Here is a 72089-nt window from a genome sequence, read left to right on the forward strand (position 1 = left end):
TGTAGTCTCATCTTCTCTTCCGCGTAGGCACATATTTTTTGCTCATTCTTTCCTCTTTTGGAAAAAGAACTTAAAACAGATACAGTGATACAGTATTAGTTTTATTGAATATAGTGAGATAAATAAAAATCTACTACGCAATTATCTATAAAATTGTCAATCAAATAGTGCTAGAATAAAATCAGATCGATTCTTCGAATTTTTGTTGAGAAAAACAAAAAAGAAGATAATTTAATTTTATATTTATTTTACAGTTCACGCGTTTCCATATATATTGTATTTTGCACTTAACACATTTCTTTCATGCACTTAATTAAAAAACAAAGATATGCATAAATTTAATATAAAATTTATTAATTAATTATTAATTAATTCAAAATTCAAAATCTATATATAAAATAATAAACACTAAACTTGAATAATTTGTGTCTAATTACTCTAAGGTACATTTTTATGTAAAATAATGTGTGAAAAAAACTTCGCGTTTTTGTGTTGTGAATTTTTTCTACTCGTCACTTCGTCATCTAAATCTCAACAAAATTCCATCAACAACGAAGTGAGAGATAATTTAACGATACAGTACAAGGTTGACACGAATTCTACAACAATCTATAGCGACGAAATAAAAATGTTGCAATATGATTTGTACAAAAAGTGTAGCAACAATACGCGATATAAAATGCAGTATGTAAATAAATTTCAAAAGAACAACAATTGTGATGATAATGATTCGATACTATATAAACTAGACACGTATTCTAAACACAATCATGAGGATGATGAGCAAATATCAATGAAATTTTACCTGAGTTTAACAAATATTAATCATAAAAGGTTACAAGAAATATATAGAAATTTGACCAAAAAGAATAATTTCATGTCCAATGAAGTCTTTGAAAATTCCAGTAAAGATGGTAATAAAAGTAACATCTGCATTTTACTTTGCTGTCGTCTTGACCATCACCTTGACAACGAATGCATTCCCGATGAATATATATATGTTTTCTCAAATGTTTACGGATATACGAACGATTCGTTGCACATCGAAAATAAGAAATTGGACTTGTTTCAACTGAACGTCTACGATTCATGCCTGGAAAAAAATTACTCTATGCCTTCCGATTATATGATTTTTGTCAACGGTTCAATATATTTATCTTTTTATAAAATATTTGTTAAATCGATATTATATTGTCTTGCTGTTGAGAATTTTGAAGTGATTATCTGCTCAGAAACTTTAGACGAGATCAACAAAAAAATATTCCAAAATGATAATGCCTTCTCGAATTCTGACGCAATTTTACATGCCAGCTTGCATATAGTGGCTATATTATTTTTGGTGCCAATATTTATAGTGTACACCATATTGCCAGAACTTCGAAATGTACATGGCTTCATGTTGAGCAATTACAGCGGTGCTTTGTCCGTTGCATACGTACTTCACATTGTTCCTATTATCATCAAAAAGAATGATATACCGCCTTTCTTCTGTACTACAATTGGTAAAGTATATCTAAACCTATAAATATAATTATGCAATCAAAATAGGGTATATATTTTCAAGCATTATGTATATTCACTTATTAATTTATCTTTTTAATGACTTGTATATATAATTTATTGAAATCTCAAAAATGCAACAATTAATATTGAATAATATTTAAATTTTATATGTACTTTAAGATCTAATCAAAATTTGTTTCGATATATATATTTCAATAAATATATTTTTGTGTTTTAGAATTTAATGAAATTAAAATGCTTTGATTTTAAACATTATTTAATTTAATATCAATAGTGTTTCTTAGATATTCTACAAATTTTTAGTGTAGAAAGTTAGAGTAAAATATATTTTGAATGGAGAAATAAAAACATGATATAACTTTGAACCTCTGCATTTTATCGTGCACTCAATGATGAAGTTATTACTTACTATTAACGCATTTAATTTTTTAAATTTATGTTTACAGCTTTCTTCGAATATTTTTGTTTCTTATCGGGTTACTTCTGGCTAACTACGATAAGCTTTGATATGTGGAGGACCTTCAGGTAAATTGTTAAGTATTTCATATTATACTTTATATTTAGCTTTACAAAGATTTGATTTTGGGTAGTCTTTTGAAAGTCACGCAAAGGTCAATTCAATTTCTAATGGAAATTCCTATTTTTCAATACATATTCTTGTAACTTATCTCGAGTGCTTTTCAAAAAACTATAATAAATTATTTTGTATTACACGTGTATACAAAGTGACACTTTCCATGCACGATTTTTGTAACAAAATTCTGAAAGTAACAAATTTCCAACATCGACCTACAATATATTACATACATATGTTTAATGCATTCAAAGCCATATACAATAGCTTCCCAAGCCGTGGACAATTTATTGCCCACGAATTTCAGCGCCATCTCGCAGCACACACGAAAAACAACTAGCAAACTACCGCCACTTCGCGCCTTCCAACACGCACCTAACCCTGCTATTCATATATCAGTCTACTGCGTAAATCAGGTACAGAAATCAGGTACTCAAAGTGCCACTTTGAATGCACTTGTAATACAAAATAGTATGTGTTGCAGGCACGAAAGTTGGCTATTGTCCACTCGTGCGGGTAAATGCGCACTTGTGACCAATAGCCAACTTTCCGCACTTGTAACACAATATACTATTTTTCTTAAGTACTTTTTAAGTTATAAAGTTTAAAGTTTACAATTTTTTGACATAAAATGTAAAATATCTTGTAAAATATTGTTTTCAATAATCTTATTTTAATATTTTTTGCTATTCTTCCGAAAGGATTACTTCGAGTTTATGATAATCCTTTTGCGTACTAAAATAGATATTAAAATAATGTAATATATTATTCAAAATTTCAGTCACGGCAAATCAATTTTTCCAAAGAGCTTTTATATACAAGTAAAATCTCAACTCTAAACCCAATTACAACAAAAAAACTATTTTTTAAATTTGTTTTACTTATAAATTTTTTAATTAACAAAAATAAATAACTATATGATAATAATAATAATAATAATAGTAAGAATAATAATAATAGTAATAATAATAAAAATAATAATAAGAATAAAAAGAATAATAAGAAAAATAATAAGAAAAAAAAGAAAAAGAATAAAAACAAAAGGAAGAAGAAAAATAAAAATAATAATAAGAAAAAGAAGAAAAATAGTAATAATAAAAAGAGAATAGTAATTATTATTACTATTACTATTATTACTATTAATAATTGTAATAATAGTAATAGTAACAATAGTAGTAGTAGTGATATAATAATATTATTAATATTAATATTAATATTAATAATAATATTAATTTTTAACAAAATTAACAGAAATTTTTTTTTAATAGTCAAACTTTTATCAATAAAAAATTCTCACAAGAAGTACTACAGAGGAAAATAAAAACAATTTTTTTATTCCTTATATGACTAATATCTCAAAATTAGTTGCTTCCGCGATGAGAAAATTAGAATTTTTAGTGGGACACTGTTGCCTCAACAAACTAGATTAGATTTATCAAGATTAAAAAAAAAAAATAATATCAACCGTTCAAATCTAATGTCATCTACAAAATTAGCGTAAGAACTGTGACGCCTCATACGTGGGTCAAATGAGACAATTGCACACTAGACTAAAGGAACATGCAAACAACATTAATCGTGATTCTTTAAGGCATTCGGTGGTCTTGGAACATATTTTAATATTGCAACATTCTTTCTTTTGGGAAAATGTTAAAATAATAGACACGGAAATTAATTACCATAAAAGACTAATCTCTAAAATAATTTACATAAATAACAAAAACAGGAAATTAACTCGAATATAGACACCAAATTACTTGACAACATATTTTGATATTTTAGAAGAGCTGTCTAACATATAATCCTAGTACTTTGTTAGGAAATTATATCTCAAAACGAGATTCTTCCTACTTAAGTCTTAACAATTGCTAAGCAAATTTCGTGCCTCGTGCATGTATAAGACAGCGAAAAATTTAATTTTTCGCTGTCTTCGCGCACAAACATCCGCGCTAGGCTCTCATAGCCGGTCTTATCCCAAGTAACAAGCTGACGTCAAAATGACGTCATCGACGTTAAAATAACGACATTTTGACGTTTATAATGTCAACTTGTTACCTGTGATATTTCAAGTTATTAGTTAATATAGGAGAGCCGTAGTATCGTTGTTATATTTTACAATATATTTTATATTTTAAGTTAAAAAATTGTAAACTTTAAGTCTTATAGTTCAAAAAATATTTAAGGGAATCCTTCACGATTGTCTGTTTTATAGACCAATTATTATTTTGGTACTTCTAGACTTTTGTCGCATTAGTTTGACAGAATAAAAAATGCTTTTCTACGATTGTAATACACATATACATCAATAATCCCAGGCAAGTTCAATTTCATATAAAAAACAACAAATAATTATGAAATTACAGTTTTCCTTGTCTACTTTTATCTCGATATGACGTCTCAAATGACAAACGAACTGTCAACTCATTATATTGTGTACTTTATATAAAAAATATAGTATTTTATTGCATAAATATAAATATAAACACATTTTGTATAAATATAAGCAATCCTTGGGATTAACATATTCCTGATAAAAAAATCGATAGAAAACATTAGGAACCGATAAGATTTGCAAAAAATTTTATCGTTTTCTATCGTAACCTATTGTTTTACTTTTTATATTTCGAAAGAAATGTTATCTTTTCTTATAGTTTTTCTTTCATTTTCTATTAAAATTGGATTTAGTCGAAATTCTCTTTCTAAAAAAAGGCATATATTATTGACATTGTTGTCACTTTTCCGCGATGCTGATTGGCTGTCTCGATTTGCTGTTGTTATGATGCGTTAGATTCATAGCATTGAGCAGGTGTTGAGAGGGTTAATAGTTTGACAGTTAACAAAATAAAATTTATATATAAATTTTATATAAATATATTAATATATTAATTATATTTTGTTCTGCATTCGTTCGCGTATTCGTACACATTTGGAAGATCATATTTAATTTCATATGTAATGCATTTGCTGTTATTCAATCTAATGCTATTGCCAACAGGACAGCAGAATAGAACATAAATAAATAAATTTCCATTATATACATAATTTTAATTCGCCGAATTTTTATTATGTACATCATTATATAATTATTATATAATAAAAATTTGACGAATTAAAATTATGTTCTTAATATGAATTTGACGAATTAAAATTATGTTGGTAATATTAATTCGGCGAATTAAAATTATGTACAGAATGTATAAAAAATATTGGTTGCCACTTCGTCAACTAATTCTCCTGTTCATGTTCGGTAAAGATCATCCCCAACATGGGCCCGCAAAATTTGTCAAAATTTTTTATTGCACAAAAAAGAATCTACTCATTGAGAGGATCAAATATCAAAGAAACCATAGATCCCAAAAACGTGTCCTTATATGTGAAAAAAATCATGAAGTTAAAAATAATTAGGATATGTGATTTTGTTACAAATATTGATAAAAGAAGCTTAATAAATTAAACGTCACAAGGTAATACATAATTTTTCTAACATTTCTTTAACTTGTTAATTTAACGTTCTGGGTTATCTTATGACGTTCAATTTATTGAGCTTCTTTTATCAATATTCGCAACAAAATCACATATCCTAATTATTTTCAATTTTATGATTTTTTTCACATATAAGAACACGTTTGCGACCTATGGTTTCTTTGAGACTTTTGATCCTCTCAATGAGATATTTTTTTCGCGCAATAAGAAACTTTCACAAATTTTGCGGGGCCATGTTGGGGGTGATCTTTGCCGATTATAAACAGGAGAATTAGCTGACGAAGTGGTGACTAATAATTTTTATATACCCTGTACATAATACAATTCGGCAAATTAAAATTATGTAATACATAATAGAAATTCGGGAATTAAAATTACGTCTATTTTTAAAAAAGGCATTCTCACAAGTATTGTTGCCGCTTTTCTGTGGTGCTGATTGTTTATCTGGATTCGCTTTGTTGTTAAATTAAAAGTATTAAGCAACTGTCATCGCAAAGATTGACAATTTGACAGTTATAAAATAACAGTAAAAACAATACCAATAGCTCGCGCGAAGCGCACGCTTGTGTTGTTTAGTACAATAAAATTCTTATAGTAATATATATTGTTTTTTATCGTTTTGTTGAAATTTATCGAGAAAAAATAATTGAAAATTTATCGTATATAATCAATTGTATATTTATATAATAAATAAAAAGCTTTAAGTTATTAAACGTACAATTACAAAAAGAAATCTACCTTGTTAATTATGACAATAACGATAAAGTTTGAAATTTGAAGTCCCAAAATTTGACCCTATATTTCTCTATATTTCCTTATATTTTATATTTCTCTATATTTCCTTATATTTTATATTTCTCTATATTTCCTTATATTTTATAGGGTCGAATTTTGGGACTTCAAATTTCAAACTTTTGTTTATGCCAAATAGTAGATAAGATGAGACATTAATCCCATAAAAATTTCAAGATGAATATAGGCCTGTTTCCTTAGATATCAAGAAGTGAAAGTGATAATTTCTCATAAAACTGACTAAAAATCATCACTTTCCTCCTTATATCTCCGGAACCGTGCCCATGCTCATCTTGAAATTTTACTGGGATTAGTGTTTTATCTAATAGTATCATTTGCCACGAAAGTTTTAAATTTGAGGTCCCAAAAATGGGCGAAATTTGCCATCACTCTTTTTTTAATACTATACAAACCTGATATTTATATCACTGTGGTCGCTTTTTTTGTATTATGTACAAAACGAGATATATGTGTTGCAATCGTGGAAAGCATGATTTTTAACAAAAGTAGATTTTTTGTAAATAATTTTCATAAAACTAAATAAATACATTATTTTGTCGTGTCTGTACAATAATTATGTAAATACAATATTTTCTGAATACAAATGTGTTATATCACTTCTTATAGTAATCGAGTGATATGTATTAATATAAATTCACTTTTGTAATGGCGTAGAATAAGTTTTCGAAAAAACCTTGATCAAAGGCAAACATTTTTTTAATGTGTTCACACTGTGATTTCTTTTACTCACTGCTAGTTAAATATGAGATGGTTAGCACACCGTGCGATATCTCACAACCTAATAGCACACGACAAATTTAACATAATTCTCGATAGCCCACATATCTTTAGCACATTCCACTAGCACACCAAGTAAATCGCATCCTAACCCAATATATAGTGCACCAAGTAATACGCATATTATCCCAATAGCACACAAGAAAATAACACATAGTGCCGATAGCGCACGAAATGTTGGAAGCATTATTCCGATAGCGCATATTATGTGTACAATGTTTTATCCGATAAAACACCAAAGGAAAGCAATCCTAATAGCGCATATTATATGTATATTTATTTAACCGATAACACACTAAAGAAAAACAATCCTGATAGCGCTCGAAATGTTAGAAACATTATCCTAATAACGAGGTTTTACATGGGTTTGCAACTTTTTATGCAAAGCGAAGTTCAATCCAAACCTATGTGTCTAGTTTGTTGGTAGTGGAGCCCCCCAAAGAAGTGCGGAACCCATTGTATCCACGCATACACTTTTTCACGTGCGAAGTTCCGCATGGGTTTGCAACTTTCTATGCGAAACAAGGTTCAACTCAACGCATATTTTCTCGTTAGCACACATTCCTTTAGCGCACATCGTGTGCTATCGAGAAAAAGAACGCTGTTGTTTTTGTTAGCCCAAGTTCTAGTTTCGCACGTCGTCGCGAGCTATTGGGATTATGTGACTCATTGGTGTGCTATCGGGAAAAATATAATTATATAATGTGCGTTATCGGGATAATGCTTCCAACATTTAGTGCGCTATCGGCACAATGCGTTATTTTCTTGTGTGCTATTGGGATTTTGTACGTATTACTTTGGTACGCTATTGGTTTAGTGCGCAATTCACTTTGTGTGCTATCGGGATGTGTGCTAAAAGTATGTGGGTTATCAGAAATTATGTTTAATTTGTCGTGTGCTATGGAGTTGTGAGCTATCGCACAATGCGTTAACGGATCCCGCTCGTTAAATATTACGTATAAATTACGGGAACGTCCCAGTTCCGCACAGAATAAATCGGACACAAGCCGAATCGGACACAATAAGAAACGAGCACACTGCGGTTAAAGTCGGACAAAGTGACAATCGGACACAATGCCAATCGGACACAGTGACAAATGGACACATTGTCAATCGGACACAGTATCAATGGAAACGGACTCACAGTAGTTGCAAACGGACACAATGTCAATTGAACACAATAAGAAACGGACACACTGAGGTTTGAATCAAACACAGTGTCAATTGCACACAATAGGAAACGGACACAGTAAGAAATGGAGACAGTAAAAAACGGACACAGTACCAATCGGACACAATAAGAAACGGACATACTACGGTTAGAATCGGATGCAATAAGAGACGGACGCACGGTGGTTTATAAACGAACACATGTTTTATGACAGTTTTGCTAATCTTAAAATAAATAAAAAATATTAGTTATTTATTTGTGTTCATATACGACCAAACTCTATAGTTATATAAAAGTAGATCACTACGTTTCGACATTGATTTCGGTCCTTTTCAAGTAAGCTACGAATACAGACAAAAGATTTTTTGTTGAGAGAATACAAGTATAAGTATATATCAGTTCACAAATTATAATACCTTATATTAAATTAAATAGATCACGACGGCATGAGAACTCCGCACAGAATTTCCTTCACACATATTAAAGATTGTCAAATATTAAAATAGATGTTTCGCAGTTAAATTGACTTTGCAAAGTGACAAGTCATATATGCTAAATACAACCGAGAAATAAAGTGAGGCAACCTATGTTTATTTAAAAGTTTTTAAAGTGATTATTAGTTCATCGTATTGTAATGACCGGGTCGTTGCTACGACCTCGCGGGCCGATCACCCGCCCCGCCACGTGAGGCTCTGGCGCCTAAGGCGCTCCTAAACGCTATACACGGGCTGTCCCACTACTGCGCCACCGCGCTATTGACGCTACCCCCACTGTGTGCTCGGTGCATGGAGGGGGGACCCGCCGATCAGGTATATAAGCCGATTCTGCGGACATAGTATAGACATTAAAGGTGCAATTTTATGGACGCTAGAAACCAGCGTCAAATTAAAATCACTATACTTTCTCTAGATTCGGCGTCAAGAAAATATAGTGGGAAATAAAGTTCAGACCGTTTCAGCTTTTTCAGTGTGCCGCAAATTCAACAATAATTGTAATTAACAATGAATAAAGAAGAAGAAAGAGTTGTTCTTTTTGAACATTATTCACCTGCCTCGCACGTTCTGTCATCCATGCACGATATTTCTGCCTGTAAGCCATTATATTCTCAATTTTATTGGCGGTTCACGACGCGCATATTTCGCCACTACTTCTCCCTTTATTAGACAAGCGACAAATTTAGTCAAGGGATCTCCATTTGACGCTGGTTTCTAGCGTCAATGAAAACTGCGCTTAATAGTAGCGACACTCCGTATTTATTTTGGGGTCTGATTTTCATTGCACATGTCATAGTCGCCATGTTCTTAGCCAAAACATATGTACAGTGACATAACTTAGACGCATGTCTTGTGACATAGGTGATAAGTTGAGCACGCAAACCTATTAACTTTACAAAGAAATTAATATAACAAATAAAATGAGTGCGAGGGCGTATTGTGCTGCCACAAATTGTCCGAACAATTCTTTTTGGAATTGTTCGTACAGTTTTGTTAGGTTTCCAAAAAAACCGGAACTGTAATTTACTAAAATATCTTTATGTAATAATACAATCAAACTTGTAACAAAATTTTTACAGATGCAGGCAATAAATAAATGCAATAAATAGACAAGATCTGATTAATAAAGATAGCATTGTTTTATATAAAAACTATAAACTATGCGCAGTACACTTCCAAACAAATATGTTTCTCAATGATTTGCAAAATAGATAATATGTACATGCTGTACCAACAATTTTTGAAAATACACAGTGAGTAAATTTTTTAGTCATAAAGCGAGACGACAACGTTAATATTAAATATTTTAATATAAAATATTTTTAAATTGTTACATTTTAAAAAAATATTTCTATATATCTCAAGAAATTAAATATACATATTTTTATATATTATTTATTTTTGTAATAACTTTATTTATAGGATAAATGATTTCTACGCACAAAACAACACACACACTAAGACAAACACAGAAATTACTAATCCAGAGAATCAGTCAGAAATTCTATCTACAGATACTAATAATAGTTGTGCAATAGAAGAAACAACAAACAAAGAATCAAGAGATTTATGTGCCAAGAGAAGTATTAACATCATTAGTAATTAGTATTCCAGACAATCAACTTAGTCCACCATTAGTAACATCTCCATCAGCATTAACTCAAACATCAAATATATTATTCGCGAATACTCCTCGTAAAGAAAAATTGCGAGCAAAATTAAAAAAATTACAAGGAATAAATGCAATATTAAAAGAAAAATTAAAACATAAGAATAAATTAAAGTTAGAGAATATTACAAGAACAGATTTTTTAAAACTTTGTAATAAATTTGTGCTTAAAGATATACAATTTTTTTCACAGAGCAAATTAAGTTACAGAAATTTAATAAAAAAGGAAATCGATATACAGAAGAATTTAAAAGATATGCACTGTCACTTTTTTTTATTTTACCAAATGCATACAGATTTTTGCAGAAAACTTTTAATTTACCGTTTATCAGATGTTTACAAAGATTTGTCGAGAATTGGCCAGAAGAGCCTGGAATAAGTGATACAGTCTTTAATTAAATTAAAATTAGAACAGATGCAATGGAGCAAATGGATAGAATATGTGTTTTATGTCTTGATAAAATATCGATAAAATTCAGTTTATTTTATAGCATAAAAAGAGATAAAATTATAGGTTTTCATGACACAGGCAGTAACAAGTCATTTAATGTAGCACAAAATGCTTTAGTTATTATGGCAAGAGGTCTTAAAAAAAATTGGAAACAACCTTTAGGATATTTTTTAATACATTCTACTTGTCCTACTGTAGATGTAAAAAATTTAATTGACTGTACTATTAAAAAATTACATTCAATTAATGTACAAGTTGTAGCTGTTGTTACTGATCAAGGATCAAATTTTCGTCAGTTAATTAAATTATATAATATAACAATAAAAAAACCTTATTTTATGATAAATAATATGAAAATTTTTTATTTTTTTGATGTCTTATATTATAAAACTGTGAGAAATAATATGATAACACATAATTTTATATATAATAATCAACACGTTTCATGGAAATATATAATAAGTTTTTATGAGCAAGATAAAAGAAGAAATTTAAGATTAGCTCCTAAATTAACTAAGGAACATATATATCCTAATAATTGACAGAAAATGCGAGATAAATATGCTACTCAAGTATTAAGTGCTACTGTTTTAAAAACTTATATTTCATTTGGAGCACTTGGACAAGAAATCATGGGAACAGCTAATTTTATTTCTGATTTTGACAAACTTTTCGATATCTTCAATTCATTACGATTATTTACTACAAAACAATTTAACAAATCATCAATGCAAAAGGTTTCCGGATGGATGCCGCGTGGTTTAACAGCGTAATGCCAACGTTTCGCAAACGTTGCAGTTTGCATCTTCAGGGCTGAGAGCTCCGATATTGAGTTTTCTTGGGTCGTGGTTCTTATATATATCTTATGGGAGGTTTTTCATCTACGGAAAAGTATTCCGTAATGACGCCGCCTAGTGGTGTGAGTGTATATTAAGGACAGTGTGCCAAATAGGCGGCGTCATTACGGAATACTTTTCCGTAGATGAAAAACCTCCCATAATATATATAAGGACCACAACCCAAGAAAGCTCAATATCGGAGCTCTCAGTCCTGAAGATGCAAACTGCAACGTTTGCGAAACGTCGGCATTATGCTGTTAAACCACGCGGCATCCATCCGGAAACCTTTTGCATTGACGATTTCAATGGTTTTGAAAGTCTCAAAATTAGAATTTAACAAATCATTTAAAGGAGAACAATATCAAATAGATTTTTTACATGAAATGATAGATCGTATTAAAAATATAAAAGTTATTAATTTTAACAAGAAAGATAAAATTAAACAAATAAAGTTTGTGTTCAGTTTACAGTTAACTATAAATGCGTTGCTTCAATTATGGGAATCCCTACAAATCGTTGGATTTAAACATATATTAACTAGACTAGAATCAATCAAGATTGTTTAGAAAATTATTTTCGAATTATAAGAAAACGAAGTGGCAATTCATGTAATCCTACACCACAGCAATTTATAAATGCTTTTAAAAAAACATTTTCATTGAAGTTCCTTATAATATCCGAAAATACAAATTGTACTGAAGATTTTTCTAAATTTTTAGCTTTGATGAATTCTGTTCATGTCAATGTATATGAAGCAATCCAACAATTTTGTAAACAAAATCAACATTTAACTCAATAAAATGATTAGATTTAGATTATCGTAATCATGACTTTTTAACTGAAAATTCATTACAATATTTGTGTGGTTATATTATAAGAAAATTAAGAGTCCATCATATTTGTCCTACTTGTGAAACAATTGCTTTACAGAATCCATTAGCGTCCAATACAACAATATTTATTGAGGAAAGAGCATATGATAAAAGTACAACGTTTGGCAGTCTGTTAGTACCAAGCGATGAATTTTACAATTATATATTAACATTACATAAACATTTTCTTTTACATTTTAAACTGTATGCTCTACAAAATATAGGACATAAGCTTTTTGAAGATATAATACAAATAGTACCATTTAAAGTATGTGTAGAATTTCCCTTAAAATATTTTATAAAATTATTTATTCAAGTTTGCATTTATTATACATTAAGAAGTATAAATTGTAATTTAAAACAATCCAAAGAAAAAAATATCTATTTTGTCACACATTTAATTGTAATTATAAAAATATAAAATGCTTTACATATATATTTATTATAAAAATATTATAATTATATTAATAAAATTTTGTCATTAACTTTTCTTTTTATTTGTAGATATAGGGTGTCACTTAATTGACGCCCAATATTTATATAGCGATATTCCTTGTGGAGAACTGAGTCGAAAAGTCATGTACCATTTTTTTCTGTAAGGCATAATAAAGTAGTAATTATTCAGTAACGTTAATACGTTACGTAATCAACGAAAATTTTTTTATGTGTAGTACTTAATTAGAAACAAATTCTATTAAAGCGAGAGAATGCGCTTCTCGAGCGTTCGTCTAAAAAAAATGTTAAAGATTTGCCAGCATGTCTTAAGTCGTTACTATTTTTTTTGTGTAATTTATTTTTTTTGCATATTATTGTGCATATTATTATTTTATAATAATGAACGGTGATTTTCCACACCACCCATGGGGTATCACCATAAGGCGCGTTAGGTTTTTTAAGTGGACCTTCTTCGCTTGGAGCCATATTCTACCACTTATATATGATCTTATATATTAATAAGATTCTCTTTATATCAAATAAGAAATATTTTTGTCGGCTCTCAATATTAAATAATAATAATATAAATATGATGTTTTAAATCGGCCAATAGAGCCCAAAGCGCAAAAATTAATTTTTCAGAAACTGTATATCTTGGTACGAGATTACTAACATAAGTTCCATATATTAATTAACCTCGAACTTACATATGGAAAAATAAGCGAGAAAAATAGGTCCGAAAAGTCGCTGAAGCGAGAATCGAACCCGCGTCTTTCACTTTCCGGGCGATTGCTCTTACCACTAATCTATTCAGATCCTTTCGATCTTATATTTTTTATTAGCTTTATAATAGATGTTAGTAAATAATGCCACGATCGTGGCGTTATTTACTAACATCTATTATACGAGTGGTAAGAGCAATCACCCGTAAAGTGAAAGACGCGAGTTCGATTCTCGCTTCAGCGACTTGTCCGACCTATATTTTTCTCGCTTATTTTTCCATATATAAGTTCGTAGTTAATTAATATATGGAACTTACAAGGGACATGTCACAACTGTCCGGAACCGATTTGATTCTCCTTGAAATATGTTGTTAAATACACAAATCTAAAAGACACGTATTTTTTTATACGTGCGCAATTTGAGTTTTAAGGGGTGAAACACCCCTTTAAAGAATAACGGTATTTTTCTTTAGGATCAAATATCTGCTAAACTATAAGAGATATAAAGAAAAAACGTACAACAAATTTTAATGGCTTGAAGAGTACTTTAAAGTTATATGAACAAAAATTTTTTTTTTTTTTTTTTTTTTTTAAAAACCCTCACCACCTAATTTTTTTTTTCAAAATTAAAAATTTTGTTTTACCTAATTTAAAGCTTATTTTTTTCCAAATTCAACCATGTGTAATAAAGTTATGTTACGAAATATCATTTTCGAAAATTAATTATAAACGCTCCCGTATATACGCTCATCCGTGCTATGTGCGTAAGTAATTACCGTCGAACAATAAAATATATAAAAAATGTTTTTGTATAATTCTTATTTATGTTTTCTATGTATTTATAACTGCGTATTGTGTATATTTAGATTTAAAAAAAAATTTTTAAATATAATTAATAAGAATTTTTTAAATATACCCCCTGCTTTCTTATTATTTCTTTAATATTTAATTTCTTCTATAAAAATTAAAAACAATTATATTTTATAATAAAATTATTTTTTAATTGAATCTTGCGAATACCAATGTCGCAATATTTGGCATAAACAAATTTTATATCTTACGTTAAATGAATCATAAGATAAGATTATGTGAACGTGTTCCAGATAAGTTATAATTTTTACAATAAAATCTTTAATACGTTAAAATAAATAATAAAATAAGATTATGTGATGACGTATTTCTGATAAGTTAATATAAATTGTTCATGTAGCAGCATAATTCTCACAGTCGGTGTAGTCTTTTCGTTGTAATAATATCTGTGTAAACTGTTCTTTTATTGCAATAGAAAGCAAAATATAACATCTTTGAATATGATTATCAATCCGCTTAACGTTGTTAGACTTTTATTGGTGTCAATAAATTCAATATATTTAACAGAAACGCCAGTAACTGAAGCAGAAGTGGAATTAAAGGAAAACATTTAAAAAATATTACTGGATAGCGTTTTTCATTATAATGGGGTGGAAGTAACGGAAGAAATATATCTCGATTATGAAGAACCTTATAAATTACATAGTTTTGAAATAATTGAAGATGACGAAGAAGCATGGCATGAAGATAGTTTAAATTCTCATCCTCATTGTTCAAATGATGATACAAATTTTGATAGTTCTTATAAAAGACGAGCTGTTGAGTATTGGCGATTTCGGGACACTGATGAAAACAGTAATGACAGAAAAAGGAATCGTCCTCTAAGAGTAGTACAAAATAAATTTAGAAGAGTTTCATCTGAACGTCAGTTAAGGCGATGGGAAGAACATATACAATCAGGTGGAAGTCGTACAGAAAAATTATCTTACATCTCCAAATTTACACATGATAAATTTACTGCAGCTGTCGAATCAGGATTCATGGTTCATGATATTGATTTAAAAAGATGGGCTTTACAAGCTCAAGAAGAAATAGGAAATTTAAATCCTATATTTAAAGCATCTCACAGTTGGATAGCAAGATTTAAGAAGTCTCACCGAATTGTTTCAAGAAAAGTTACGAAGTTTGTCACTAGAAGAACATTAGAAGATTCTGCTGATTTGCAAAAATCAGCTGATGATTTTCTGGAAACAGTAAAACCTCTTATTGAACAGTTTGGATCTGAAAATATTTACAATTCAGATCAAAGTGGTTTCCAATTGGAACTTCACTCTGGAAGATCATTGTCTAACCAGGGAGAAAAGAAAGTAGAACGTGTCGTGCAATCCATATCATCAACAACCCATTCATATACGATACAACCAATAATATCCTGTAATGGCAATTTGTTGTCCCCTTTATTTATTGTATTAAAAGAAGCTAATGGTAAATTTGGACCAAGAGTACAAGAAAATTTATTTAAAGCAGAAAATGTTATTGTAAAAGCATCGAAATCTGGTAAAATGACATCAGGTATTTTCCTTTTATAATTACTTTTTTTAACAACCTTATTTTATTTAACAATTTAATAAGAGTCATAAAAAAACTATTAAATTAACATTTATATTTTGTACAGATCATTTTAAAATGTGGTTAGAAGAAGCTTATTTCGCAAACATTGGTCCTAATAGCGTTCTTCTTATCGATTCATGGACTGGACATTGCCCCAATATGATTTCGGATTTAACACCTCCTGGAACACATATTACTACTATGATAATACCGAAAGGAACTACAGGGAAAATACAACCATTAGATGTTTATGGATTCAGAATTTGGAAAAATTTTGCTAAAAGATTTTCAGATGCGGTTTTACTGTTGGAAAGTAATATAAACTTACATGAACGAAATAATATAATAAAATTGCAATCTTTGATACATAATCAATTGTCATCCCCACGATATCAAAACTTATTTAAATATTCGTGGTTTAAAAGTGGTTATACGAATGAAAGACCAGACGAATTCGAAAATCCAGTACACTTTAGTTTAGACGAAACTTTAACAAAATGTGATATCGAAGGTTGCAATAATATAGCTGTAGTAAGATGTTCTTGGTGCAAGAAGTCATTATGTTTGAAACATTTTTTTGTCGAATATCATTATTGTAATGTGTATAATGAGTGAATAATATAAAATGCAAATACATTTTTAAAAAAATCTAAATATACACAATACACAGTTATAAATACATAGAAAACATAAATAAGAATTATACAAAAACATTTTTTATATATTTTATTGTTCGACGGTAATTACTTACGCACATAGCACGGATGAGCGTATATACGGGAGCGTTTATAATTAATTTTCGAAAATGATATTTCGTAACATAACTTTATTACACATGGTTGAATTTGGAAAAAAATAAGCTTTAAATTAGGTAAAACAAAATTTTTAATTTTGAAAAAAAAAATTAGGTGGTGAGGGTTTTTTAAAAAAAAAAAAAAAAAAAAAAAATTTTTGTTCATATAACTTTAAAGTACTCTTCAAGCCATTAAAATTTGTTGTACGTTTTTTCTTTATATCTCTTATAGTTTAGCAGATATTTGATCCTAAAGAAAAATACCGTTATTCTTTAAAGGGGTGTTTCACCCCTTAAAACTCAAATTGCGCACGTATAAAAAAATACGTGTCTTTTAGATTTGTGTATTTAACAACATATTTCAAGGAGAATCAAATCGGTTCCGGACAGTTGTGACATGTCCCTTGTTAGTAATCTCGTACCAAGAGATACAATTTCTGAAAAATTAATTTTCGCGCTTTGGGTTCTATTGGCCGATTTAAAATATCATATTTATGTTATTACTCGTATTATTTAATATTAAGAGCCGACAAAAATATTTATTTGATTTTATTCACGCCTTGGCCTGATCGTGGCATTATTTACTAACATCTATTATAAGGTTAACGAAAAATATAGGATCGAAAGGGTCTGAATAGCTTAGTGGTAAAAGCAGTCGCCCGGAAAGTGAAAGACGCGGGTTCGATTGCCGCTTCAGCGACTTTTCGAACCTATATTTTTCTCGCCTATTTTTCCATGTACCATAAGTTCGAGGTTAATTAATATATGGAACTTAGTAATCTCGTACCAAGAGATACAGTTTCTGAAAAATTAATTTTCGCGATTTGGGCTCTATTGACCCATTTAAAATATATTTATTCTCTTTATATGTTATTTGCAGAAATGATGTCAAATAGTGACATGATATTTTCTACAATTATAATTCTGTAATACAATTTATTTTATTTGAATTATTGCATATTAGCTGATGAGGTACTTGCAATAGTATCATTAGCAGGATATAATGTTAAGGTGCTCTTATATTTTTGGAGGAATAAAAATATAAATTATTTGTCGACATGAGAGATAAATGTTTTTCATTAATTTCCATGTCTAGAATAATTTCTCCTCTTGCTTTTAAAGCTGATTTGAATATACAAGTCGCATTTACACATGTATTTGACAATTTATTTTGTCTTTTGGTTTTTAAATCTGTTAGAAGAGAAAACATTCTTTCTGAATCAGCATTCGAATGAGTGATCTTACAGCATTCACAAGGGACTTGAGATTGGGATATTTATATCAATTTTTTTCCACATTTTATCAAAATTTAATTTTAATAATTATTCTTTCTCTTTTGTCGTAAAATCTAAATGTAAAGAATACCATTATTCTTGTAATTTATTTTCATCAAACCTACCGAGAGTTTGGGCGACAAAAGAAATATCATTAAATGTTTTTCTATCATTATCGTATAATATAGTATAGGATAGAAAATCCAATTTTGATAAAAATTTATCGTTAACAGGTAATCGTTTATTAATTTCTTGAGCCGCAGTTTACGTAAAAGTGTAAACAATTCTCTTGAACATTTGCAATGACGTCTATGTGTCCTACTTTTATCAATTGATTCAGATATTTTTCACATTCTGATCCCTTTGTAGCATTTATAGATTTTTGATTTTAATTGAATGTATGAACTATCGGCGCTGTACATGATTCTGAAAAAACTTAATTGTCTAATAAAATCAGAAACAGACAAAGTAATTAATGTGAACAAAATGAATGTTGTGTATAAAATTGATTGTGCAATTTGTGACGTATCGTATATTGGACAGACAAAACGTCATCTTAATACGCGCGTAAAAGAACACCAAAATAACATTAAAATGTATGATAACAACCATAGTGTGGTCAGCAAACACAGGACATGAACATGATTTTTTGTGGTCGAATCCAGCGGTTTTACATTGTGAGGCACACACAAAAAAAAAGATAGCAGAAATATTTTATATTAAGAAACATGATAATACAATTAATTAAATGAGAAATATTTTTATCAGCTCTCAATCTTAAGAATAATATATGATATTTTAAATCGGCCAATAGGGCCCAAGCGCAAAAAATTTTCTTCGGAACTGTATCTCTTGGTTTGAGATTACTAAGTTCCATATATAAATCAATCTCGAACTTACATATGGAGAAAATAGACGAGAAAAATATAGGTCCGAAAAGTCGCTGAAGCAGGAATCGAACCCGCGTCTTTCACTTTCCGGGCGACTGCTCTTACCAACTAAGTTATTCAGACCCTTTTGATTCTATATTTTTCATTTGCCTTTTTAGTAAATGTTAGTAAATAACGCCATGATTAGGCCCATGCGTGAAATAAAATCAAATGAGAAATATTTTTACCGGCTCTCAATCTTAAGAATAATATATGATATTTTAAATCGACCAATAGAGATTACTAAGTGATAAGAGCAGTCGCCCGGAAAGTGAAAGACGCGGGTTCGATTCCCGCTTCAGCAACTTTTCGGACCTATATTTTTCTCGCCTATTTTCTCCATATGTAAGTTCGAGATTAATTTATATATGGAAATTTAGTAATCTCAAACCAAGAGATACAGTTCCGAAGAATTAATTTTTCGCGCTTGGGCTCTATTGGCCGATTTAAAATATCATATATTACAATTAATTTACATAAGGACACGGAAAATTTAAATCCTATAACAACAAAATAATAATAACCACTTGAAAAACTTTTAAATAAGCATAGGTTGCCTCACTTTGTTTCTCGGTTGTATTTGGCATATATGATTTGTCACTTTGCAAAGTCAATTTAAATGCGAAACATCTATTTTAATATTTAACAATCTTTAATATGTGTGAAGGGAATTCTGTGCGGAGTTCTCATGGTATTATAATTTGTGAACTGATATATTCTTATAATTGTATTCTCTCAACAAAAACTCTTTTGTCTGTATTCGTAGCTCACTTAAAAAGGATCGAAATCAATGATCGAAATGTAATAGTCTATCTTTATATAACCATAGCCAGTTTGGTCGTATATAAATGAAAATAAATAACTAATATTTTTCTATTTATTTTAAAATTAGCAAAACTGTTATAAAACGTGTTCGTTTTATAAACCACCGTGTCCGTCTCTTATTGTGTCCGATTGGCATTGTGTCCGTTTTTTTGTAACGATGCATCCCCCCATCGTTCCGACCGCGTGTCGGAAGGCTGCGCCCGGCGAACACCGGCCGGGCAATGCAGCAGGCGCATACGCGCCACCCTAATCTTTCTCATAATAGTCGCCGAAGCGACTTGTAAATTGTACACGGCACTCGATATACGTACACAGCGCGTTACGTATATGTACAGCCGAAGCCGCCCGACGATTAACGAAGACAGCCGAATGCCGCCGGCGGTAAAAATCCCGTTACAATTTCGAGCCGCCGAATAATCCGCCGCTGATCTAGGCGGTATAAATAGCGCCAGCAATCCTAGCTGAGGGATTTCAGTTCCTGATTCCGACCGATCCTGATCGACGGAACGGTATATAAGGAAATCCGAGATCGAACATACTCGGTCTCCGCTGCGAACCTCGCAGCGTTTCCGAATATATATCCGAATCCGAGAACCACCAGCACCAGCTGGCACGAGGTCGAAAGTACTCGGTCTCCCTCGAATATTCTCGGGGCCGACTATCTCTCTCTGTCTTCCGATCCTCATTGCACCGACTTCTTGAGGGAAGCTGACGTCCCTTGTGCTGCTAAATTGCAGCAGGTCGGTGCATCCACCTACTCGCAGGATAACGGTGGCACATGTCCTGCACGCAATTAACAACGAAATTCTCTCGTGCGCGCCTCCTGTACGCGCCGCCCACTCGCTCTCGCCGCTAGATTGTCTTCGTTGCGTGGGGGTTCACCGCCTAGTGGAAACGCGCCCCTTACGCGTACGCGTTCCACCCCCTGATTTCTTATATTCACGGGGTTCCGTTACCTCCGAAAGTGGCCCCGCGGCCACGTTGTTAATCATTTACAAGCCCCACTTGCGCCGAAATACCGATCTGCTTTGACACCTGTCAAAAGTAGATTCCAGCCGTTAGAATAAATGCGCCTACGCGACGAAACCGCATCCGATGTAATTAATCCGTATTTTAACGTTCATGGTACTCGTATTCGGATCTCAGGCTTTATATTGTATATTACCTGCGCCCGATTATGTTTCGCCTGTATCGTACTTTGTCGTTTCTTTTCTGTCACAATTTAATTTTTTGTATATTATAATGTTACATTATTCGTGCTGTGATTTTATTTCGTGTATATTAGATGTTGTATTATTCGCGGTCTGATCATATTTCTTTTACATTATATCTCTTATGGATCATATTTTGTAATCATCCGCGTGCTGCTGATATATCTTTTGTAGTATATTTTATATGAACCACATTCGGATTATATTTCCTATATATTATATTTTATAATTATCCGCGTGCCGATTATATTTCTTTTATATTATATCCGCGTGCTGAATAGCCATCGTTTGTATTACATACTTATTATATTAATAAATTCAGTTTATTATACATCTATACACCGCAGAGTTCTGTCGACCTTTTTCTCGAGCCCTGATCCCGGCTAGGCTGTCCGAGCCCTCAAAAAAGGGACTGTTACATCTTATTGTTTTCGATCGGTACTGTGTCCGTTTTTTACTGTGTCCATTTCTTACTGTGTCCGTTTCCTATTGTGTACAATTGGCACTGTGCCCGATTGTTAATGTGTCCGTTTGCTACTGTGTCCGATTAGCATTATGTCCGATTGTCACTGTGTCCGATTCAAACCGCAGTGTATCCGTTTCTTATTGTGTCCAATTGGCACTGTGTCCGTTTGCAACTACTGTGTTACGTTTCCATTGGTACTGTGTCTGATTGACAATGTATCCATTTGTCATTGTGTCCGATTGGCATTGTATCCATTTGTCACTGTGTCCGACTCCAACCGCAGTGTGTCCGTTTCTTATTGTGTCCAACTCATTCAACCTGCTGTGTCCGATTTATTCTGTGCTTGTGTCCGATTCATTCAACCTGCTGTATCCGATTTATTCTATGCGCAACTGAAACTCACTCTAAATTACAGAGAACCCTTTTTGTTACAAAGAAATGTTAGACAAGAAAAAAGAAAGTTGTATTATGCGATCTATGCGTGGGGTTGTCCTTTTATCTTAGCTATTGTATCTGTCATCATGGATTTTGTTTCAAATATAACAATTTTGAAACCGAAATTTCTATGTGGAAATTGCTGGTTTTATGGTAAATGAACATCTTTAATATATCACTTTATTAATAGGTATACTGTGAAGAATAAAAAATATTAATAATTCATTACATATTTTACTTACAGACAAAGAAGCGTTGGCGCTGTATTTTTACGGATTCAAAAGTGTCTGTATCATTAGTAGCATTTCCTTATCCATCTTTACGGCACTGAGCATCAAACGCTACGAAAAAGATACAGGCCGTCGTCTAACAAATTCAGAAATCAAGCAGTATAATAACAATAAGAAATGGTTTGTATTTAGATAATTTTGCATCTTTGTTAGGTAATCTTCCATTTCGTTAATGAGATTTATGCTGATATATTTTGATTAATATCTCTGCCAACAATATAATATAATGGATTGATTTGCAAAAAGATCAAAAGAGATGATCATTTGAAAGCAACACCTTCTTAATGTGCTTATTATTTTCTTTCTTGTTTTTTTTCTTGTTCTTGTAATTACATAATTTACAGAAAAAGAAATGCATATTGCTGTCTTAAATTATGTTTTTTTCGAGTATGTCTGCAATTTTTGAAATGTGGCAAATAGTAAAAATAAAATTAATGAATGTCTTTATAAAAAAATCACATTTTTAAAAATTTTATTAAATAACTTTTTCCCTGTTTCTTTTTTAAAAAATGTAATTTACTCCATTTTTTAAAGTTAACTTTTTATGAAATTACTTCTTATAAATAATATTTATTATTTTTCTTACAAGATGTACAAATATAAATTTATATTTTTTTTCAGGTTAAATTTGTATCTGAAACTATTTATTGTGCTGTTTGTCATGATGGGCATTAAATGGTTCGCGACTATAATATGGTGGCTTCCATCGGAAGTATTGGAAGAACCCATTAAAAATAAAGTCAGGGATATTACTAATTTGGTCGTTATTCTGCAGAATGTTTGCACCTTTATCATATTTTTATGTAAAAAGAGGATCAAGGTGTTGTTACTAAAGCGATTGGGATGCGGTCTGTTTTTACAAGGTCAAAGCGAGATGAACGCAACATTGAGCATTTACACCACCACTTCTATGCAAGGATCTATGCGAGAAAAAACGAATTCTTGCGCACAAGAAATTGCGCAAAGAGCGAAAGATTCGTCCGATGAGACTGAACTGTAGTTGAAATGTATAAGAAAAAGTTTTATTGCAGATTATAGGTATCAATAATTGATTGTAATTTCATAATTTTTTAATTGGAAATAACTTTATAATATTAGATACTTATGTTTTTGTTTTTTCTCAAAAGTTTAGCTTAAGGGGATGCTTCAGTAAATGACGAACTCCGACAAAATAGCAGCACGCAATATCCAAAACATGCACGTATGCACAACGCATGCACACATACGTACGAATCGTATTTCTAATTACAAATTTTTATTAGACTTCAAATTTAGATTTAGAAGATAACAATACTTTCTTTCGTGTCCTCTAATCCCAGGAAATGTGCATTTTTATTTAACTTTATACAAAGTGCATATATTTGTATATAAAGCACATATTATGATGAAGTTGACAGTTCGTCTGCAATTCGAGATGTCATATCGAGATGAAAATAGATAAGAAAAACTGTTATTTCTCATTTTTCATATAAAATAGAGATTCCCTGGAATTATTGATGCATGTGTTGCAATTGTAGAGAAGCATTTTATATTTTGAGAAATTAATGCAGAAAAATCCTATAAGTATATGAAAATATACGATTGTGTCGATAAAACAGATAATCGCGAAGGATCTCCTTAATTTTATACTTATAATGAATACCTTATCGATGCATATTATTGAATAAAATCAATGTTGTAATCTTGTAAAATATTTTCTTGCAAACAAATAATTGTGTGAAGTTACAGTATATTGTATAAAAATGTTTTATATGAAAGTTGTAAGGTTTCGAAGGAGACATAACATCGTGATTCAAGATTGCTTCTGGGTGGTGCTTTTCAATGTCAATAAGAGATCAACATATTTTTCATAAATGGAACCAACATATTTTTTTTCGTTTACTTAAATCGATTCCTCATAATATTCTTAACTTTAGTTTGACAATCTGACAATTTGATGCTGACTTTAACCAGACTGACAACGTGAGATAGGGGCCACTAAAAAAGATGGTGTCACTGCGTTTTATTTAGTAGAGAATTGTATAATGCGCTGCGAACAAATGAACAATTAGGCTAGTCACGTAACGCAACAGGAAGTTGATTCTAATATTCTGCCGCTGTGTATATAAATGATTTTTTGTATTAAAAACAATTGGTAAATGTTGAACCTTTTTTCGAGCAGGACATACAAAACAATTAAACCGACATCAATCTTTAAATTAATCGTAACATTTATTGAAAGCGGAACGTTTCGTACTTCTACTTAAGCCTTCCTCAAAGAAATTAATGCTATAAGTACAATAGGTAGTATAAATTTAACAGTTATAATGCTTAAACAAATTTTATTTATTGTAAAGATATCTGTATGTTTAACGCAAACCTCTCATTTCTGTAGTAAGAATAAATATATGTGTCAAACGGTAAAAAATTAAATTATGATGTACATGTCAAAAACTGTAGTATTAATACACATGTTTTCTTAATATTAACTGCTGTGTTGTGGAACAAACAATGACGATAAGTATTAACCGACTGTAATTTTATACCCGAGAAATAAACCGAGTTGAGGAGCAATAACAATTAAGTTTTTTTCGTGTTTATTTTGTTAAAAATAGATTCAAGTAACGGAAAATAGGACGAATCCAAATATTCACTGTCTTCTGTTGCATTTAAACCATTAGGTTGTTGTTTAATATAGATAGTTTCAGAGATCAATCTTTTAAAATAAAATAACAATAAGATTAACTCAAGGCTCTGTAATATGTTAAATATAAATCCAAATAATAAAGATCTTAGAGCCATGATGCTGCGTATATTTCCAACATAAATTAATTTTTCGTTGGAAAAATAGGCACAAGGCACATATCATTCTCGATGTATTACCAAGACTTTTAAAATCTGAAAATAATCTCATATTTGAGATTTAATTTCCAAACCCTTCTAACCCCTCTAAAGAAATAAATGCGAGAAAAAATATAGATCCGAAAGTCGCTGAATCGGGAATTTCTTTTAAAATGATTCTTTTCATGATCTAGAATTTTTTGATTTTCCCAATCGATATTGTGATCCCGTTTCTGCAATATATTGAGACATTAGACCGAGTGTTTTGTCTCATTTTGTTTTAAATTAGACTTATGTTCCTTCAATTTAATTTGTAATTACCTTTTTGTCTGCCCCCATAAGAAGCTGAGCAGTCTTTTCATTTAATTTTATATATTATATTATTGTTAGATTCTTTTGGAGTGGCATCTTTGTGTTCTTTTATAATATTATCAAGTTTAAAAACATTTATATTCCACAGTGTGTAAATTCCGTGTTCCGGAATTGCTGATGTGTTCAGTCAAATTTTTTATGTACGGAATTGCTATAAATTTTTTATCTGTTTTTTTTTGTTACGTCCAGACTCAATAGAAGAGGAAGAGTCGAAGGAAGAACGTAACTATGCTGATCTCAAATGGGCTTGGCGGTGCATTCGAGTCGAGCGAACGTGCAAAGACCCAAATAGGTCAACCTAAAGGATTATTTTTACGCTATTTAAAGGCTATTCACTCGATGGTCTCTTTTTGGCAAGAGAATTTAATCTTTTTTGCTCACGATGGGACCTTGTGCGGCTATTAGGTTGGAAAGAAATAAGAGTGGGTTTTATTTAATTAATAATTGCAGATTTGTATGTACAAAATAGATTTATTTTCACTGAATTTAGATTACGAAAGAAAAATACATTTAAAGTATACTTAAATTACACGCAGGGTAAGCCTAGTGTAAGTGCATGTTTGTGTTCGTTTTGCGGGGAATGCATTGGTTCGGATGTCATCAATCGGGACTGGTGAGAGAGAGTTATTATTAATATATATATTTATTAATATTCTGATTGGTTATTACAATATAATTATAACTATCATTTTAATAAATAAATAATATTATGTGTATATGTGTTTATATGTCGGAGTTATGGGACTTCGGAAATTCTTATGGAGGGGGGAGGAAGGAAGGCTAGGAGGATCTTTACAGAAGGATAAAGATCTCCAGGAAGTCCTACGGGATTTTCATAACTAGGGAGGAACATAAGAATAAGGGTGCCCGGGGTACTTTGTTTCACGATTCTAATGAATTATTCTTCAAATCGATCTCGCTGCATCAATAGGCACCTTCTGGGAGTTCTAAAATAGGGAAGGTAAAGTAAATCCCGTGTGCGAATTGCACTTCACCGTCGTTATCTGGGAAAGGATTTCTCTCACAAGCCCTGATAAAATAAAAGACGTACGATGACGTGGTATGGTGGGATATAATGACAGTCTATGTGTTCATAGCTCCTAGGATAGGATGGGATAGGTAGGGGAGATGGACTTGTGGGAGATTTTAAGAAAGGAGATTCCTCTTCCCCTGAGTCGTCCGCGAGGTCCATTGTTTCGATCCCGAAGGAATGATTCTTTCGGGATCCTCGCGGGAAACGGAGTTCGAGGGAGAGTTGCAGAGGTCTATAAGGAGGGGGCACGGGAACCTGGGAGAATCTGTGTTCAGAAAAGGAGGTGGGGGGAGGGGTGGTTTTTGGAATTCGGGAGAAGCAGGAAGGACGGGAGAAGGAGCTAGGGATTCCTCCGATGAGAAAATGGGAGAGTAGTGTTGGGTATCTGGGTACAAATTTTCGAAGGTGTTATCGGCTAACTCGATATTGATTACGTTCTTGTGGTCCCTAACCCAAGGCCTATCTATTCCGAATCGCTCTATGGACTCGGATCGGAATCGACCACGGGGGAATCCGATGTAGCCCGAGCCACTTCTCGTCTTAACCGCCGATTCCGACAATTCCTGACTGATCTTAAGCCCGCGAAAGTCGTCTTTGTGGATTTGTCCACTACGAGACCGAACAGATGTAATAATTGAATCGACGAGAAGAGGAGGGTTGTAAAAGAAAAATAATTATCGGGTGTTATTCTCTTTATTAATACACACGCACACGCAGGCACGCACGCACGCACACACACACATATATATATATATATATATATATATATATATATATATAGAGGGAGAGTTTCCCTAGCGCAGGACACAATTAATATCTGTGCAAATAGAAACATAATCGAGCTATAGTATCAATCTAGGGATTGAGGGGAATAAAACACTAAATATGTAAGCATCACTATCTTTTGTTTTGCGTAAAATAAAGAAGCGCGATTGGTTGTTATTTTTGAAAATACTGAATTGTATCATATAAATTTGTGACGAGCATACTTACAAAGCTTCTGGGATTAAATACTCCTAAGTTGTGGTATTACAAGTTTGGATAAGTACTTTTTTAATTATTTTTATTCTTTTTTATATGCTGTAGACTGACCTCCCTGAGAAAATGCTTTTTTTTGCATTTACTGTCCCCTCAAAGCAAGCAAGAAATATTTCAATCAATCAATCAATCAATTCTTTATTCGTCCCCTAAGGGATTGAAGGCGCTTTTGAAGGAGCGTTCCCCAACCTTACAAACTCTTACAATCTTACTTATATCTACTCTTAACTCTACTCTTACATCTAATTTACAAATAACTTAATTCTACCTTAACCTACTTATCTACTACTTTAGAGAGAGAAAGAGCCGTCCCTACCTATCGCTTCGCTTCGGCTTCCGATTCCCCATACATTCTCCACCACCTCATTCATACCTCACTCATTCTCCTCCTCATACTTCCTTCCTCCTTTTCCCCTCCCTCTCTCCTTTCTTCCGTTCTCCCCTCTTCCCTCTTTTTCTCTATTTCTCTCATCCATCCTTCCCCTTCTCCTCCTTCCTGCAGTATTTCCTTCATTCTTTCCCACCAGTTTCCCTTCCCCCCTTCTCCCCCACATTCTCCTATCACATGCTCCCATGTTTCATTTTCTATCCCGCATAACCTACACCTTCTTTTCCCCTCTTCTTCCCAGTATCTCGCCCCTCTCATCTCATTGTTCATTCTGAACCTAACTATCCTTCTCCATCTACTTTCCCCCCATCCCTTTCTCAGGTATTCCGGTAAACCCTCCTCCTTCCATTCCCCATACCATCTATTATATCTCGACTCTCTTATCCTCTCCCATCTTTCCTCCTTCTGCCTTTCCCTGTCTTTCTGTTCCCACCCCTCATATACTTCCTCTCCCCTTCCCCTTTTTTCCTCCATTTCTTTCCCTTCTATTCCTCTTTCTTCCCAGAATTTCCCCCTCTCTTCCTCCCACATCGTTCTTTCCTTTCCTCCCCTTATCCTCTCTTTCATATCCTCAAAACATTTCCTCGCTAAACTTCCTCCCCTTCCTTCCTCCAACTTCCTCTCATACCCTACCGCCCTCCTTCCTGCCCTTATCCTAAATTTGTCTTTTCCTATCTCCTCTCTTACCATATACCCCGGCGTGCACCAGTCTACTCCTAACGTCCACCTATCCATCGCTCCTGCATTGCCTCCACCTCTCTCCTCTCCTTCCATCCCCATATTTCCGCCCCATATTCCAACACCGTCCCCACCAACCTTTCCATTAGCCATACTCTTTTCATCCAGTCTCCTGCAAACCTTCTCTTTCCCATTCCCCACACCTGTCTTATCACCGCTCCTGCTTTCCTAACTCTGTTCTTTACCTGCGCCTCCTGCCTCCCGTTCCTCTGTAGCTTATACCCTAAATATGTGAATTCTTTCACTTCCTCTAACCTTTTTCCTTTCCATCTCCACTTCACTCTCTTCATTCTTCCTCCTCCCTTTTTAAACCTCATTACCTTTGTCTTATCCACATTCACCTCTAACCTTTTCTTGTCCATATAACTTTCCATTTTCCCCAACATATGTATCATCCCTTCTTCATCCTCCGCCAACAGTACCATATCATCTGCGTACGCCAAACAATGCACCTTTTCCCCTCCCAGTTTCACCCCCCCCCCCCAACCTCCTTTTCTTAGCACTTCCTCTATATCCGCTATCAGCAAACTGAATAAGTGCGGACTCATTGGGCAACCTTGCCTCACCCCCTTGCCGTCCAAAAATTTTCTCCCTCCTCCTTCCCCACTCTTACCTTACTCCTCGTTTCCCTGTACACCTCTTCTATCCTACTCCTTAATCCCTCCCTCACTCCCCTCCTCTTCATTGCCTCCATTAACACCTCCCTATCTACCGAATCAAACGCCGCCTTCAGGTCCATAAATGCCGCGACTACCTTTCCCCCCTTCTTGTTTACCCTCTTATTCACCAGATAGTTCAACACATAGATACTATCCATCACCCCCATTCCCTTCCTAAAACCTGTCTGACTCTCCGGTATCATATTCTTCCCCTCCATTTCTTCCTTTAACCTTTCAGTTAAAATCCCCACGTATATCTTGTATAGCGTTGGCATCAATGTTACTCCTCTATAGTTTTCCACTTTATTCCCCGTTCCCTTTTTCAACAGTGGCACTATTATCCCTTCTTTCCACCTCTCCGGCAATCCTTCTCCTCTCCATACTCTGTTGCACATTCCCCATACCCACCCTTCTACCCTCTCCCCTCCCTATTTCCATACCTCACTCGGTATCCCATCCTCCCCCGCTGCTTTTCCTTTCTTCAGTTTTTCCAGCATCCTCTTCACTTCCTCCCTGCTTATCTCCTGCTCCTCATCCCTCTCCCTTTTTTCTTTTCCTCCTCTTACCACTTTTACCTCTATCCCTCCCAATAAGTCCATGAAGTATTCCTTCCATTCCTCCACCTTTATCTCCTCATTCACCCCTTCTCTCTTTTTCCTTTCCCTGTTTATAATCTTCCATACCTCTCCTTCCGTTCTTGCCTCTATCGCCTCCTTGTACCATCTTAGCCTCTCCTCCTCCCTTTTTCCTTTACACATTAGCCTATATTCCGCCCTTACTTTTCTATATCCTTCTCCTCCTCCTCCTTTTTTCCTCCATTCCCTTAACTTTTTCCTCACTTCTTTCCTCTTCTCCTCACATTCCTCGTCCCACCACCCTTTCCTTTTCCCTTCTCCACTCTCTTTTTCTCCTTCTCTCAATTCCTCTCCTATTCTTCCTGTTTTTTCCTCTAGCTCCTCTTCAATCCCCTCCTTCCACCCCTTTCCCCACTCTATTTTCTCTCTTATTCTTTCTCCTCCCCTCTTTGTCCATCTCCCTCTTTTTCTTATTCCTTTTCCCTCCCCCCTTTTTCCCTTTTCAGCTCCTCCTCTTCTTTCTAGCGTTACAATCAATGGGTGATGGTCCGATTCTATGTTATCTCCCACCTCTATTCTCTTTATCCTTTCCTTTACTCTATCCTCTCCCACCACGTAATCTATTACCGATTCCCCTCTTCCTCCTGTATATGTGTACTCCCCCTTTCTATCCCCTCTTATCCCTCCGTTAAAAATTCCCCATCCCACCTCTTCCAACTCTTTTATCAACTTCTTCCCTTCCTCATTAACTTTCTTGTCCTTTGATCTTCTTTCTTCTTCCTCCTCCCCTCCTATCACCCCCCCCTTTCTACCTGTCCTTGCGTTGAAATCTCCTCCCAAAATCGTCCATTTATTCTCTTCTTTCTCTTCCATCCATTCCTTCATTTCCTCCAATTTCCTTTCCATGTCCCCGTTGATGTATACGCCTATTACCCTCCACTTCTCTCTTCCTACTTCTAAATCCGCCATCATTATTCCCTCCGCCTTTTCTCCCATTCCTGATACTTTTATCTTCCCCCTCTCCTCCCTTACCCCCATGATCATTCCCCCCATCGGTCTTCCTTTCTTCTTTCTCTTCTTTGCTGCTTGCTTCTCCCATCTATATCCTTTCGGTAACCTCTTTTTAATCGCCTCCCACCCCCTTTCCTCTATCCATGTTTCCATCATCACCACCACCTCCCAATCTTCTATTTTCTTCCAGAACTTTTCTTCCTTATTCTTCAGCCCTGCCACATTCCAAAAACCTATCTTCCATTCTTCTCTTACTTCCCCTCCTTTTTCCTTTCTCTCCTGTTCCTTTCTCCTTCCTTCCTCCGTCCCCCTTTCTCCTTCCTCCTTTCTCTTCTTACTATTGTTCTCCCCTCCTCCTTTCCTCCTTTCTTCTCTTCTCCCTTCTTCTATCCCTTTTTTTCCTCCATTCCTGTCTTCATACCCCCTTCTTCCCCCCTCATTTTCTCTATACCTTCTCTAATTTCTCCTTTCCAATTTTTTAGCACACCTTCCTCCTCTTCCCATCTCCACCATACATCATTGATTTTTATCCTTCCATAGCTCGTCCATACCTTGTTTCCTTTCCTCCTTTCTATTTCCGCGATCTCCATTAGTCTCCATTTTATCTTTCTCTCTTCCCATGTTAAATCATCTTCTATTCTCACCCTCTTTCCTCTTAATATCTTCTTCCTCTCCATTACCTGTCTTTTCTGTTCTCCACTTCCTAGTTTTACTACCACCATTTCATCTTCCTTTCCCTCCTTTCCTTTCAACATCCTTATCCATTCTATCTCTGCTTTCGCTCCTATCTCTTTCATTAATTTCTCTACTCTTTCCTTTACACCTTCCTTCCCTTTCTCCATTCTTTTTATTACTATGTTGTTTCTTCTCTCTTCTCTTTCCTGCCATTCTAATTTCTTTCCTATGTCCTTCACTTTTCCTATTATTGTCTCGTTTATCCCCTTACTCCCTCCTTCGCCCCCCTCTCTTTCTCTTACCTCCTTTCTTCCTCTTTCCTCTACTCTTGCTTCCAAATCTATCACTCTCTTCTCCAGGCTCTCTATCTCTTTTCTCAATTCTCTTCTTTCTTCTCTCCATTCCCCCTCCTTTTTCCAAATTTCTATCTTCAATTTTCTCATTTCCTCGCCTAACTTCTCTGTTATCTTCTCCCCTATCTCTTCCATCATTCTCCTTAACTCCTCCTTTTCTATCCCCCCTACCTCTCTATTCAGCCTTTCTGTCTTCCTGCTCCTTCTTAGGCTTCTTTCCTTTTCTTCCTTATCCTCCTCTCCCCCTTCTTCTCTTTTCCTTTTCAAAAAATCCTCTATACATCCCATACTGCTCCTCCTCTCCTTCCCTAACTCCTCTACTCTTCTCGGCCTCCCTGCCTTTTTTTTTATTTCTTCTTCATCTCCCTTTTTTCCCCCTTCCTCTAACATCCTATCTCTATTGATCTCTATCCTCCTATCTCTAATATTCTCTTCATTAATCATTTCCCTCTTATCGCTTTCTTTCTTCGATTCACCTACTCTATGCTCCAACTCGCTCCAACTCGCTAGTGAATTCCCTAGTGAATTCCCTATCTTTTTACTTTACTGCACCTACTCCCTACACCTACTCTCCTCTACTCTCTTTCTTCCACGTGTCTACGTGTCCACGTGTCTCACCTTTTCCTACTTTCTCCTTTCTAACTCCTTACCCCTTTATCCTCTCCTATCCTTTCAATCTCTCCTCTTCTTTTTTCTACACCCTCTCACCTCTTATCTCCTATTCACCTCACCCCTTTTCTCACTCTTTCCTCACAAATACCTGCCACGCTTTCACACACCTGTCACTCACTCTCTTACCGGAACCGGAAGCCAATCAAGCAAGAAATATTTAATCATCATTTAAAAATGTTGATTTTATATAAATTTTCTAAACGTTATAATATAATGTTTTATAAATATGTTTAAAATATTTTAATAAACGTATTAATAAATATTTAAAAAATATTTTAATTGATAAAAACGTAGATATTTGAGAATCGCCAGACAGAATTTTAAAAAAAGGTAAGACTCTTCTCTCGACCGTACTGGCAAATATTATTTATTAAATCAACGTTTTGACCCTTCTTTGAGTCCTTATTAAGTGATCTAGATATACATAGAAAAAAAATACAGTACAGAGATTAATACAATAAAAAAAATACTTCACTTAACAATATTACAAAATAATAAAAAAAGCGAAACATACTTGTAAAAATAAAAATAAAATTATAATTTTAAGATGTCAAGAACAAACATAGTGTCGGTTTGACAACACGTCAAGACTCTTAGACGAGTTATGAGAGACTAAACGACCTTTATTATTTTGTCGTAGATATTATTTAGATTGTCGGTATCCTTTTGTAAATTAATAGCGTTATTATTTTTCTTAATAAAAAACATTTCAGCGATTTCTCTTTTTCTTGCGTGTTTTTCACTGTGCAAAATAACCGGCGAAGTCCAAAAGTTCAAAATCGTGATCGAATTCAATTTTATGTTTGCTGATAACTGATAAATTACTCGAATGTATTTTGATGTTGCTGAAATGTTCCTTTACACGTGTACATAGATGTTTCTTTGTTTGTCCAATGTATGACACTTTGCAATCATTACAATTAATTTCGTAAACTACTTTAGTCTTTTTATCTGTAGGCAGTCTATCCTTGCCGAGTGTAATTTGAAAAAAAAAAATTATTCGATTTTTTAGAAATATTATGAACAACATTAAATCCGATATTTTTAAAAATTCGATCGATATCGCCTAAGCTATTAACATAAGATAGTGAAATGAAAAGAGATTTATCAACAATATTTTGCTCATTACTCGATTCATTCATGTTTCTGTGTTTTAAAAAATTAATCTTTTTATTAACCCAACGATCAATTACATGTTTAGGAAAGCAGTTATTAAATAAAATCAGTTTCACGATATTAATATTCTCGTCATGAAACTGGTCATTAGATAAAAGAATCGCGTGATCTACAAGATTAAAAATTGTGTTCATTTTATATTTAAAAGGGTAATTGGAAAAGAAATTTATATATCTGTTCAAACACGTGTTCTTTCTGTACCAATTTGTTACAAGCTTTCCATTTGACCGAGAGATCGTTGTATTCAAAAAATTAATACATCTGTCTGATTCCGTCTCATATGTAAAGGTTAAACGGTGGTGATAATTATTAAAGGTATTAATTATTTCGTGGATTTTGGTCTTTAGAATAATAGTAAAAATATTTGTTTATTATAATATTTAAAAAATATTACTCTTAAAATATTAATAAAATAATTTAAAAACGTGTAACGGTGCATCTTTCCCGACGCCGCGGATCGGCTCGCAAGTTCCAGGATTCGGGAGAAGAGGGAGACTCAGCCTCGCTTATTTCTTTACAAAAATGCTTTTATTCATTAAAAATAAAAGGTAGAGTGTCTACTGAGGACTTACAGGCCACCCTGCAGGTAATACGGATTGAGGCTATACAATGCAAAAGAAAATATATTCATATCTTGTCCCGGAGGAACGTACTGCTGACTATGTTATATAGCGGAAACCGGATATAATGCGCCGAAGGCGTATAGCCTAGACGATGTATAGAAAGACTTACAGACTACCCAATATATACAACGACTTACTGACTACCCGGTTTGTACAACGTACGAAAATCGGACTCAATACACGGTAACGTATATCCTATGACGGTGTCCGGAAAGAACTTCCAAGTCACCCGGTATACGAAGACTGGATATACAATGTACAGAGGCGTATAGCCTATAACGGTGTCCGGAAGAGACTTACAAGTCACCCGGTATATGAAGACTGGATATACAATGTACGAAGGCGTATAGCCTATAGTGGTGTCCGGAAGGGACTTACAAGTCACCTAATATGCCCGAGGCAGGGGGAACGAGGTATTTCGAAAACCGACAAACCCGGCCTAATAACGGGAAGCCCGTCGTCCGGCAAGAGGAACCGGAAACCGGGAAGCCCGTTGCTCGACTTGTAGTAAGAAAAGACCGAAAACCGGGAAACAACGGGAAACCCGTTGCCCGATGCAAACGGAAGGAACCAGAAACCGAGAAGCCCGGCCTAACAGCGAGAAGCCCGCTGTCTGCTATAGGAGTCTGAAACGAGACTGGTGCCGGCTCATCCGCCGAGTCGGCTTATATACCCGGTCGACGGCCTCCCACCATGCGTCGGGTGCATGGCGGGAGTAGCGCCGATAGCGCAACGGCGCAGTAGTGGGGCGCCCCCGGAGTGAGGCAGTCCGTGTATGACGTTTAGGGGGGGCGCCTTAGGCGCCAGTCTCACGTGGCGGCCGGATGATCGGCCCGCGAGGCGATAGTAACGGCTATGCCGTTACAAACATTATTAAAAATGTTTCCTAAATGTTATTAATACGTTTATTATAATATTGAAAAAATATTACTCTTAATAACATTACTCTTAAAATATTAATAAAATATTTTAGAAACGTTAGCTAAATGTTTCTTAAATGTTATTAATACTGTCATTTGCGATTTGGCTCTTATTGCCTGTCTTACACTTTAAATTTATATGTTATTAATACGTTTATTAGAATATTTTAAAAATACTACTTTTAATAACATTGCTCTCAAAATCATTTTAAAATGTTTTAAAAACATTAGTCTAAATGTTTCTTATATGTATAATATGTTTATTATATAAATACAGGGGTGAAATGGTAGACCAGTGGGTTAAGTCATAAGACAGTATGCCCAAGGTCCCAGGTTCGAATCCAAGTAGGGCCAATCACCCCACATGCCTGCCAGGAAAAAGGAGGAATTGGAGACAAGGGGGAAGGAGACGGAAGAAGGGAGGAAGGAAAAAGGTGCGCGTGGATTAAAAGGGCAGCGTAGAGGTTTGGGAACGCTCCTATAAAAAAAAAGCGCCAGGAGAAAGGAGGAAAAGGAGAAAGGAGAAGAGAGGCAGGCTCGGCGGAAAGGAGAAGGGGAAAATGGAAAAAGAGGAAGGAGAGGAATTGGTGACAAGGGGGAAGGAGACGGAAGAAGGAGGAAGGGAAAAGGTGCGAGTGGATCAAAAGAGAGCGTAGAGGTTTGGGAACGCTCTTATCAGAAAAAAGCGCCAGGGGAAATTGATATGAAAATGGTAATGAGTAGTAGATGAGGATTGTAAAGGTTCGGGAACGCTCCTATCAGAAAAAAGCGCCGCATATGTAACATATTGTAACATATAGCTAGAGAAATAGAGGAGGATTGTAAAGGTTTGGGTACGCTCCTTAAAAAGCGCCCTTAATCCCTAAGGGGGCAAATAAAGCAATAAATGAATAAATGAATGAAGTATATAAATACAGCATATTAATTAAGAACGCGTAGAAAAAAAAATTTAATTTAATTATGCATATTATTTATTTATTTATTTCATTATTATTTATTTTATACATAGCTTTACACTTTTTTATTACATCTTTTAATTATTCGTTTCCTACCATCGATCTGCCCCATGAAACGCATGCGCGTGTTACTGAAAAACAGCATGCGTTTTTCGTTTTCGGACACTTGTGTACCTTGTGTCTCGTACCAGCGTGTGGGCAGTCGCCCGGAAAGTAAAAGACGCGGGTTCGATTCCCGCTTCAGCGACTTTTCGGAGCTATATTTTTCTCGCCTATGTCTTCATATGTAAGTTTGAAATTAATTTATATATGGAACTTAGTAATCTCAAACCAAGAGATTCGATTTAAAATATCATATTTAATATTTATATTTGTTGTTGAAAAATTTATATAAAACCTAATACTAGTAAATAGTAAATTTATTTATATTTAGATAAGAAATATTTTTATCGGCTCTCAATATTAATAATAATATAAATAAAGTATTACACATATAAAAGGCTAATAAGAGCAGAAGTAATATTACGGTTATAAAAACTAATTTATTACATTTAATCAATATGTACTGATAGAAACAATAAAGTTTAAATTAATGAAAAATTAATTATTCGGAACTGTATCTCTTGGTTTGAGATCACTAAGTTCTATATATAAATTAATCTCGAACTTACATATGGAGAAATAGACGCGAAAAATATAGGTCCGAAAAGGATTTATTTATATTTGTCGAACAATTTATTGCGTTTAAAGATTCTATTCTTTTTAATTAATGTTAGTTAGAAAAAATGAGTTAATATTTTTGCGCAGGATCTTCAGGACTTTTCCAGGACGCCTTAAAAAATTAGCGGCTTTTGAAGAGGTAATAAGTAAGTTAATTAATTAAATTATTCAAAAAAGCTGCTGTGCGCCTGTAAAAAAGGCTGCTGTGCGCCTATACAGAGCTGCTGTGCGCCTGTAAAAACCGGCTGCTGTGCGCCGATACAGAGCTGCTGTGCGCCTGTAAAAAACGACTGCTGTGCGCCGATACAGAGCTGCTATGCGCCTGTAAAAAAACGGCTGCTGTGCGCCGATACAGAGCTGCTGTGCGCCTGTAAAACACGGCTGCTGTGCGCCGATACAGAGCTTATATACATATAAAATGTATATTGTAACAAAAGAGCACATACTTCTATCATCTAAAGAAAAAGATATAATTATTCAAGGCAAATGGTTAACAGATATACATATGGAACATTTCGGTCGCTTTTAGAAAATTGTTCAGATTTTAAACATGTTGAAACCTGGCGAGTGCAATGTCTTGATACGATTCAACCTATACCAATAGGTAAAAAACATATACAAATATTACATTATTCATCAGGTCCATTCGATGGACATTGGGTATGCAGTTATTATGACATAAAAGATATATATACTTACGATTCTTTAAATTTAAAAAAATTACACGAGCATCATAAGCAATTCTTAACAAGATTATTTCCAACATATAATTTTGAAAAACGTCATATCAAATTTCCTACCGTGCAGCATCAACCAAACTGTAACGATTGTGGTGTTTTTGCAATAGCTTTTGCGATTTCGTTGTTATTTAATATTAAACCTGAAAAAGTAAGGTATAATCATAGTTTAATGCGTTTGCATTTGCTACAAATTTTTGTAACAAATGTAATTGAGCATTTTTCTCAAGATTTACAATATATTACTCAAAAAGTCTTTCCATTAGCAGTAATAAAAGCAAGAGAGCTTGAAGCTGCTCGTATACGTATGAAACGTCAATATGAGACTCAACAAAAATTAAAATCAAATAAAATTTTCGACATTGCACAATCTAAAAAATATTTAATTAATAGTCAGTTAGAAACCAAATGTGTTTCAAAACAATGTTCTCAAACATTGAATAATCTTAATATAGAACAAATTAATAAATATTCTCAATACAACAAAAATGAAATTTGTCATATAAATGAAAATTCTGAGAATAAATATCTTCAATTTGAAAATAATTTACAATTAGAAAACATTGAAAAGAAAAAATCGAAATATAATTTAGAAAATCAAAATAAAGAACAGATTTTGTACTTAAGAGTTCCAAATTTAGAAAATAATAGTGCTAATTTTGAAAATAATTGCGCTAAAATATCGCAACAATATGCATAAGTTTTGGAAGATAATTGCGCTAAAAAGCGGCAGCTATATGCACGGAACTTGGAAAAAAATCGTGCTAAAAAGCAAAAATTGTACGCACAAAATTTAGAATATAATCGTGCTAAAAAGCGACAGCGATATGCACAAGATTTAGAAAGTAATCGCGTTAAACTCAAGCAGCGTTATATACAGAATTTTGAAAATTATCGCGATAAAAAGCGACAATATGCAAAAAATGTGAAAAATAAAAATAAACAGGATTCACAAAATGTTATTAAAAATAGAAATCAACATAAGCAAGATTATAAAAAAACACAAAATATGTACCTACAATAAAAAAATCAAAAATCAATTTTGCAAAAAAAGTTATTAAAAAATATAAAAACATTTTGTCGAAAAACTCTATAAAATTTCGATATTCTTTAGAAATGATTATAAAAAATAATGTAGAGAAACTAAATATTAAAGGCCATGTTGAAAAACGACTGAAAGCCGAAAAAATTGTACGGTGGTGTATGTACTCGTATATTAGAAACAATCATGTTCGCAATATATACAAAATGTTAGCTTTAATTAAAAAGAAATCAGAAGTAAGTTTGACACTTGTAGCTGAATGTTCTACAATTGAAGAAAATATTGAAATGTTATGTGGCGAATCTAGACATACAGCCTTATCCGACAATTATTTTATTGGTTCTACATATCATCATGTAACATTAAAAGAACTTTTGGATACGAAAGAAGAAGTTCTGAATATATTACCGTTAATAAAAAATGTAAAATCGAAATCTTTAATAATAAATATGAAAGGACAAGTTGTGAATGTATTACCGTTACAAGAATCACAAACAAAATTTTGGTTGTGCAATAGTTCATGTAAAATTGATTCTTCTTTACTTGATCGTTATCAAAAGTTTCTGCAAACTATAGATAAATGTACTTTAAAAAATGTACCCGAATCGATACAAAACACTTTTTAAAGGAATGTTTCTTCCAATTCAATTATTATCGCCTCATTTTCCAAAAGTAAGATATATTAAGCGTTTAATTTATCAAATGATAGCTTTTTATCGAAAGATGGAAAATATCGATAAAGCATTAATTGATGCTGATTTAAACGCATTAAACGAAATTGTAATTAATGCGGAAGGAAAAGCAGATATGTACAAACATCAACATATACAGATACAATTCTAAGTGATGATATATTTTCTAAATATCATGAAGCATTTAAAGCTTTAACTAAACGTTCAGAAAATACACCACGGCATATTTGCGTATCATGTGAGATTGTGTTATGAAAAAAGTTTATTTAAAGTTAGTAATATTCAAGCACAATTAGATATTCCAATTTGGAGCGATTTAATAAAACATATTCAACAACAAAAAATTATGCAGAATATATATGTAATTATTGTGCAGGCAAATTTCGTAAAGGTCTAATACCTGCATATTGCATCTTGAATAATCTTTTCACAGATATAGTGCCCAAAGTAATATCATCTCTTAACACATTTGAAAAAATTCTTATACAGAGAGCTAAAGCATTTCAAACTGTTCTCAAAATGGAAACTGTTTTGAATAAAAAATTACCTCAAAGACAAATGATACAAAAAGTTAAGGGTAGAACATTTCATTTACCACTTCCATTACAGGAGACATTGAATAAATTATGTCATGATAATGATCCAATAAATATTAATCTTGAATTATATATATTAGTGAGAGGTGTTCCGACAAATTCAAAGATTATTTGGAAAAAGATGGTTAATGTTAAAAAAGTATTTGATGCTTTAACATGGTTAAAATGTAACAATGCTTTATACTCTCACATAATATTGCCAAATAATCACAATGAGTTATGATTTGAAAAGTTGGAAAATTTAGTATTCCAAGTGGAAGAGACAGAAAATGATACAGAAGCAATATTGAATGACAACTCTGAATTATCAAATAATTTGATAAAAGAGACAAAAAATGATATAAAAAATGTATTAGAAGATCAACAAAAAGCAATGTTAACTCAAGTTATTAATGAAAGTGATGACTATTACGAACAATATACTATCTATCCCTTATATGAAAAAAAGTAAATAAAACTGCGACAGACTTATATCAAATGTTAAAAATTCAGGATTTGCCTTTGGATAATCGTGAAAGTGTTTAGATTTGCTATGTTTTCCAGATATTTATCCTTTTGGTATTAATGGACAACACGAGACTAGGCCAGTCAAATTACATGATCATAAATTTATTAATGTCGTTTGACATCTAAACATTCACAATACAGATTAAATCAACAATATTTATTTTATTTATTGAACAATGCAAATATGCGTCAACTAAGTCGAGGAATTTTTCATAAAATGAATGTAACTAATCCGCGAGTTCGTTATACAGCTGCAGAATATTTAGACGCAATGTCGAAAGAATTGTTGGAATCTAATCTGACAATAAGTACAATATTTTCGACACTTTGAAATACGGAGCAATATTGGCGTAAACCGAGAAGTGATTTAAATTGTATGACGCAGCATTATGGGCCTGCGACATGGTTTTTAACACTAAGTCCGAGTGAATGGTTATAAGAAAATTTAAGTAAATATATTCGTGAAGCAAATGGATGGCATGACACTTCCTTATGCGTTAGTGTTCTTATTGCTAGAGATCCTGTATCAACATCCAGATTTCTCGATAATAAGTTTCGGGAAATGTTTGACTTCATTAGGTCTAAAGATAATCCAATTGAAGATGTAACGCACTATTTCTGGCGACGAGAATATCAAGGTAGAGGTATACAACATTTTCACTTATTAATTTGGATTAAAAATGCACCAATTTTTGGTGAATCTACTATTGAGGAAGTTTCCAAATTTATTTCACAACATATAAGCTGCACAATACCGGATCAAAATATTTCGCCATTGTTGTACAGACGTGTTGATACGCATCAGCGACATACACATAATGATTATTGTCTTCGTTCTAAAAAAGTAGGACGTAAAGTTATTCGTCGATGTCGTTTGGATTTCCTCGTCCCGTTACTGAAACTTTGAATATCAGGGATGTGGCAACTTCGATAGCCGGTAGAAAACAATTGAAACATAAAAGTAGACTTTACGATCTTCCTCGAACGGATAATGAAGGTAATATAAATGACTATAATCCTGTTCTTCTTACTGTATGGGAAGGTAATATGGATATACAATTTATTGGTGAAAAATCATCATTACTTACCTGGTACATTACTAAATATATGAATAAAGCAAGAAAAAGTGAACTGTTCGATGCTATCATTAGTAAAAATGAAAAAAAAATCATTAGCGAGTTATCTTTGGAATATTGCTTTACGATTTACAAATAATAGAGAATGTGGAGCTCTCGAAGCTGCTAATACATTGTTTAGGTATTTCTTTATATGGAACTGATCGAAATACATCTATTAAATGGTTAATCAAATACGATATAGAAAATTAAAAAGCTGCAAGAAAATTCAAGCTCTTGATGCTGAATCTACAGATATATTTTGTCCATCTTTGATAGACAATCGTTATCCATATAGACCAAACGAATTAAAAAATAAATCTCTTTATGAATTTTCAGAGTGGTATGATATTTCGAAGATCAAACCAAAAAATGAGAATACTAAATATTATAAAATAAGTAATGGTTATTATCTTAAACGGCGACAACGTGGATATCTTATAAATCATTATAGATATAATGTTAATTCACAGCCGGAAAATTACTTCTTTGCGTTATTGCTTATGTTTAAAACCATGGCCAAAATTAGAGGATCTTAGAAATGAATGCGATAATTATGCTGAATCGTTTCACAAAGTAAAACTGCATCTTACAGAAGCATTGCAATATCATTGAAAATTAGAAAAATTGCAAAAAGCATTTGAAACTGCAAAACAGTTAGTTCAACAATGTCTAGATGATAAGTTAGAAAAACAACAGCCTCAAGATGATCCTGAAAATCCGATAGGTTTTCAAAATATAGAGGCTGGTGAAGCAATGCAAGATTTTGGTGATAAAGTAATTCGAGAAATTGATGTATCTAAAATGATAACTAAATTAAATATGGATCAAAAACGAGTATTCAATAAAGTTATCAATATTATAGAATCCGATAAATCGATTTTACGATCATATGTTAGCGGAGAAGGTGGTACTGGAAAAAGTTTCTTAATCAAGACAATTAAATGCTGAATAAAACAAAATTTTAACAAAAATACTGCTGTAGCAGCACCTACTGGTATCGCGGCATTTAATATTGATGGTTTAACAGTTCATAGATTGCTTCAATTACCCGTTGAACATGGTCAAACTCCTAAGTATAAACAACTATCTGATCATGTATTGAAAGTTTTACGAGAACAGCTTAATAATGTTATTCTTTTTATAATTGATGAAGTGTCAATGATATCTAATTTGATTGACTTTAATGTATATAAATCTTCGATTGTCTCAAATATTTGACACTAGTGATTGCGATAATGGTTGGTTTGGTCGAAAGCACATTCTTTTATTCGGAGATTTGCTTCAACTACCTCCCGTACACGATGATCCTATTTTTAAATATTTATTGAATGAAAAAGTTGCTAAATATCTTGGTTCCATAAATGCGGTTAATTTATGGACTACATTATTTGAGTATGATGAATTGATAATTAATATGCGTCAGCAAGGAGATAACACTTATCGTGAGTTATTGTTAAGAATTCGTATCGGTTTATTAACAAAATCTGATGGTAAAATTTTAGAAAGTAGAAAAATATCTTTTAAACCGTTATTGATATAATGTTTAAATAAATATATAATTATTAATGTAATGTTTATATAATTATTAATGTAATGTTTTAATCATTATTAATGTACTGTTTATAAAAGTAATTTTTTTATTACTTTAAGATAGATTGCAATAAATTAATTAAATACTATGCAAATGACAAACGTACTTCGTACATTTACATTGCAAATATTTTCTAAGTTAATTATTGAATATTTTAAGATACATTACAATAAATTTATTATTTGTTACATTAAGATAATTATAGTTAATTAATTATTTCTTATTTTAAGATTTACAGATACATTACAGTAATTTAATAAAAATATTTAGCAGCGCCAAGTTTTTTTAACAAAAATTTTTCTATTTTTTTTGGTTAAAATATTTCTAAAGACCAAATGTAACGAGTGATTATATGGTTGACAATAATATCAAATGAGATATATATTTTCTATCATACTCTTTAATCCAAATAAGATATTATTGTCAATCATAAATCGCTCGTCACATTTAATCTTTTTATATAATTTGCTGCGTTACAATATATGAGTCATATGTTTAATTAATAGTTGTTTGTAAAATATTTCTATAAAAAAAATTATTTAATAAAATAATCATAATAAAAGATTTTATAGTATAAAGGTTTTTATTTGTCGCATTTTTTGATATCATTATTTTTTTTAGAAATATTTAATCATTTTGTACACAAAAAATATATTGTATAAAAGTTAAATGACATTATTTTTTAGAGCAGTTTTTTATAGTAATTTAAAAAACACTGTTTTTTTTTAATAACATTTTTTCACATGAACACGTAAACTTGTCGCCTTTTTTTACCTTTTTTATAACTTACCAAATAGCAGGTTGATTGTTCAATATTTACCATACTAAAGATGAACTATTACCATTATTAATTGGTTCTGTATATAATACTTTTACGATAGACTCATTGTCTTTAGAAATGAAAGAAAATGAATGTATTAATTCAGTTATGTTTTCGCGCACTGGTATCAAGAGACACGGTAGTGTCTCGCGACCAGTTAAGGGCGTAGCCGAGACACCGTGTATCTTAACGCGAGTCGGACATTTGAGTCTATTATAAATTTCGAATCCTCAATAACGGCTGAAGCAATCGAGTTTATACTAGACTTAATCGATAGATTGAGTTCGAATTATATAATAAAAGTGTCTTTATTTCTGCTCTACGTGATTTGTAAGCAGAGATATATAAATGCAAAGTCGAAATATGAAAAATTTCTTTTAAGAAACGTCCCCGTCATCATTGTTATTATCATCATCATCGACCACGCATACATAGTAGTATCGTGCTACACGTATTCACACGTATACAACACATGCGCACACATATATCACACGTACACAACACATGCAATAGATGCATGTATTGGAAATGTCCAGTTCTCACGTTTTACAACAGACGGCGATAGTGGCGCTCCGCTATATTGGAAGTGTGAGGAGTTATGTTGGATAGGATAGGAAAGTGTTTTGATTTTGATTTTGATGTGATGATGTAATTTGATGTAATATGTGATGGAAAAAGAAATTTATAAAAATCAGGTAATTATTTTATTATATTTTTATATGTATAATATAAAAAACAAATTGTTAAAGATTTTTTTGATAATTTTTTCATTTAGTTATCCAATGGCTTTACAAGAGAAATTAGCCGAGAATTCTGATAAAATAACTGTGCAATATGCTGGGAAAGGATGGAAAGCGCTCGTAAGTTGCCCTGTGCACACTTATTTTACAATTCATGTTTGCAATCCTGGTTAGAACAGGACACCATGTCTCACTTGTCGGTTGGCCTTGAGTATGCAAGCAAATTACAGAGAGGATACACCAGATTGAGTATACAAGCAAATCACAGAGAGAATACAGAAATTCCGCCTGAGTCACAGATTTCTACAAAAAGAAATGGCAATTATTTTTTTCTTTTTCTCGATGGCTCAAGATATGTATCTTGGTTGCCTAGTGTTTCTGTCGATGTGTCATTGGGCAAATGATATATTCAAAGAACCACGTGTGAGGAATATGTACGTATTTATATATTGTACTGCTATATTTTTATAATGAATCGCACATATAATTAGTTTCGTGATAGTAGCTAATATGTGCAAGTTAATTGTTATATCCAAAAGTTGATACAATCCCCAGCAAACACCAAGTAACAATTATATAACTATTATAATTTCCCATTGAACAATGTAAATGCAATATAACACGCTGTTGATATTTTATTTCAGGTATAAATTTTGCAAATAATTATTCTATGTGAACAAACAAAACAAAAATATTTATTAGTAAAAGCTTAACAAAAATCATGCATATGAAGCGCATGTGCAAACTGAAGACTAGAAATCTATCCTTGTGATAAAAGAAACATATCACGTTAGACAAGACTGTGTGATTAACAGATTATTATCAGGAAGTAACAAAAGGACCGCTAATTTTTAGGCATGTACAAAAGATAGCATTAGATAGATGTGTATTATATCTGACCAATCAATTAATATTTTTTCTGCAATATCAAAAAAATATCAATTTTTTTACACGATAAATTTTGCAAAATCTAAAATTTATGTACATTTTTAGGGGTAGATCAAAGAGTTTAAAACAAATTTTAATTACATTTTTTCAAATACTATTTTGTATTTCCCAATGATAAACATATGTGATAAATACTCAATGATAAATTTTGACAGCATTTAGTTATTTAGATTAAATCTCTTTATGTCAATTCAATTAAACGTATCTTTATACATATACATATATACGTTATCTTAATATCTATCAAATTGTTTTCATATATAAATGGAATAAAAATAACAGTATAGAGAAGAGTATATATCTCCTTCCTTAATCGTGAACATTTCTTTCAACACAATCATCGTTTATAAACAACGAAATGAAAAAAGTGATTTGTATTTTGACATTACTCTGCGCAGTTTATGTAAGTTCTGTCAATTCAGTGTAATCATTTCTTTTGACTAAAAAAAGAAACAAATAATTTAATTCAATCATTTTAAAATAAGACAAATCAAATAAAAAACAATTGCCATGTTTAATTAGTAAACTAAAAATCTTTTTCAGAAATTATGATGTATTAATAGAAATATCACATATAAAAATCAATTTTGTAGCTTTAATTTGACCTATTTATAAAAATTGTTTAAAATTTATTTTTAAATTTAATTTCTTTATGCAATATCTTTAAAAAAATATCGAAGCTATTCTTAAAAGTATTTCACTTTTCGAAAAGCAAATAAAGCAGATTCTACAAGTCAAACTCAATGATCTGAGGACTCGGACTTTGTTTAAAGTTAATAATATTCTCAATTCAACATTCGAGAATATCAAGGTGCATATTTTGTCCAGATAATGAGAAGACAAATGCATATGTTATATCATAAAATATAAATGTTTTAAATTATAATGAAAACATTGAAAACTTGCATTTATTTTTAGAATAGATTTTTATGAAAAATATGTTCAATTATTCACATATGACAACAAAAATACATTTGCATATTTATTATCTTTTCAGTTATCTATCGAGAAGGCGAAAAAAGAGAGTAAAAAAATTAATGAATGTTATAATTATGCAAAGCATAATTTGGAAACGAGGAAAGACAATACAATTGCTGAATTGGAGACGTACATCCAATATGGAAATAAGACTATGGAAGCCCCATTAAAGAACGTGGCAAACAATATTAAGGTAACTATTTATTTTAATACGTAAACGTATATATTTAGAATTATAGTGAAATATTGATTTTATTAATTTTAATTAATTTCAATCAACTGATAAAAATTATACTTTAAATGTTAATAAAATAACTTTAGTTGCTTGCATGTATTTATTTTACACAGAGAACAATATGACCTGTATAATTACGTTATAATGAATATGATAGAGAAATCATTTTTTTATAATATCTTTCAGGTAATAAAGACGTTACTGACCAAGTTAAACGCTATCATTCCGAAATGTTACTCTTCGAACTATATCAAGATGCAGAGCTGCATCGCGATGAATCTTGCTCGAACTAAATTGTCGTTAAAAGATATTGATAGTAATGCCATAACGTTAATAAATACCGGGGCAACCGAGTATATAAATACAATTAGAGAAGTGAAAAATAGCATGATAAAGTTTGTCGTTGATATCCGCATTTTCAACACAAGTATCATTGTTCGTATTAATGGTTGCATAAAAAATGCATTTACAATCTCATATCAAATAATTTCAAATCCATTGCCATTTATTAATTCTTTATGTTGAAATTTTTTAATAAAATGAGGAAAAGTCTTATAGTAATTTTAAAAAATTTGTGTTATCTATATAAATATTTTTTTCATATTTTTTTACATTTTATTCCTTTAGTATATATATTTATTCTTAATTATTAATCTAAAAATATTCGATATTTGATTTTTAAAACAGACATGGCAATGTTCTCAACTTTCAAATAAATAGCTCATCAAAATAAGCAACTCATATCATTAATTATAATCGCCATGGTCATGATTATCTTTAATTATATACATGTGCATACGTATATATATGCGTATATATATATATATATATATATATATATATATATATGTAATATGTATATATATGTAATTACATATGTATGTAAATTATATTTTCTCGTCCGCGGCCACGTTCGCGACCACGTCCGCGACCAGCTCGCGACCATCGAGCGGGTCTTTGTTTTACTGTAAAACAAATAAAATTTACATATAAAAACATATATTTACATTGGTTATTTTTATATTTGTTTCTAAAATAATTCTTATTTTTATTTTTTACTTACGTTGTATATTATCCTTTTCTTCATTTTCAACCACTACTGCAGGCTGTGGTGGTTGCGATGGTTGAGCAGGAGCAGTTTTGCAAACCGGAGTTGGAGCATGAACAGGAGCAGTTGTGGAAACATGAGTCGGAGCATGAGCAGGAGCTCCGTTGGAAGTTGAAGCTGGAGCAGTAGCTGCAGCAAGAGCCTGCTTTGCTGCAGCTAACTGTTCCTTTAAATCTTCTAACTCAATTTTTGTGAGCTCCAAATCCAAAGACGTACTGAACTCTTCACTCGTACCAGCGCCCTAAAAATCAAGAATAAAAATAAAATTGTAATCTCTCTCTCTCTCTCTCTCTCTCTCTCTCTCTCTCTCTCTCCCCTCTCCTTCTCTCCCTCCCTCTCTCTCTCTCTCTCTGTGTGTGCGTTAAAATATAAATTTACTTACCTCTTGTATCCTCGTTTTTTCTTTATTCATTATTTTTTTTTATGAAATCTTGTCGTGTACGTGCCAGACTTGCGAGATCACAGCGTGAACTTCGATAACATAAGAATGTTGATTGCAATGTATACTTACCTAGCTAACGATAACGATTCAAACAAAAGTCCTGGTTCTTGTGCTGATCACACATTGTGCCGCATGCTTCGTAGTGTTCGATTGTCAAAATTATTTTGACAGTTTCAAGTCAAAATTGGTTAAGGTGTTGAAAGAGTGTAAATTGTGCAGAAATTTTATGAAGAATAAGGTAAATAATAATATTATATATAATATATATATATATAGTGTTACGTCCCTGGTTTACATCCCCTGAGCACCTTCATCCCTTTTCATCTCCTAGGAGGGTTGTTTATAGACAACCGGCGTTCAAATGTTTTGGGGCGCCATGATTAGATTTGGTCTAGCTGTCGCACCGAGCGGACGCTTACGAGACCGATGGGCATTTTGGCCTATTATATATTGTATTTCTTAGCTTTATTGTATTGGGTCGTTTCATTAAAACTCCTTTCCTCATTACGAGAATTTATTCATTCCGGACGCGAGTGAGAGTGTGAGTGACATCTTTTTGTGAGACAGCGCAAGAGACGTCGCGAGGACGTAACAATATATATAAATATATATATGTGTGTGTATATGATTATATATATGTAAACATATATATATATATATACAATATATGATTATATAATTTTTTGTTGATTATATATAAATATAAAATATATATTTAATATATATATATATATATATATATATATATATATATAATACTAATATATATTATACTATTTCATTTTTATACGTATTATTAATGTTATGTATTTGCTGTATATTTAGCCAGCTCTTGAGCAGTCGAGAAAGAGAGAGAAAGAGAGGAAGGGAAGAAGAGAAAAGATAGAAAGAAAAAAAGAGAGAGAAAGAAGAGATCGACATACCAAAAAAGGTATAAGGTGCTTTTTATTTAGCAACATAAGTCACAAGCGTGATTCTATCTTTGTTTCTCCATTCTACGAGAATAAAGATAGATAGATGCTTGTTTCGACTTGTGTGGTAAATAATAATATTATATATTATATATATATATATATATATATATATATACATATATATATAATATATATATGCAGGGTGTTAAAAATGTGTCGCATTTGCTCAGCAACATTCGGTAGAGAATAAAAATCTAAGAAGAAATGTCTAATACTATTTTTTGATACAATGAGAAAATTTTTAAATAAATTTTTTTTAATTTTTTAATTTTTAAATAGGAAGAAGAGACTTAAAGTATGTTTAATAATGCATTAATTAAATTAGGCTATCCTGTGTATTTTTTTTTCAGTGTATTATTATATTGTTATAATTATATATGTATAATTAATAATCTATTGTGTTATATTAATTGTCTAGTTGTCAAGTTGTTAGAGAAAAAAAACCATAAAAGAAGAAAAATATAAAAGAGAGAAAGATAGAGACAGTGAGAAAGAGAGAGAAATAAAGAGAGAGAAAAGAAGATAAAAGAAAGAGACGAACAAAAAACGTATGTTTAATAATATATTATTTAAAATAGGCTATTCTGTGTGTGTGTGCGTGCGTGCGTATGTATATGTGCGTGCATTGACAAAAATATTGTCATCTTGATTAATTAAACTTTTAAATTAATAATATTTTTAAAGTATAAGACAGGCGATAAGAGCCGATCGCGGAAGACAGTGCGTTATCCCAACGAAACTAAATTTTTTTGTTAGAATTAAATAACTGTGCACAAGGCACCAAATTTTACTTGGTCACTGCCAAGATTTTAAAATATGAAATAATCTCATATATATTTGAGATTTAATTTCAATAATCCTTTAACCCACCTATGGAAATAAATAAATGCAAGAGAAAAATATAGATCCAATAATCGCTGAATCGGGAATCGAACCCGAGACCTTTCGCTTGCCGGGCGACTGCTCTTCCAACTGAGCTATTCAGATCCTTTGCAATGTGACATGTCTCATACTCATATGTAACGCAATTATATTGTTAAATTGGAAATTATAATATATTGATGTTATCCCAGGCAACGTATAAAAATAAGATGCTAGCAATCAATGCTGGTTCTTTGCTAGGAGTATGAATTAAATATTTGAGTAACTAGCATGACGTTAACATTTTGTCGTAATCAAATGCTCAGCTAAAAAAGAAACATATCAAATAAGCATTCTATTAACAAAATGTTAGCATATGTTTTCAGTTTGCTAACAGATATAAATATGCTGCTATCATTATGTCAGCGTTAATTGTCAACATCTATTTAATTCTAATGCCAGCATAATGTTTAAAACGTGCAATGTTTCATTTCCGACATCAAATGCTAGCAAACAATAGCACAATGGACGACATAGATGCGTAGCAAGATGGTAACATTTTTATTAGCAACATGAAAGCAACTTGTGTTCTCACTGGTTATCTGGGATGTCACTGTTAGCTTGTAAAATGTATAAAAAGGTGTTGAACATATACATATATATAACTTTTTATAGTAAATATTGCGAGGAATCAATTTATATAAGAAAAATTAAGGTAATTCTATTTTGAAAATATAAGTGACCTTTAAATAATCTTGAAAATCGCCGTTTAAGAAAAAGTCTGTGTCAACTTTTTCTTTTTCGAAATCCTGCAACTTTTGTCTAAATTTAATAGAAAATGTATAAAAATGCTCGACATTAGTACACACACACACACACACACACGCGCGCGCGCGCGCGCGTACACACACATACACACACATATGGGTATATTTATATAAATAGGGTACTTTAGGAGGAATGATCAGGATTCTAAGATATGATTGTACACATCATTTTAAGCAAAGAAGTTTAGATAAACATGTTTAATAATTGTTCTATTCTGGTCATAAAAATACGTATTTAGTCTAAGAACGTATCTATTTATTAACTTATTAGAATGAAATTGTATGAAACATTTTTTAAGCTTACACTTTTAAATAATTATTATAATTTTGGCATGAGTAAATATATGAGCCATTCTATAATTATATCAGAAACCAAAAAGTTTAAACTAATAGGAAATGGTAAAAGTTTAATATAATTATTGTTTTATAGTTCGGTTCTTCTAAGTTAATAAATGTATTCGTTTTTAAACTTGAATATGTTGTATCTTTATAACTACCCAGAATCCAAAATAGGATACATGTTTATATTAACATTTTTGCTTAAAATGATGTGTGCATACAGTTATGTCCTAGAATGCTATACGTTTAAGGCCATTCCACAATAGGTTGCAAATGTTCTTGTTGCAAGTTGACAATTGCGGATTGACCAATCAGCTGACAAGTTGCTTTGCTCTGATTGATCAATTCGCAATTGTTAATTGGCAACAAGAACATTTGCAATTTATTGTGGAATGGCCTTTAAAAGTATACTTCTAAATGAATCTAATAAAAAATTTCTCAATAAAGTAACAAGCTAGCAAATTATAACATAAATGTTATAATTTCCCATTTAACAATGTAACTGTTACATATGTATAAAGTATGTTACATTGGAGTTATATTGTCGAGTAGTTTGTATCTATTCATATATTATAATTATACATTTCAATATCATTTGTAATGTATGAATAGACGATATATTTAAAAGAAATACAATTTAGGAAACTTATAAATAAAGTTTGGAAAATTGGGGTTTTATCGAATTTAATTATTTTCAATGTATTCAGATTTACTAAGTTAAATGCCGCATCTCGTACATAGAAAAATAGAATACTGGCAACATTTCCTTGCCATATATATCTTTATGTAACCAAATTAAAATTTAAAATAAAATTACGCTTTTATTTAAGAAGACGTGCAAGAAGATCAAGAAAGAAGAAAAGAAGATCAAGAAAGAAGAAAAGAAGATCGAGAAAGAAGAAAAGAAGATAAAGAAAGAAGAAAAGAAAAAAATTATAAGGCTGCTGTGCGCCTGTTGTGTTTGTAAAAAAACGGCTACTGTGCGCCTATAAAAAGTGGCTGCGGTTCGTCCATACAAGGCTGCTGTGCGCCTAAAAAAAAGTGGCTGCTGTGCGCCCATACAAGGCTGCTGTGCGCCTAAAAAAAGTGGCTGCTGTGCGCCTATAAAGAGTGGCTGCTGTGCGCCTATAAAAAGTGGCTGCTGTGCGCCTATGAAAAGGAGCTGCTGTGCGTCCATACAAGGCTGCTATGCGCCTAAAAAAAGTAGCTGCTGTGCGCTTATAAAGAGTGGCTGCTTTGCACCGATAAAGAGTGGCTGCTTTGCGCCGATAAATTATTACATATTTCAAAAAAATATATATAAATAATAAAAATGTCTATAAAGACAAAAAGATATAGAATTTTATCTCCTGAGGATAAAAATATAATTGTTCGAGGTGAATGGTTAACTGATAAACATATGGAACATTTTGATTATTTATTACAAAATTTTTTAGATTATAGACCTGTCGAAACATGGCGATTACAACTTCCTGATACGATTCAGCCTAATGCCAATTGATAAAAAACATATACAAATATTACATAGTTCGTCAGGTCCATTCGATGGACATTGGGTATGCAATTATTATGACATAAAAGATATATATACTTACGATTCTTTAAATTTAAAAAATTGCATAGACATCATGAACAATTCTTGAAAAGATTATTTCCAACATATAACTTTGAAAAAAAAAAATTCTATCCAATTTCCTACTGTACAATACCAACCAAACAGTAGCGATTGCGGAGTTTTTACAATAGCCTTTGCAATTTCATTGTTATTCAATATTAAACCCGAAAAAATAAAATATGATCATAGTTTAATGCGTTTGCATTTAATTAAGATTTTTGAATCTAATGTTATTGAGCATTTTCCACAAAATCCACAATATGCTCCTCAAAAGGTGCTTCCATTAGCAGTAATAAAAGCAAGAGAGATTGAAGCATCTCGTAAACGTACTATACGTCAATGTGAGACGGAACGACAATACTTGAATCGGTTAGAAGAGCAACGTCATATTTACCAATCTGAAAAAGAGTTAAATAATAATCAATTTCAATTAACAGAAAATAATTCAAAGAATTTAATGAAAACAAACAATGATATTTATGAAGAAACTAAACAGCATGACTTGGAAAATCATTGTGTAAATGTGCACGCTATTCACAAGATTTCGAACAAAATCAGGCTAAACAACATGATTTATATGAGCAAGATTCCAAGAATAATTGCATTGAACAGCACGATCTGTATAAACAGAGCTTAGAAGATAGACGCGCTAAACGACGTGATCGTTATAAACAAAATATAGAAGACAATCGCGCTAAACAGCGCAATCGATATAGACGAAATTTAAAAGATAATCGCGCTAAACAGTGTAATCGTTATAAACAAAATTTAGAATACAATCGCGTTAAACAGTGTGATCGTTATAAACAAAATTTAGAAGACAATCGCGCTAAAAAGCGTAATCGATATCAACGGAACTTAGAAGATGAACGCATTAAAGATCAATATCGATATGAACAAGATTTAGAAAATAAACGCGCACAAAAGCGTATGCGTTATTCGAAAAACTTTGAGTATGAACGAGATAGACAAAAAAGATTGGATTCTAATCGCAAATGGCTTTATAATAAGCGATATTATCAGATAAAAAGACAAAAAATCAAAACAAAATCTACATTTGAAATAAAAACTTGCAATATTGCTAAAAAAAATTACTAAAAAGTATAAACAATTCTGATCGAAGAATACCATAAAACTTCGTAATTGTTCAGAAATATTTATAAAAAATATTATTAAAAAAATCAATATTAAAGGTTATATTGAGAAACGATTGGAAGCCGAAAAACTTGTATGTTGGTGCATGTGTATTAGGAAAAATTAAATATTCGCAATATATACAAAATGTTAAGTTTGATTAAAAAGAAATCAGAAGTGTATTTGACTCTTGTCGCAGATTGTTCTACAATCGAAGACAAATTAACTGCGCTATGTGGCGAATCTAGACATACAGCCTCATCTGAAAATTATTTTATTGAGTCTACATATCATCATGATGTAAATCCATTGGAACCTTTGATAATGAATGTAAAAGGAAAAGTAGTAAACATATTACCATTAACAACAGAACAAGCTAAAAAATCTTGGTCGTGTAATATTTCAGACTATAAAACTAACAATCCGCTTTTAATTGACCGTTCTCAGAAGTCTCTTAAAACCATAAATACATGTATCTTAAACAATAAACCAAAACTGATATGTAATACTGCAAGCTGTAAAATTAACAATCCGCTTTTAATTGATCGTTATCAGAAGTTTCTCGAAACCGTAAATACATGTATTTTAAAAAATGTACCAAAACTTATGCAAAATATTCATAAATGTACAATGAAAATTTCAAATGAGAAATTGGGTCATACGCGTAGCTGTTATATTGATATAATACTTTGCGAAGGAATGTTTCTTCCAGTTCAATTATTATCGCCTCATTTTCCAAAAGTAAGATATATGAAGCGTTTAATTTATCAATTTACATATTTTTATCGAAAGTTGGAAAATCTAGATGATGCTTTAAATAATGCTGACATGAATACTTTGAATGAAATTGTGACTTCTGCACAGGAGAAAGTAGATATGTACAAACATCAACAGATTGATACAATTTTAAGTGATGATGATATTATGTTTAAATATCGTTTAGCATTTAAAGCATTGACTGAATGCTTTGTGGACACACCACGACATGTTTGCGTATCATGCGAGAGATTGTGTTATGAAAAAAGTGTTTCTAAAGTCAATAGTCTTCAGACACAAGTACATGTTAAAATTTGGAAAGATTTAATGACGTATGTACAACAACAAAAAGTTGATGCGCAGTATATGTAATTATTGTGCAGGCAAATTTCGTAAAGGTTTAATGCCTGCATACTGCGTCTTAAATAATCTCTTTACAAATCAGGTGCCTGAAGTAATATCATCTCTTAATACATTCGAATAAATTCTTATACAGAGAGCTAAAGCGTTTCAAACTGTCCTTAAAATGGGAACTGTTATTAATAAAAAGTTGCCTCAAAGACAAATGGTATCAAAAGTTAAAGGTAGAACATTTCATTTACCACTTCCGTTACAGGAGACATTGAATAAATTATGTTCTAATACTGATCCAATAAATATTAATCATGAGATATATATATTAGTTAGAGGTATCCCGACAAAATCAAAGATTATTTGGGAAGAGGTAGTTGATGTTAAAAAAGTATTTGACGCTTTAACGTGGTTAAAGCGCAACAATACTTTATATTCTCATATTATATTGCCAAATGATTACAATGATTTACGTTTACCAAAATTAAAAAATTCAGAATTTCAAATAGAAGATGAGACAGAAGATAATGCAGAAATAGCTAATGATGAGACTGAATTATTAAATGAGACAGAAGATAATGTAGAAGTAGCTGATGATGAGACTGAATTATTAAATGAGACAGAAGGTAATGCAGAAGTAGCTGATAATGAGACTGAATTATTAAATGATCCGATAGAAGAGATAAAAAATGATATGTTAGAAGGTTAACGGAAAGCAATGTTAACTCAAGTGACTAATGCTGAAAACGATGGCTATTACGAACAATATACCATCTATCCCTTATATGAAAAGAAAGCAAATAAAACTGCGACAGCTTTATATCAAATGTTAAAAATTCAGGACTTGCCTCTGAACAATCGTGAGCAACATTTAGATTTAATGTGTTTTCCAGATTCTTCTGGTATTAATGGACAACGTGAGATTAGACAAGTTAAACTTCATAATCATGAATTTATTAAATGTCGTTTAACATCTAAACATCCACAGTATAGATTAAATCTACAATATGTATTTTATTTATTGAACAATGCAAATATGCGTCAATTAAGTCGTGGAATTTTTCATAAAATAAATGTAACTAATCCGCGAGTTCGTTATACAGCTGCAGAATACCTAGACGCAATGTCGAAAGAATTGTTGGAATCTAATCTGACAATAAGTACAATATTTTCGACACTTTGAAATACGGAGCAATATTGGCGTAAACCGAGAAGTGATTTAAATTGTATGACGCAGCATTATGGGCCTGCGACATGGTTTTTAACACTCAGTCCAGTGAGTGGTTGTGGGAAGATTTAGGTGAATATATTCGTGAAGTAAATAAATGGCATGACGCTTCCTTAAGCGTTAGCGCACTCGTTGTTAGAGATCTAGTATCAACATCCAGGTTTCTCGATAATAAGTTTCGGGCAATGTTTGACTTCATTAGGTCTAAAGATAATCCAATTGGAGATGTAACGCACTATTTCTGGCGACGAGAATATCAAGGTAGAGGTATACAACATTTTCACTTATTAATTTGGATTAAAAATGCACCAATTTTCGGTGAATCTACTATTGAGGAAGTTTCCAAATTTATTTCACAACATATAAGCTGCACAATACCGGATCAAAATATTTCGCCATTGTTGTACAGACGTGTTGATACGCATCAGCGACATACACATAATGATTATTGTCTTCGTTCTAAAAAAGTAGGACGTAAAGTTATTCGTTTTGGATTTCCTCGTCCCGTTACTGAAACTTTGAATATCAGGGATGTGGCAACTTCGATAGCCGGTAGAAAACAATTGAAACATAAAAGTAGACTTTACGATCTTCCTCGAACGGATAATGAAGGTAATATAAATGACTATAATCCTGTTCTTCTTACTGTATGGGAAGGTAATATGGATATACAATTTATTGGTGAAAAATCATCATTACTTACCTGGTACATTACTAAATATATGAATAAAGCAGGAAAAAGTGAACTGTTCGATGCTATCATTAGTAAAAATGAAAAAAAAATCATTAGCGAGTTATCTTTGGAATATTGCTTTACGATTTACAAATAATAGAGAATGTGGAGCTCTCGAAGCTGCTAATACATTGTTAGGTATTTCTTTATATGGAACTGATCGAAATACATCTATTAAATGGTTAATCAAATACGATATAGAAAATTAAAAAGCTGCAAGAAAATTCAAGCTCTTGATGCTGAATCTACAGATATATTTTGTCCATCTTTGATAGACAATCGTTATCCATATAGACCAAACGAATTAAAAAATAAATCTCTTTATGAATTTTCAGAGTGGTATGATATTTCGAAGATCAAACCAAAAAATGAGAATACTAAATATTATAAAATAAGTAATGGTTATTATCTTAAACGGCGACAACGTGGATATCTTATAAATCATTATAGATATAATGTTAATTCACAGCCGGAAAATTACTTCTTTGCGTTATTGCTTATGTTTAAAACCATGGCCAAAATTAGAGGATCTTAGAAATGAATGCGATACTTATGCTGAATCGTTTTACAAAGTAAAACTGCATCTTACAGAAGCATTGCAATATCATTGAAAATTAGAAAAATTGCAAAAAGCATTTGAAACTGCAAAACAGTTAGTTCAACAATGTCTAGATGATAAGTTAGAAAAACAACAGCCTTAAGATGATCCTGAAAATCCGATAGGTTTTCAAAATATAAAGGCTGGTGAAGCAATGCAAGATTTTGGTGATAAAGTAATTCGAGAAATTGATGTATCTAAAATGATAACTAAATTAAATATGGATCAAAAACGAGTATTCAATAAAGTTATCAATATTATAGAATCCGATAAATCGATTTTACGATCATATGTTAGCGGAGAAGGTGGTACTGGAACAAGTTTCTTAATCAAGATAATTAAATGCTGAATAAAACAAAATTTTAACAAAAATACTGCTGTAGCAGCACCTACTGGTATCGCGGCATTTAATATTGATGGTTTAACAGTTCATAGATTGCTTCAATTACCCGTTGAACATGGTTATACTCCTAAATATAAACAACTATCTGATCATGTATTAAAACTTTTACGAGCAGATCTTAAAGATGTTATTCTTTTTGTAATTGATAAAGTGTCAATGATATCTAATTTGACTTTAATGTACATACATCTTCGATTGTCTGAAATATTTGACACTAGTGATTGCGATGATGGTTGGTTTGGTCAAAAGCATATTCTTTTATTCGGAGATTTGCTTCAACTACCTCCCGTACACGATGATCCTATTTTTAAATATTTATTGAATGAAAAAATTGCTAAACATCTTGGTTCCTTAAATGCTATTAATTTATGGACTACATTATTTGACTACGAAGAATTGACAATTAATATGCGTCAACAAGGAGATAATTCTTACCGTGAGTTATTGTCGCGAATTCGTATTGGTTTAGTGACAAAATCTGATTGTAAAATTTTAGAAAGTAGAAAAATATCTTTTAAACCGTTATTGATATAATGTTTAAATAAATATATAATTATTAATGTAATGTTTATATAATTATTAATGTAATGTTTTAATCATTATTATTGTACTGTTTATAAAAGTAATTTTTTTATTACTTTAAGATAGATTGCAATAAATTAATTAAATACTATGCAAATGACAAACGTACTTCGTACATTTACATTGCAAATATTTTCTAAGTTAATTATTGAATATTTTAAGATACATTACAATAAATTTATTATTTGTTACATTAATTATAGTTAATTAATTATTTCTTATTTTAAGATTTACAGATACATTACAGTAATTTAATAAAAATATTTAGCAGCGCCAAGCTTTTTAACAAAAATTTTTCTATTTTTTTTGGTTAAAATATTTCTAAAGACCAAATGTAACGAGTGATTATATGGTTGACAATAATATCAAATGAGATATATATTTTCTATCATACTCTTTAATCCAAATAAGATATTATTGTCAATCATAAATCGCTCGTCACATTTAATCTTTTTATATAATTTGCTGCGTTACAATATATGAGTCATATGTTTAATTAATAGTTGTTTGTAAAATATTTCTATAAAAAAAATTATTTAATAAAATAATCATAATAAAAGATTTTATAGTATATAGGTTTTTTTTTGTCGCATTTTTTGATATCATTATTTTTTTTAGAAATATTTAATCATTTTGTACACAAAAAATATATTGTATAAAAGTTAAATGACATTATTTTTTAGAGCAGTTTTTTATAGTAATTTAAAAAACACTGTTTTTTTTTAATAACATTTTTTCACATGAACACGTAAACTTGTCGCCTTTTTTTACCTTTTTTATAACTTACCAAATAGCAGGTTGATTGTTCAATATTTACCATACTAAAGATGAACTATTACCATTATTAATTGGTTCTGTATATAATACTTTTACGATAGACTCATTGTCTTTAGAAATGAAAGAAAATGAATGTATTAATTCAGTTATGTTTTCGCGCACTGGTATCAAGAGACACGGTAGTGTCTCGCGACCAGTTAAGGGCGTAGCCGAGACACCGTGTATCTTAACGCGAGTCGGACATTTGAGTCTATTATAAATTTCGAATCCTCAATAACGGCTGAAGCAATGGAGTTTATACTAGACTTAATCGATAGATTGAGTTTGAATTATATAATAAAAGTGTCTTTATTTCTGCTCTACGTGATTTGTAAGCAGAGATATATAAATGCAAAGTCGAAATATGAAAAATTCCTTTTAAGAAACGTCCCCATCATCATTATTATTATCATCATCATCGACCACGCATACATAGTAGTATCGTGCTACACGTATTCACACGTATACAACACATGCGCACACATATATCACACGTACACAACACATGCAATAGATGCATGTATTGGAAATGTCCAGTTCTCACGTTTTACAACAGACGGCGATAGTGGCGCTCCGCTATATTGGCAGCGTGCGGAGTTATGTTGGCTAGGCTAGGCACGTGTTTTGATTTTGATTTTGATGTGATGATGTAATTTGATGTAATATGTGATGGAAAAAGAAATTTATAAAAATCAGGTAATTATTTTATTATATTTTTATATGTATAATATAAAAAACAAATTGTTAAAGATTTTTTTGATAATTTTTTCATTTAGTTATCCAATGGCTTTACAAGAGAAATTAGCCGAGAATTCTGATAAAATAATTGTGCAATATGCTGGGAAAGGAAGGAAAGCGCTCGTAAGTTGCCCTGTGCACACTTATTTCACAATTCATGCTTGCAATCCTGGTTAGAACAGGACACAATGTCTCACTTGTCGGTTGGCCTTGAGTATGCAAGCAAATTACAGAGAGGATACACCAGATTGAGTATACAAGCAAATCACAGAGAGAATACAGAAATACCGCCTGAGTCACAGATTTCTACAAGAAGAAATGGCAATTATTTCTTTCTTTTTCTCGATGGCTCAAGATATGTATCTTGGTTGCCTAGTGTTTCTGTCGATGTGTCATTGGGCAAATGATATATTCAAAGAACCACGTGTGAGAAATATGTACGTATTTATATATTGTACTGCTATATTTTTATAATGAATCGCACATATAATTAGTTTCGTGATAGTAGCTAATATGTGCAAGTTAATTGTTATATCCAAAAGTTGATACAATCCCCAGCAAACACCAAGTAACAATTATATAACTATTATAATTTCCCATTGAACAATGTAAATGCAATATAACACGCTGTTGATATTTTATTTCAGGTATAAATTTTGCAAATAATTATTCTATGTGAACAAACAAAACAAAAATATTTATTAGCAAAAGCTTAACAAAAATCATGCATATGAAGCGCATGTGCAAACTGAAGACTAGAAATCTATCCTTGTGATAAAAGAAACATATCACGTTAGACAAGACTGTGTGATTAACAGATTATTATCAGGAAGTAACAAAAGGACCGCTAATTTTTAGGCATGTACAAAAGATAGCATTAGATAGATGTGTATTATATCTGACCAATCAATTAATATTTTTTCTGCAATATCAAAAAAATATCAATTTTTTTACACGATAAATTTTGCAAAATCTAAAATTTATGTACATTTTTAGGGGTAGATCAAAGAGTTTAAAACAAATTTTAATTACATTTTTTCAAATACTATTTTGTATTTCCCAATGATAAACATATGTGATAAATACTCAATGATAAATTTTGACAGCATTTAGTTATTTAGATTAAATCTCTTTATGTCAATTCAATTAAACGTATCTTTATACATATACATATATACGTTATCTTAATATCTATCAAATTGTTTTCATATATAAATGGAATAAAAATAACAGTATAGAGAAGAGTATATATCTCCTTCCTTAATCGTGAACATTTCTTTCAACACAATCATCGTTTATAAACAACGAAATGAAAAAAGTGATTTGTATTTTGACATTACTCTGCGCAGTTTATGTAAGTTCTGTCAATTCAGTGTAATCATTTCTTTGACTAAAAAAAGAAACAAATAATTTAATTCAATCATTTTAAAATAAGACAAATCAAATAAAAAACAATTGCCATGTTTAATTAGTAAACTAAAAATCTTTTTCAGAAATTATGATGTATTAATAGAAATATCACATATAAAAATCAATTTTGTAGCTTTAATTTGACCTATTTATAAAAATTGTTTAAAATTTATTTTTAAATTTAATTTCTTTATGCAATATCTTTAAAAAAATATCGAAGCTATTCTTAAAAGTATTTCACTTTTCGAAAAGCAAATAAAGCAGATTCTACAAGTCAAACTCAATGATCTGAGGATTCGGACTTTGTTTAAAGTTAATAATATTCTCAATTCAACATTCGAGAATATCAAGGTGCATATTTTGTCCAGATAATGAGAAGACAAATGCATATGTTATATCATAAAATATAAATGTTTTAAATTATAATGAAAACATTGAAAACTTGCATTTATTTTTAGAATAGATTTTTATGAAAAATATGTTCAATTATTCACATATGACAACAAAAATACATTTGCATATTTATTATCTTTTCAGTTATCTATCGAGAAGGCGAAAAAAGAGAGTAAAAAAATTAATGAATGTTATAATTATGCAAAGCATAATTTGGAAACGAGGAAAGACAATACAATTGCTGAATTGGAGACGTACATCCAATATGGAAATAAGACTATGGAAGCCCCATTAAAGAACGTGGCAAACAATATTAAGGTAACTATTTATTTTAATACGTAAACGTATATATTTAGAATTATAGTGAAATATTGATTTTATTAATTTTAATTAATTTCAATCAACTGATAAAAATTATACTTTAAATGTTAATAAAATAACTTTAGTTGCTTGCATGTATTTATTTTACACAGAGAACAATATGACCTGTATAATTACGTTATAATGAATATGATAGAGAAATCATTTTTTTATAATATCTTTCAGGTAATAAAGACGTTACTGACCAAGTTAAACGCTATCATTCCGAAATGTTACTCTTCGAACTATATCAAGATGCAGAGCTGCATCGCGATGAATCTTGCTCGAACTAAATTGTCGTTAAAAGATATTGATAGTAATGCCATAACGTTAATAAATACCGGGGCAACCGAGTATATAAATACAATTAGAGAAGTGAAAAATAGCATGATAAAGTTTGTCGTTGATATCCGCATTTTCAACACAAGTATCATTGTTCGTATTAATGGTTGCATAAAAAATGCATTTACAATCTCATATCAAATAATTTCAAATCCATTGCCATTTATTAATTCTTTATGTTGAAATTTTTTAATAAAATGAGGAAAAGTCTTATAGTAATTTTAAAAAATTTGTGTTATCTATATAAATATTTTTTTCATATTTTTTTACATTTTATTCCTTTAGTATATATATTTATTCTTAATTATTAATCTAAAAATATTCGATATTTGATTTTTAAAACAGACATGGCAATGTTCTCAACTTTCAAATAAATAGCTCATCAAAATAAGCAACTCATATCATTAATTATAATCGCCATGGTCATGATTATCTTTAATTATATACATGTGCATACGTATATATATGCGTATATATATATACATATATATATATATATATATATATGTAATATGTATATATATGTAATTACATATGTATGTAAATTATATTTTCTCGTCCGCGGCCACGTTCGCGACCACGTCCGCGACCAGCTCGCGACCATCGAGCGGGTCTTTGTTTTACTGTAAAACAAATAAAATTTACATATAAAAACATATATTTACATTGGTTATTTTTATATTTGTTTCTAAAATAATTCTTATTTTTATTTTTTACTTACGTTGTATATTATCCTTTTCTTCATTTTCAACCACTACTGCAGGCTGTGGTGGTTGCGATGGTTGAGCAGGAGCAGTTTTGCAAACCGGAGTTGGAGCATGAACAGGAGCAGTTGTGGAAACATGAGTCGGAGCATGAGCAGGAGCTCCGTTGGAAGTTGAAGCTGGAGCAGTAGCTGCAGCAAGAGCCTGCTTTGCTGCAGCTAACTGTTCCTTTAAATCTTCTAACTCAATTTTTGTGAGCTCCAAATCCAAAGACGTACTGAACTCTTCACTCGTACCAGCGCCCTAAAAATCAAGAATAAAAATAAAATTGTAATCTCTCTCTCTCTCTCTCTCTCTCTCTCTCTCTCTCTCTCTCCCCTCTCCCTCTCACCCTCCCTCTCTCTCTCTCTCTCTGTGTGTGCGTTAAAATATAAATTTACTTACCTCTTGTATCCTCGTTTTTTCTTTATTCATTATTTTTTTTTATGAAATCTTGTCGTGTACGTGCCAGACTTGCGAGATCACAGCGTGAACTTCGATAACATAAGAATGTTGATTGCAATGTATACTTACCTAGCTAACGATAACGATTCAAACAAAAGTCCTGGTTCTTGTGCTGATCACACATTGTGCCGCATGCTTCGTAGTGTTCGATTGTCAAAATTATTTTGACAGTTTCAAGTCAAAATTGGTTAAGGTGTTGAAAGAGTGTAAATTGTGCAGAAATTTTATGAAGAATAAGGTAAATAATAATATTATATATAATATATATATATATAGTGTTACGTCCCTGGTTTACATCCCCTGAGCACCTTCATCCCTTTTCATCTCCTAGGAGGGTTGTTTATAGACAACCGGCGTTCAAATGTTTTGGGGCGCCATGATTAGATTTGGTCTAGCTGTCGCACCGAGCGGACGCTTACGAGACCGATGGGCATTTTGGCCTATTATATATTGTATTTCTTAGCTTTATTGTATTGGGTCGTTTCATTAAAACTCCTTTCCTCATTACGAGAATTTATTCATTCCGGACGCGAGTGAGAGTGTGAGTGACATCTTTTTGTGAGACAGCGCAAGAGACGTCGCGAGGACGTAACAATATATATAAATATATATATGTGTGTGTATATGATTATATATATGTAAACATATATATATATATATACAATATATGATTATATAATTTTTTGTTGATTATATATAAATATAAAATATATATTTAATATATATATATATATATATATATATATATAATACTAATATATATTATACTATTTCATTTTTATACGTATTATTAATGTTATGTATTTGCTGTATATTTAGCCAGCTCTTGAGCAGTCGAGAAAGAGAGAGAAAGAGAGGAAGGGAAGAAGAGAAAAGATAGAAAGAAAAAAAGAGAGAGAAAGAAGAGATCGACATACCAAAAAAGGTATAAGGTGCTTTTTATTTAGCAACATAAGTCACAAGCGTGATTCTATCTTTGTTTCTCCATTCTACGAGAATAAAGATAGATAGATGCTTGTTTCGACTTGTGTGGTAAATAATAATATTATATATTATATATATATATATATATATATATATATATATATATACATATATAATATATATAATATATATATGCAGGGTGTTAAAAATGTGTCGCATTTGCTCAGCAACATTCGGTAGAGAATAAAAATCTAAGGATAAGAGCCGATCGCGGAAGACAGTGCGTTATCCCAACGAAACTAAATTTTTTTGTTAGAATTAAATAACTGTGCACAAGGCACCAAATTTTACTTGGTCACTGCCAAGATTTTAAAATATGAAATAATCTCATATATATTTGAGATTTAATTTCAATAATCCTTTAACCCACCTATGGAAATAAATAAATGCAAGAGAAAAATATAGATCCAATAATCGCTGAATCGGGAATCGAACCCGAGACCTTTCGCTTGCCGGGCGACTGCTCTTCCAACTGAGCTATTCAGATCCTTTGCAATGTGACATGTCTCATACTCATATGTAACGCAATTATATTGTTAAATTGGAAATTATAATATATTGATGTTATCCCAGGCAACGTATAAAAATAAGATGCTAGCAATCAATGCTGGTTCTTTGCTAGGAGTATGAATTAAATATTTGAGTAACTAGCATGACGTTAACATTTTGTCGTAATCAAATGCTCAGCTAAAAAAGAAACATATCAAATAAGCATTCTATTAACAAAATGTTAGCATATGTTTTCAGTTTGCTAACAGATATAAATATGCTGCTATCATTATGTCAGCGTTAATTGTCAACATCTATTTAATTCTAATGCCAGCATAATGTTTAAAACGTGCAATGTTTCATTTCCGACATCAAATGCTAGCAAACAATAGCACAATGGACGACATAGATGCGTAGCAAGATGGTAACATTTTTATTAGCAACATGAAAGCAACTTGTGTTCTCACTGGTTATCTGGGATGTCACTGTTAGCTTGTAAAATGTATAAAAAGGTGTTGAACATATACATATATATAACTTTTTATAGTAAATATTGCGAGGAATCAATTTATATAAGAAAAACTAAGGTAATTCTATTTTGAAAATATAAGTGACCTTTAAATAATCTTGAAAATCGCCGTTTAAGAAAAAGTCTGTGTCAACTTTTTCTTTTTCGAAATCCTGCAACTTTTGTCTAAATTTAATAGAAAATGTATAAAAATGCTCGACATTAGTACACACACACACACACACACACGCGCGCGCGCGCGCGCGCGTACACACACATACACACACATATGGGTATATTTATATAAATAGGGTACTTTAGGAGGAATGATCAGGATTCTAAGATATGATTGTACACATCATTTTAAGCAAAGAAGTTTAGATAAACATGTTTAATAATTGTTCTATTCTGGTCATAAAAATACGTATTTAGTCTAAGAACGTATCTATTTATTAACTTATTAGAATGAAATTGTATGAAACATTTTTTAAGCTTACACTTTTAAATAATTATTATAATTTTGGCATGAGTATATATATGAGCCATTCTATAATTATATCAGAAACCAAAAAGTTTAAACTAATAGGAAATGGTAAAAGTTTAATATAATTATTGTTTTATAGTTCGGTTCTTCTAAGTTAATAAATGTATTCGTTTTTAAACTTGAATATGTTGTATCTTTATAACTACCCAGAATCCAAAATAGGATACATGTTTATATTAACATTTTTGCTTAAAATGATGTGTGCATACAGTTATGTCCTAGAATGCTATACGTTTAAGGCCATTCCACAATAGGTTGCAAATGTTCTTGTTGCAAGTTGACAATTGCGGATTGACCAATCAGCTGACAAGTTGCTTTGCTCTGATTGATCAATTCGCAATTGTTAATTGGCAACAAGAACATTTGCAATTTATTGTGGAATGGCCTTTAAAAGTATACTTCTAAATGAATCTAATAAAAAATTTCTCAATAAAGTAACAAGCTAGCAAATTATAACATAAATGTTATAATTTCCCATTTAACAATGTAACTGTTACATATGTATAAAGTATGTTACATTGGAGTTATATTGTCGAGTAGTTTGTATCTATTCATATATTATAATTATACATTTCAATATCATTTGTAATGTATGAATAGACGATATATTTAAAAGAAATACAATTTAGGAAACTTATAAATAAAGTTTGGAAAATTGGGGTTTTATCGAATTTAATTATTTTCAATGTATTCAGATTTACTAAGTTAAATGCCGCATCTCGTACATAGAAAAATAGAATACTGGCAACATTTCCTTGCCATATATATCTTTATGTAACCAAATTAAAATTTAAAATAAAATTACGCTTTTATTTAAGAAGACGTGCAAGAAGATCAAGAAAGAAGAAAAAAAGATCAAGAAAGAAGAAAAGAAGATCGAGAAAGAAGAAAAGAAGATAAAGAAAGAAGAAAAGAAAAAAATTATAAGGCTGCTGTGCGCCTGTTGTGTTTGTAAAAAAACGACTACTGTGCGCCTATAAAAAGTGGCTGCTGTGCGTCCATACAAGGCTGCTGTGCGCCTAAAAAAAAGTGGCTGCTGTGCGCCCATACAAGGCTGCTGTGCGCCTAAAAAAAGTGGCTGCTGTGCGCCTATAAAGAGTGGCTGCTGTGCGCCTATAAAAAGTGGCTGCTGTGCGCCTATGAAAAGGAGCTGCTGTGCGCCCATACAAGGCTGCTGTGCGCCTAAAAAAAGTAGCTGCTGTGCGCTTATAAAGAGTGGCTGCTTTGCACCGATAAAGAGTGGCTGTTTTGCGCCGATAAATTATTACATATTTCAAAAAAATATATATAAATAATAAAAATGTCTATAAAGACAAAAAGATATAGAATTTTATCTCCTGAGGATAAAAATATAATTGTTCGAGGTGAATGGTTAACTGATAAACATATGGAACATTTTGATTATTTATTACAAAATTTTTTAGATTATAGACCTGTCGAAACATGGCGATTACAACTTCCTGATACGATTCAGCCTAATGCCAATTGATAAAAAACATATACAAATATTACATAGTTCGTCAGGTCCATTCGATGGACATTGGGTATGCAGTTATTATGACATAAAAGATATATATACTTACGATTCTTTAAATTTAAAAAATTGCATAGACATCATGAACAATTCTTGAAAAGATTATTTCCAACATATAACTTCGAAAAAAAAAAAATTCTATCCAATTTCCTACTGTACAAACAATTGTTTCGACATTGCGTCTAGGTATTCTGCAGCTGTATAACGAAGTCGCGGATTAGTTACATTTCATTTTATGAAAAATTCCACGACTTAATTGACGCATATTTGCATCGTTCAATAAATAAAATACATATTGTAGATTTAATCTATACTGTGGATGTTTAGATGTCAAACGACATTTAATAAATTCATGATATGAAGTTTAACTTGTCTAATCTCACGTTGTCCATTAATACCAGAAGAATAAATCTGGAAAACACATTAAATCTAAATGTTGCTCACGATTGTTCAGAGGCAAGTCCTGAATTTTTAACATTTGATATAAAGCTGTCGCAGTTTTATTTGCTTTCTTTTCATATAAGGGATAGATGGTATATTGTTCGTAATAGCCTATCGTTTTCAGCATTAGTCACTTGAGTCAACATTGCTTGCCGTTGACCTTCTAACATATCATTTTTTATCTCTTTTATCGGATCATTTAATAATTCAGTCTTATCATCAGCTACTTCTGCATTACCTTCTGTCTCATTTAATAATTCAGTCTCATCATCAGCTACTTCTACATTATCTTCTGTCTCATTTAATAATTCAGTCTCATCATTAGCTATTTCTGCATTATCTTCTGTCTCATTTTCTATTTGAAATTCTGAATTTTTTAATTTTGGTAAACGTAAATCATTGTAATCATTTGGCAATATAATATGAGAATATAAAGTATTGTTGCGCTTTAACCACGTTAAAGCGTCAAATACTTTTTTAACATCAACTACCTCTTCCTAAATAATCTTTGATTTTGTCGGGATACCTCTAACTAATATATATATCTCATGATTAATATTTATTGGATCAGTATTAGAACATAATTTATTCAATGTCTCCTGTAACGGAAGTGGTAAATGAAATGTTCTACCTTTAACTTTTGATACCATTTGTCTTTGAGGCAACTTTTTATTAATAACAGTTCCCATTTTAAGGAACAGTTTGAAACGCTTTAGCTCTCTGTATAAGAATTTTTCGAATGTATTAAGAGATGATATTACTTCAGGCACCTGATTTGTAAAAAGATTATTTAAGACGCAGTATGCAGGCATTAAACCTTTACGAAATTTGCCTGCACAATAATTACATATATATTGCGCATCAACTTTTTGTTGTTGTACATACGTCATTAAATCTTTCAAAATTTTAACATGTACTTGTGTCTGAAGACTATTGACTTTAGAAACACTTTTTTTATAACACAATCTCTCGCATGATACGCAAACATGTCGTGGTGTGTCCACAGAGCGTTCAGTCAATGCTTTAAATGCTAAACGATATTTAAACATAATATCATCATCACTCAAAATTGTATCAATCCGTTGATGTCTGTACATATCTACTTTCTCCTGTGCAAAAGTCACAATTTCATTCAAAGTATTTATATCAGAATTATTTAAAGCATTATCTAGATTTTCCAACTTTCGATAAAAATATGTAAGTTGATAAATTAAACGCTTCATATATCTTACTTTTGGAAAATGAGGCGATAATAATTGAACTAGGAAGAAACCTTCCTTCGCAAAGTGTTATATCAATATAACAGCTACGCGTATGACCCAATTTCTCATTTGAAATTTTCATTGTACATTTATGAATATTTTGCATAAGTTTTGGTACATTTTTTAAAGTACACGTATTTACGGTTTCGAGAAACTTCTGATAACGATCAATTAAAAGCGGATCGTTAATTTTACAGCTTGCAGTATTACACATCAGTTTTGGTTCATTGTTTAAGGTACATGTATTTATGGTTTAAGAGACTTCTGAGAACGGTCAATTAAAAGTGGATTGTTAGTTTTATAGTCTGAAATATTACACGACCAAGATTTTTTAGCTTGTTCTGTTGTTAATGGTAATATGTTTACTACTTTTCCTTTTACATTCATTATCAAAGGTTCCAATGCATTTACATCATGATGATATGTAGACTCAATAAAATAATTTTCAGATGAGGCTGTATGTCTAGATTCGCCACATAGCGCAGTTAATTTGTCTTCGATTGTAGAACAATCTGCGACAAGAGTCAAATACACTTCTGATTTCTTTTTAATCAAACTTAACATTTTGTATATATTGCGAATATAATTTTTCCTAATACACATGCACCAACGTACAATTTTTTCGGCTTTTAATCGTTTCTCAATATAACTTTTAATATTGATTTTTTCAATAATATTTTTTATAAATATTTCTGAACAATTACGAAGTTTTATGGTATTCTTCGACGAGAATTGTTTATACTTTTTAGTAATTTTTTTAGTAATATTGCAAGTTTTTATTTCAAATGAAGATTTTGTTTTGATTTTTTGTCTTTTTGTCTGATAATATCGCTTATTATAAAGCCATTTGCGATTAGGATCCAATCTTTTTTGTCTATCTCGTTCATACTCAAAGTTTTTCGAATAACGCATACGCTTTTGTGCTTGTTTATTTTCTAAATCTTGTTCATATCGATATCGATCTTTAATGCGTTCATCTTCTAAGTTCCGTTGATATCGATTACGCTTTTTAGCGCGATTGTCTTCTAAATTTTGTTTATAACGATCACACTGTTTAGCGCGATTGTCTTCTAAATTTTGTTTATAACGATCACACTGTTTAGCGCGATTGTATTCTAAATTTTGTTTATAACGATCACACTGTTTAACGCGATTGTCTTCTAAATTTTGTTTATAACGATCACACTGTTTAGCGCGATTGTTTTCTAAATTTTGTTTATAACGATCACACTGTTTAGCGCGATTATCTTTTAAATTTCGTCTATATCGATTGCGCTGTTTAGCGCGATTGTCTTCTATATTTTGTTTATAACAATCACGTCGTTTAGCGCGTCTATCTTCTAAGCTCTGTTTATACAGATCGTGCTGTTCAATGCAATTATTCTTGGAATCTTGCTCATATAAATCATGTTGTTTAGCCTGATTTTGTTCTAAATCTTGTGAATAGCGTGCACGTTTATTTACAAAATGATTTTCCAAGTCATGCTGCTTAGTTTCTTCATAAATATCATTGTTTGTTTTCATTAAATTCTTTGAATTATTTTCTGTTAATTGAAATTGATTATTATTTAATTCTTTTTCAAGTTGGTAAATATGACGTTGCTCTTTTAACCGATTCAAATATGGTCGTTCCGTCTCACATTGACGTATAGTACGTTTACGAGATGCTTCAATCTCTCTTGCTTTTATTACTGCTAATGGAAGCACCTTTTGAAGAGCATATTGTTGATTTTGTGGAAAATGCTCAATAACATTAGATTCAAAAATATTAATTAAATGCAAACGCATTAAACTATGATCATATTTTATTTATTCGGGTTTAATATTAAATAACATTGAAATTGCAAAGGCTATTGCAAAAACTCCGCAATCGCTACTATTTGGTTGGTATTGTACAGTAGGAAATTG

At 31.6% G+C, this 72089-nt stretch overlaps 3 protein-coding genes and 4 pseudogenes across 3 annotated transcripts; all 7 read left to right on the forward strand.

Moving 5' to 3' along the window:
* Positions 1–877: 877 nt before the first annotated feature.
* On the forward strand, positions 878–23500 carry LOC146723144 (G protein-coupled receptor Mth2-like). Its single transcript, XM_085483004.1, has 5 exons — positions 878–1502; positions 1971–2049; positions 22159–22331; positions 22423–22588; positions 23090–23500. The coding sequence occupies exons 1-5, from the start codon at positions 878–880 to the stop codon at positions 23466–23468; spliced, it is 1422 nt and encodes a 473-aa protein (XP_085339130.1). The 3' UTR covers positions 23469–23500.
* On the forward strand, positions 10926–11729 carry LOC146723145 (uncharacterized; annotated as a pseudogene).
* Positions 23501–37615: 14115 nt separating the features above from the next.
* On the forward strand, positions 37616–56317 carry LOC146723146 (uncharacterized; annotated as a pseudogene).
* LOC146723147 (uncharacterized) lies at positions 41334–43429 on the forward strand (annotated as a pseudogene).
* Positions 46656–47726, forward strand: LOC146723148 (uncharacterized; the record flags this gene model as incomplete). Its single annotated transcript, XM_085483003.1, has 3 exons — positions 46656–46799; positions 46986–47159; positions 47388–47726. Coding segments are annotated over 3 exons (657 nt in total), but the record flags the coding sequence as incomplete, so codon positions are not given.
* A 704-nt stretch (positions 56318–57021) lies between the features above and the next one.
* Positions 57022–59104, forward strand: LOC146723149 (uncharacterized; annotated as a pseudogene).
* Positions 59105–62326: 3222 nt separating this feature from the next.
* On the forward strand, positions 62327–63394 carry LOC146723150 (uncharacterized; the record flags this gene model as incomplete). Its single annotated transcript, XM_085483005.1, has 3 exons — positions 62327–62467; positions 62654–62827; positions 63056–63394. Coding segments are annotated over 3 exons (654 nt in total), but the record flags the coding sequence as incomplete, so codon positions are not given.
* Between the last annotated feature and the right edge of the window lie 8695 nt (positions 63395–72089).

Source organism: Nylanderia fulva, unplaced genomic scaffold, assembly GCF_048542155.1.
Source record: "Nylanderia fulva isolate GAGA-0341 unplaced genomic scaffold, ASM4854215v1 Scaffold227, whole genome shotgun sequence".
Classification (NCBI taxonomy): Eukaryota; Metazoa; Arthropoda; class Insecta; order Hymenoptera; family Formicidae; genus Nylanderia; species Nylanderia fulva.

Excerpts from the sequence above, each read along its gene's own strand:
- LOC146723144 (XM_085483004.1), top strand. The coding sequence starts at position 878 with ATGTCCAATGAAGTCTTTGAAAATTCCAGTAAAGATGGTAATAAAAGT. Across the intron at positions 22,332-22,422 it reads TGGAAATTGCTGGTTTTATG|ACAAAGAAGCGTTGGCGCTG; the intron begins GTAAATGAACAT and ends TTTTACTTACAG. Across the intron at positions 22,589-23,089 it reads TATAATAACAATAAGAAATG|GTTAAATTTGTATCTGAAAC; the intron begins GTTTGTATTTAG and ends ATTTTTTTTCAG.